Below are 60,948 nucleotides of genomic sequence, written 5' to 3' on the forward strand. Positions count from 1 at the left end.
TGAACGGTAATGAAATCCTGAGTGTTCCTTGTTTCTTAACATCACAAAATATATCTGATCATAAATGACTTTTGAAAGAACAAACTGATCCACTGCAACACATTACTACAAATGCCCATAGACTCAAGAAATTCTTTTCTGGCACAGTTTGGTTATTATTTTTATAATAATTTTCTGGCACAGCTTGAGCACACACAACAGGGAAGAGCACAATTGATGATAAAAGGTGATGGATCTAATACACACTCAAAGCTGAAGAGTTGATTTATCCACATGCCTATCATCATAGAGCTTTTTAGATGGATGTTGAGAATTTTTAGGTCGGGTAGAATCTGATCTCTGTCAATTTGTTTGCTGGCTTCTTTGGCTGCAATACGCTGGGTTTTCCACCAACTGGCAACCCGGGTGTCAAAATACTACTGGGTAAACTGTCATTGGGTGGAATCACACAGATTAAAACAAAAACAGACATTCCAACACGGAACACACATTTAAAAATGGTTTTGTGCTTTGTACAGCCAAAAAAATTGCATACAGGACCAGGACTGAAATAAGGCACGTTGATAAAATACAACAAAATATCTGTGAAAGGCACTGACCTGTATCTGGATATTACATGCACCATAAATGACATTTACATTTATTCATTTTATCCAAAGCGACTTACAATTGCTATATATATGTCAGAGGTCGCACGCCTCTGGAGCAACTAGGGGTTAAGTGTCTTACTCAGGGACACATTGGTGTCTCACAGTGGATTCGAACCCGGGTCTCTCACACCAAAGGCATGTGTCTTTTCCAGTGCGCCAAAGAAAAAAAATAAACTAAATGAAATATCACCACTGAGAATAAGCGAATATACAAAAGAAGTACAAAATTTAGGATTTGTTTCCCCATTTTCATTTGGCCTACTCACAAACTCACCAGCCCTCATCAGTTGTTACCATGATAACATCTTAAATAGCCAATAAATCAGCGGTTTAGAGCAGTAGGCTGATAGGGAGCCCGGCCAATCGTTGTCTCTGCACACATCAGCCCCAAAGCTTTCCAAATGATTTACATTTTAAGAAAACACTATAAAACTAAATATTTTACATGATATACACATCTGAAATGTATTGGATGAAAATCATGCCTGCTGGCTGAAAATATAGATGGTGACAGATGTTCAGTTTCACTTTTAAATGTTAATATACATGAAAAACTGTTTGATCGAGGAGATGTTTTTAAATATTTTGCTCTGTGGGCTAATCATTAATTCTGCTTATATGCTTATATATATTAATATAATATTATAATTATATATTTATGTGAAACCTATATATATATATATATATATATATATATATAAACATAAAAAACATAGTAAAAGAGATGTTACATATATTTTAACTAATATATTTTATCATTATTATTATATGTAACCTTATGAGTTTCCAATTATAAGAACTATTCAATGCTTATTTATAATGGTATTATGAACTAATAATGAACATCAGAACATGATTCACAGCACTTTCATTTAAGTAAATATTCATTTTTGAGTTGTGCATTACTTAATTTTCATATATATACTATAAATGTAAAAAAAAAAAAAAAAGATCTAAATATGTAGACATGAACATTTCCCTAGAGTAATAAATGAATAATTTCAAACTTTTCGCATAGCATCTTTAGGTTATAAAAACATAAATTCAAATCCAGGTTTTGATTTTCAAATATTTGTTATAAATTGTATTTTTTTTTTTTTTTTTTTTACAAAATGCAATAAATCCATGATACTTTTTTTTTCTAAAAATTCAATACATTCATTGAATCAATATGAAAGTTATTTTTCATATTGAAACTGATGAAAATACACAACATAGTAAGTTGATCCATATATGACAGCCTCTGAACTTGGTCAATACTATATACAGGCACTGAACTAAAAATACATTCATCTGTCATCGTTTCCAAAATGAATTAAATGGGTCACCTTCTTAATGCTATAAATTAATTACAGCAATAAAATACAATTTAATCATGAACAAGAACATGAACAACATCACATTAGACCACAGAAATTCCAAAATGACATTTGCCTTACATTCAACTTCCAAAGTGTATTCATCTTTGTCATGTTACATTCATTAAGTTGACTAGTGTTCTGTATTAACAAAAACATAAATGGCATTAATAAAAACACTAACAGCAATATTGCATTCAAAGTCTAATGCGATTTGTCTAATGAATGCGATAAAGTGCAGCTTGTCAGTGATCTACGTCTCTGAGTATTAAATGCATCTGAATAATTTCCATCTGAAAGCACGTGATGGAGATATACCGGTACTATTAATCACAGAACCATCTTTACTGATGAGATGCGCATGACAATCACCTGCGATTAATCAAGCTGCCCTTGTTTGTTTATCAGATAGTACAAAGTAGATGAGGAAAACTAGGATGCCGGGTGTATTCAAATCGCCGCCATTACTGTCTAGAGTGTGTGGAATGATGCGCTGTGATTGGTCGAGCTGATATATTTAATTCTGCAATAAAAGGAGACTGGCATTTGACGTGGTATGGAAAAATATATATATCAATATATGGTTCAATGCCAACCAGATACAATTCTGATTTTGGCCAAAACTAATTTTTTTACAAAATGGCGTTTATCACATTTGGAACCAAACTCTTTATATATATATATATATATATACACACACACACACACACACACACACAGACACACAAAATTAGAGTTGCAGGTAACACTGAAAACTTTTCTGGGTCAAAGTGTTTCTCTGTCCAGCACACATCCCCAGGAAACACATGAGGAGGATTGTGGGAAAGGGTGAAGTATTGAGTGTGTGTGTGGTGGGGGTCAGAGCACTGAAACACAGAGAAAAAAAAATACATGAACTATAACAAAACTACAGTCAGAAATTGCACACAAAGCAGGTTGTGCTGGCAGGCTTCCTTCATCAAATAAGCTGAATGTCTTCCGCTGGTTCCTGGAGCAGCCCTCCCCCCATCAGTGCCCTGCTCTGACTGTTACAATGGCCTCCTGGACGTGGAGCTACATGGGCGAAGCCAAGCACTTCCTGCCTCCAGAGCTGGCAGAGAGACAAGCTCTCACGGGAACAGTGTGCAAGAGCAGGAAGTGTGTGTGTGTGTGTTGCCAGCACAGTTGGTCCAGCTCCCCATGAGACCTGGATGGGGAAAACTGGCTTTATGACAAGAGCAGATGTAAAGACACACTAGTCAACAAACCCATATATGTTAGTGTACAGAATGTACACACACACCAGGTCACCGGATGACCTTCAGATGGGTTCAAAATAAACTTAGAAGAGGTAAGAAATGACACTGAGGTGCACTGATGATTACAGTCCATATTACAGTCAACACAATTCATAACCCATTTTACTTCTGAAACCTGACATATTGAAGAGGATATCCAACATTCAAGAAGATTTGTAATTATGAAAGCTACTCACATTCACACCCTGAAATTAAGCAATTTAAAATCTGCCGTCTTTGCTCACAGGCACTCATTTCCACATCTAAGTTGTTATTAGACTAATCAACTGAGGTGCAACTGTCAAGTGACTAATCACTCCAGAACCACCAGAAGATTACATCATGACAACACTTTAATGAATGAATACATTTCCAAACCATTCACTATTGACTGTCCCCATCTGTGATGTCAAGGAGGCGGACAAAAAAAAAAATCCAAAGAGGTCCATGTCAAGCTGTTAAGTATATTAATTATTATTTATTAATTATAAACAATAACAATAATAAAAATGTCATTTGTTTTTAATTATATTATTTAAATTATTATTATATATTGAATTTATTATATTGTTATTATTATGTGATTGTGTACACATTTTGGAATATTTGAATTTGAAAATGACTTTTATTATTATTATTATTATTATTATTATTATTATTATTATTATTATTATTATTATTATTATTATTAATATAATATTAATATTAATATTAATATTAATATATATAAATATTATTATTAAAAACATAGCCTTGGTTATAGGATATTACCACAGCATAGGATAAATAAAATAATAAATGCATTACAATTATCAACAAAACTTACTATAACAAAATGTTAGCTATTTTGCCTGCTTGGGTGTGGGGGGGGGCGGGAGGGGGGGAACGATTGGGTCCAAATGGAGTAGTTATGATATTAACCAGAAGGTGCAGACTATGAAAAAGGAAATTCAAAGAGAACACCACAGGCTGGCCCTTGATTTAGCTTTGTGGCCATGAAATGTGAGTGTTGAAATGTAATGGCTTATCATTTAAAATCAAAGCATGTTATAGCTTTTTCATTGAAAGATGATATATATAAAACATTTTTTTTTTTTTTTTTTAGACTAACGTGCACTTAAGAGCCATACACAATGAGAACAGCAATGCACTTTAAATGTAACAGGGTAAATTTTGATTTCATGTTGACTTTAAACCAAATCAGTGTTTTGTTTACCTTTAAAACAAACCCTTGAGCCCCCATTCATCATTTGATAGTGATTCCTGTGAAACTGTTGAGTGTCTATCGCTGTGGGCTTGTGATTTTTTACCCTTTCTAATCTCATTTCCACATGACTGAGATTCTTTCACAAAACAGTTCGCTGAAAGTCAGAAGGCAGAACCTCACAGGGACGAGACGATTCTGTCTCCCACATCGGATACAATCCTGACCTATTTCTCTTATCCAGCTTACATCATTCAAACAGATTCCCCCGGTGGCAATTGGCATACACGACCCATATATCTAGAGACTGAGCTGGGAGGGGAAAAAAAACATGTGAAGACATGAAAAAGCATTAAGAACCTTCTACAAGGCCCTCACAAAGCCCTGTAGGTAATGTCACTACAAATGCAAAATGGGTATCACAGGAAGTTCTCCTTCAAGCTGCCCATGCATGAAGCTTTCTGTATGTAATCCATGTTACTCATTCAGCTGTAATATGACACATTGAAGCACAAATGTTCCCTTGATATAACTAACCATGCAAATCACAAAGTAGTGAAGCAATCCAGGAGAAATGCTTTGCCATCTACCTCCATTAACTCCGCTTAAGGCACAGTCCATCCATCACTTACTGAGTACTCAGTATTCACTCTGATTATGTTCTACCATGGTGCACCTGTGTAAGCTTCTCCTATGGGATGGTGGTGCTTGCTAATGCATTTCTATTCATCAAAGAATTCTGAATAAAAAATGTATTACAGTTTCCACAAAAATTAATTTTTCAAAACTGATACATTTGCAAATGAGCTGGAATGATTTTTGAAGGATTATGTGATACTGGAGTAATGATGCTGAAAATTCAGGTTTGCATCACAGGAAAAACATTTATTTAAAAATTTATTAAAATGGAAAACAGATATTTTAAATCAATATTTCATAATTTTATATATATTTTTATTATTATTAAATAAATTAAGCCTGGGTGAGAATAAGAGACTTCTTCACAGTTTTAAAACACAAAAATATTACCAACCACAAACTTTTGAATGATAGTGTAAAATAAGAGGAATCTGTGCCATACACAGATTAGTGAGCAAAATATTATAGAGGCTTGGGGGTGAGTTTTCTCCATGGAACATATAAAAGTCTAGTTCATATTAATTTTTCACACCAACCGTGCTCTAATCCTGCTCTGAAATATCTCCATATCCTCTTTGCTGTGTCTCTGGTGTCTATCTGTCCTACAAAGCTCAAGAACAACCAATAAAAAACAGATGCATTATCCCTGGGAAGTTCAGTGGATGAATGAGGGAGATTATATCACGAGGAACGATATCCAAACACCTACAAGCAACATATAACAGCAGGAAATAATATTTGGAGATTTCTGTCCCACAGTCATGTGAGCTTCAGAAAGCTACATTGTTCCCGCTCTCTCTCTCTTTCTCAATAATGAACTGTGACAGCAAGAAAGTGAAATAGGGCCTATCGATATGAATTAAGATAACACTTTAAGATATTGGCAGAGAGGGAAGGAGATTAGTCCCATTCACTATTATGCTCTTAATGAAGTGTTCCCAGATGTCATTCAACAGTGAATTCTCAAAATGTCAAAAAAAAAAAAAAAAGATTTTTTAAAACGATTTAAAATTGTGTTGCATCAAATATTAACCAAAGATATTCTGGGATGCATGTAGTCCTGAGCAGAAATAAGTCATGATTGTTTGACATTCTGAAAAGGTGTTACACTGCCCTCTGTTGGTAGATGGAAACACTAGATGTTGAGAAGTCGGTCATGTTATAAATTACAAACAGTGTTGGTCTAATAATAATAACTGGTTGAGAGAGAATGAATGAAGTCAACAGACTTGATACATTCCATAATTCTCATTAGCGTAACGCATATGGATGTTTTTAATTCTCAACTTTAATGCAGTAATGAGACTTGTCATGCCTGCACACTTTTCTAAAATTATAATTACAATAAATTAAATACATTTAAAACAAATACTATCATTATACCTTACATTACCATTTAAAATACATAATAATTTGATAATTTGGTTTCACATGATCAAAATGTGCTCATTTAAAGGGGTCATATGATGTGATTTAAATTGTTCCTTTCTCTTTGGAGTGTTACAAGCTCTTGCATGAAGAAGATGTGTAAAGTTGCAAAACTAAAGTTTCAAATCTAAAGAGTTATTCTTTATCAAAGTTAAGACTCTGCCACGTCCCCCTAAAACGGCTCATTCAAACACACCCCACATGTCTACATCACTATGTGGAAATATTTGCGTAATGTCGCCCCAAATGTTCACGCAAAGAAAGAAGACGTGGTTTCAGTAACTGCAGTTAGATGAAAGCAAAAACACTTTATTTGGTCCTTTACATTTATTTAGAAAAGATGAAGCTCGCAATTATGGAAAGGGGCGTTACAATTCTAAACACTGCTGGTGGTGTTCGGCCAATCACAATACACTGGGTCAGTTGGCCAATCAGAGCAGACTGCGCTGGTCAGAAGGAGGGACTTTGTAGAACACAATGCATTTAATGCAAGAGAGGCGGGGCATAGAGGACCTACAATAATGTACAGTATTTAAAAAATAATGTTTATTTTTTATTGTATTTTTTTTTTACATTAAAACATGTCAACATATTCTGTTACACCAAATACACAATATAATGATCTTTAAAAAAAAGCATAATATGACCCCTTTAAATGAGCTTTTGAGTCTGAAATGTGACCTTTTTCACATATTTAATGAGATTCATCCCAACATATTCAAATCAGGCCTGTAAAACCATATAAATGTGAGTTTTATGTCAGTAATTTTGAATCATCAATATGTCCAGAGGGTCTTTAAACTACTCACAAAGAATACAATTTCTTAAGGGCTTTGATCACATGATTCATTTGTGATTCCTGAGCCAGTTTTCCATATGGCTGATGTCTGCTGACCTCCTGGATGGACTCATTTACTCTCAACTTCACTATAGGTTGGCTGCCAAGAGGAATAGAGAAGATCAGATGATTCTCATAAAGTTTATAATCCATCATTTGCCAATTCCAAAGTTTGTGTTGTTGAACCAGAATGCAATAAATGAGGATATTCATGATGAAATGCAGTTTATCACTTTTGGACCACGAGAACTAAAACGATTAAAAGTTAAATTATACTATAAGTGATTGCATGACAAGACTTCAAACATACAAACTGAGTATCTGTACCGAAAGAAAATATCTTAAAGGAACAGTTCCCATAAAAATTAAAATTTGCTGAACAGTTAGGTCACCCAAGATGTAGATGATTTTCTTTTATTCATTAGAACAGGTCTGGAGGAATTAAGCTCACTAATGTATCCTCTGCAGTGAATGGGTGCCGTCAGAAACAGAGTCCAAACAGCTGATAAAACATCACAATAATCTACAAATATTTGACACAAATCCAGGACTCATATTTTAGCTGGAAGCAACAGTTTAAAGTTAAAAATGACTTGATGGATTTGTTTCCAACACACACAAGATTTTCACTTCACACTTGGATTATTGTGATGTTTTTATCAGCTGTTTGGACTCTGTTTCTGACGGCACCCATTCACTGCAGAGGATCCATTGGTGAACAAGTGATGTAATGCTAAATCTCTATAAATCTGTTCCGATGAAAAAACAAACTCATCTACATCTTGGATGGCCTTAGTGTGAGTAAATGTCAGCAAATTTTAGTTTTTTATATTGTGAACTGTTCCTTTAAGAAACAAATGTATTTAAACATCTTATAAAACTTCTGCCTAAATGTTTGAAATTAGTTTTGTAGACAAACATAAATTATCCTCATAAATACACTTTGTTCATATTTTAAAATATCGCCTAAGGCATATACTGTTTGTTCAAACATAAGACATAATTTCCATGCCTCAGCTGGTGTGTATTCATAGTTTTAATAACCTTATTATTATTAAATGGCGGGAAAGTAATAATAAAGAATGAGCATGTGTGTCCAGACTTTTGATTGATAGTTTATCTGAAAAGCGCAGCCACATTTAGCAGTGCATTTAATCAGAATTACCTTGACTACAGTCCTAAAGTTGATTAACAAGATAATCACTCACTTCAATCATTTTTCATTTTAACCAATCCTTAAATAACCCTTCTTTGTGAGCACTATTCAAGAAACCTGATTCCAACTGGGAGCAGATCTATATTCCAGCCAATTAGAGCCATGACTCATATGCCACATCCCACAAGAACATTCATTTTTTGCTGCTCCAGCAAGCTGTTGAGAGGACTGTAAACATTACTCAGAACATCTCTGAGTGGATCTACAGTGGGATTGAAATGACTGACAGGTCCTCAGCTTCTGCATCACACCCCTGCAGGAGTGCGGCCCACGTATCTTTTATTATAAAGCACTTCCTGTTGGTGACTTTCACTCATCGAGATACGACTTTCCAAAAAGGAACAAGGGCAATTTTTAGAATAATGACGCAGGTTTGACGTAGGGGCTAAAACAGCTCTATTACACTCAGTACAGTACATTTTTGATCATTTGTTTATTCCCAAGAGGTAAAAACTAGCAATATTGCAAATGGATACTGACGCAGAAGCCTGCTGAAAGCACCTTCGAGTTTGATTTTAATATACACAACTGTTCTAGATTGTCAGTATTATTTTTATTTATTAAAGGGATAGTTCACCCAAAAATCTAAATTATGTCATTAATAACTCATCCTAATGTTGTTCCAAACCAGTAAGACCTCCATTTATCTTCGGAACACAGTTTAAGATATTTTAGATTTAGTCCGAGAGCTCTCAGTCCCTCCATTGAAGCTGTGTGTACGGTCCATGTCCAGAAAGGTAGGTAAGAAAAACATCATCAAAGTAGTCCATGTGACATCAGAGGGTCGGTTGGAGTATTTTGAAGCATCAAAAATACATTTTGGTCCAAAAAATAGCAAAAACTACGACTTTATTCAGCATTGTTTTCTCTTCCGTGTCCGTTGTGAGAGAGAGTTCAAATCAAAGCAGTTTGTGATATCCGGATCGCGAACGAATCATTTGATTTAACCAGATCTTTTTGAACCAATTCACCAAATCAAACTGAATCGTTTTAAACAGTTCACGTCTCCAAAACGCATTAATCCACAAATGACTTAAGTAGCTTATATATATATATATATATATATATATATATATATATATATATATATATATATATATATATATATATATATATATATATATATATATATATATATATATATATATATATCTATCTATCTATCTATGTATGTATGTATGTATGTATGTATGTATGTATGTATATATATATATATATATATATATATATATATATATATATATATATATATATATATATATATATATATATATATATATATATATATATATATATATATATATATATATATATATATATATTAGGGGTGTAACGATACGCGTATTCGTATTGAACCGTTCGGTACGACGCTTTCGGTTCGGTACGCGGTACGCATTATGTATACCGAACGGTTCGTTGGAGTAATTAATTATATTTGAAAAAAAAAAAAAAAGAGAGAGAGAGAGAGAAATATAATGATATGCGTTCAACAAGGTAGCCCAATAACCCAAACAACGTAACAGGCAACGCCCCTGACACTCCCGAAGAAGAAAAAAACACCATCTTATATGTTTATGTTAGGCTACTAAGCAGGCGCTCGCTCACTCAGTACGCGCTGAAGGCTCGTTGCAAAATAGCCAATGCGTTTAACAGACTAGAAATGAGAAGATCCTCCAATAACCAACAGGTCTGGTGTTTGGGTGCACTTTGGATTCCCTTTAAGCTATAATGGTGATGGCAAGAGAGTGGTGGATAAAAAAACAACGGTATGTCGCATCTGCAACATGACAGGGTACACCAGCGGGAATAAAAAAAAAAAAAAAAAAAAACACCAGCGGGAATATCTGGGATATATGCGTCAGTACTATCTGGGAAAAGACGAAAAAAAGGAGAAACATGCACGCAGCAAACTATCCCTGCAGCATTTAGAAACTATAGCTTACAGGGAATCCAACCCAAACACCAGACCTGTTGGTTATTTTAGGATCTTATATTTCTGGTCTGTTAAAGGCATTCGACATTTTGCAACGAGCCTTCAGCGCGTGCTGAGTGAGCGAGCGCCTTAGGGGCCGTTCACATATCGTGCCTAAAAACGCATGGAAAACGCTAAGCGCGTCTTTCTCCTCCTTTCCAAAGCGCTTGGGCAGAAGCGCTCATGAGGCGTCTGTCTTTGCTAAGCAACAATGACGTGCTCTCTCCATGAGACGCGGAAATTTCAGCGAAGGATAAATGGATTTGCAGCTCTAAAAATCGCTTGCAGTAGCTCTGCTACTAAATTTATTTCAAAATTGCAATCCATATACAACTATGATCAGCTGATCCTTCATCTTGGCTGAGCTCTCAACGTTGTTACGGGAAAGGATGAAGCTGATTGGTTAGTTCTTGTCACATGACCCGCGGTGCGCTTGCGGCATTCTGAAAAGTTGAGATGTTTTTACATTTTGCTGTATCTAAAACGTATCGAACCGAACCGAACCGAACCGAACCGTGACATCAGTGTATCGTATCGAACCGAACCGTGAATTTTGTGAACCGTTACACCCCTAATATATATATATATATATATATATATATATATATATATTCATCAAAAAATTCTGGAAAAAATCAGGGTTTCAGGGTTTTTACAGTTAACCAAAATTAAAAGTAAAAATAAATAAATAAATAAAGTTCACTTAAAACCAATGGTAACTGAATAACATAATATATACAGACATATAAAAAAACAAAAACTAATAAAAATGGCACACAACAAAATTACTAAAACTTTACAATTAGCAATTAACAGAAACTATACAATATTCTCTCAGTCATAATGAAATAACACTGCCCTGGTTTCCTAAAAAAAAAAGCTGTTAAGCAGATTCAAATATTAAATGTTTATATTAATTCACAATATTACTATATTTTTCATCAAATAAATCCAAGAGTGCTAACCAAAACTTCACATGCACTGAATTTGAATATGGCATTATTCAAGGGACATACAAACAAGTCTTATCAAATAACTTACTTGCATATGTTTATAAAATATGTTATAATTCGATTACATTATATTTGAACTATGTACATGCAATCTAATCTAATTCTGAACTTTACTAAGCTTACTTTGCAACAGTATTTACCAAGTAATACGCTAATTTTCAGGTTTACATCATTACCTGAAAACTAATCACAAACAGCTCACAGAAACTAAGCAGACATGATCTGCACTTTATTTTAGACATAATTATTATGAATATAGTGATTATGCATTGAAAACAACATCTGCCCCAGACTTCAATGCAAAACGTACTTTTTCTTTACTTAGTGAAAGTTTTAACTAATGGTATGATCCCATAATACACACCATGATTACTAATTATACTGTGCATAATGTTTCAATTATTAAAGAAATAGTTACTCACATCCAAGTCTTGAGTTGTATGTTGGGTAAAGATGACTGAGGGCACAGGAATATTTCTTGATAAAGTTTCATTAATCTTTTATGGGCCTCTTCAGAACTGATACTGTGAGAAGAGAAGCAAAACATTTAAATTTTTGAAATTTTCATCTCGTTTTTAAAACACCAGTTCAACAAGTTCAAAAGCAACTGAAACATTCAGGAATAATAACAAACATTTTTGGTCTCCTTTATCTGGACTGTGCAGATATAATTGCCATGTTGTCATTGACAAAAGCGAGCCAACACAACATAAACAATAAATGATTTATACAATACAACTGACTCCTTACATTATTAAATTGTTTTATTTAATATTTATTTGTACCTGAATGTCGGTATGGGAGCATGGCAGTTTGACGTGTCACTGCAATAAATTAGAAACATAAGGGTTCATTGTAACGTGAGATATCAGGTGACATATTATATTGTATTTCGGTAAATATTACACATTGCACCTTTAAGAAGTTAACACGATACGGCCAACAGGTAACAGTAAGCAAAGAAGTTAATATTGAGTAACTTAATTTTACAAACACTATTCCTGAAGGGCCGGAGCCCCGCAGAGGTTAAATTCAACCCTATTAAAAACACCTGATCTAATTAATCAAGTCTTTCAGGCTTATTTGAAAACTACATGGTATGTGTGTTCAAGCAGTGCTGGAACAAAACTGTGCAGGACTCCAGGAATTGGGTTTGACACCCCTGTCTGAGATACAGTATAGACCTATATATATCAGAGGTTCTCAGCTCTGGCCCTCGAGATCCACTTTGGTTTAGCTCCAACCTTGACCAATCTCTGTAACTTTCTTTGATTAGCTTATTCTGGTATGTTTAAGCTTAACTCTGCGGGAAAGTGGACCCCAAGGGCACATATAAACACACATCAGGGTTAATATTGTTAACTTCAACTATTAAATTATTTTGTATTATAAATTGTAATATAAAATATAAATATTAGATTAAAATAATCTCAAATGAAAATAAAAATATAAAAATAAAAGCTAATTCAAAATATGAATTAGCCCTAACCTTATAGTGGCCAATAACAAATAAGGATTACCAATGACTCATGAGCACATCCTTAAATAATAAAAGATAAAGAGCTATTCTACTCTTTTCTGACCCAGTTTAACCACTGAAACAAAAATACAATATTAATGGCTCCATCCTGAATTTTAAAAGAGAAAGAATAAAGAGATGGAAGGCCTGTAAGATCAAAGACATCTTTTCTTCTTGTTGTAAGCCTCATCTGTTCGCTGTGAAACCACAACAGTAAATCCCACCAGCTGAACTAAAAGCTTATAAGGTTTAATTAAGTAAGTGGTCCACCGCTCCATACGAGCCGAACTAATCCAGCACAGCTCACAGGTCCTCCAGTGAAATCTGCTCAGAGCTTGAAGACAGGTTGCTGCTATTCTCTGAACTGTATGGAGATTTAGAAAGGCATAGAAACACACTGTGAATCAAACTACATATGTTTATGGTTTATACTGACCAGAAACAGGTACTTTGACTCATTTTGCTAATATATTTTTCTAAATATGAAACTTTCTAACTTCTTAAAATGATAAAATATATAGTTGTACTACAATGGCATGTTAAAATATATATCAGATCTGTGGCTCTGGGTGTGAACTCACTCTGCAGTTGACAGACACTGTGATGTATAGTGGCCTGAACTCACTTCTGATCTGTTTACAGATGGGTATTAGAGGTCTAAAAGTGCTAATTGCATCAGGCAGCAACATTGGCAGGACTGGAGCCGTGGTCACACAAGAAGGAGAAACACAACAGATCTTCTCAGACGCTGCCTGCCACTGAGCCATGTTCAGCAAGCTGAAGAAGATCCTCTGGGGTCCAAGTGTGGGTCCCACCCCGGCCTCCGCCTCTAGGTCGGCCCCTGCACCAACCCCTGCTCCGGCCCCTGCCAAGGTAGGTACTAATGCACTTTATGAAGATTTCTGCTTTTTATCTCATGGAAAGGTAACCGATTAAAAATGTTTTGCTAATACTATATAAAATGTTGTTAACATTTCAGCTATCATTTTAAATATGGGATTAAAAATTTTGCTTAAAAATAATGATAAATGCTTCATATTATTTATTATATGAATAAATGTTTCATACAACATAGTGTAGTATGTTTAATGTGTATATAGTTTTAGATACACAATGTGTATGTGTATATAGTATATAATAAATAGTACTTAATATTCTAAATAATATGAAACATTTATCATTATTTTGTCTGTTATTTTAGTATCATTGACATACTATTATAGTTTTATTTAAAACTATTTATTTTTTTTAACATTTTTTTTTCAGTTTTCGTTTTTTTTTTTATTTGGTAATGTTTTTTTTTATTATTTATTGTTTTTTTATGTTAATAAAGTCTACAATATATATATTTTTTATTTCAGTTTTAGTTTTAGTTATTTTTGTACAGTTAAACTAATAGAAAATGAGAAAGAATGAGCAGAATTTTTTTTTTTATAGCTGAAGTTTTTTTTTACAGTAAAAGGTTAGTGAAAAGGTTCATAAAATGTGTAAATTAGGATTTTGCCCAAAAGTATATAAAAATCACAATAATAATTACAATAATTCCTATTAGTATAGAATTACTTTATTACTAATATACATACTGTATATATTAGTGTATATATGTGTGTGTGTACATGTGTGTGTGTGTGTATGTATACATATATAAATATATATATATATATATATATATATATATATATATATATATATATATATATATATATACTTTATATATAAAGTAATTATTGTAATCATTATTGAAAATTCTATATATTTTGCTTCACTTTATAAACATTTTTGGTATTGTTTTCATCTCAAAAACCATGTGAAGAATATAAAAATGTAAAAGTTATAACTTAAAGACTGAAATAGACAACTTAGCTCAGCAATCTATAAATAATAGAAGCCACCGTGCGTCATCTATGAGAATGTTTTTCTAACTGCAAAAGCGCTCTGGGATAATGATTAATCTCTGCACCCGGCAGGAAGAAAAACCTGCAGACAAGGAAAATGAAGGCAAGAAAGATGATGAAGCCCCTGGTAAGTCATCTGTTATCATTGTAATTATCCACTAAATGATCTCATCATTCATTGCGTAAGCACCTGCGGAAGATATTTTCCAGATGAGAGGCATTTGAAATAATTCTTACAGTCTGTCACAGGTTGCTTGCAGTAGTGTTTGTTATGGGTTCAGTAGCATGTGTGGTGGTCAGTGAGCTGCTGCAGTGGTCACTCGTCCATCTGTTCCCCCGAATCTTTCTTCAGTTGTTTCAAAAGTTTTAAATATCTTTTTCTTCACAGCCTCAGCACCGGTTTCAGCACCAGCTCCAGAACCAGCAGCACCAGCCACAAAACCAGAACCAGCGGCCCCGTCTGCAGCACAAGAACCGGCCCCCAAACCAGAGGAGAAACCTGCAGACCCAGCCAATGGCCAGCCACCTACCGAAGGGTAAACTAAATACCAAAAGCATCCTAACCTGACAGATCATGTTGCAGTTTTGGTGTGAACTTTTTTTAGATGTATGACAGCAAACGAATAAACAGGGTTGATTCTAATTTCACGATAACTTTAAATCGTTGTTCGTGCTATGACAAAGTCTTGATGTCCTGAGTGCAGGACAGTCATACCTCTATTGGCCTCGCTCCTGGCCTGCATTGTATGTGGTTTATGTCTAAATTGTATTACTGTTTTATTATTTAGCACCCCATGTTCACACAGAGCATCGTACCCCTCTTACGACGCTCTTAAGATGCTTTAATTAATCAAGGCTACTCATCTAGACTCTCATTGTCTTGGAAAGGACTCACAGTAAGAGACAGAACAGCATGTGAGACCTGAAGATTATGAGACAGGAGCTGAGAGGAGATTACAAGATTTACAGTGCATTTGATATAAGAAGATCTCAAGAGCTGCTTACGTTTAGAAAACAAAAATAAAGCTGACACCAAAAGTGAAGAAGAATGCCACAATGGTTTAATGATGGATATGATCCTCAAAATATATCCACATTCACTGGAGCAGAATCTAATTGAGGATGATGATGTGTATGTTTTTTTTTTTTGTTTGTTTGTTTGTTTGTTTTTTGATAAGACAAACCTTCTGTTTGTTTGAAAGACATTACAATAATGGAAAGATTTGCGAAGGCTACTAATAAATAATGACACTCATCATAAAGAGAGGCACTGGGTCTTCACTTACACTTGTAATGTGCCATCATGACCAGCAGAGGTCAGCATATATAAGGACAACTCAGATCAACAGTTTCAGCTCTTGTAAAAGTAGCTAAAGGACAAATAAGGTAAACTCTCTCAGCATTTGCGTCATACTGCCAGTCATCACAAGTAATTTAAACAAATTTTTTTGTATGAACCAACAAAAAAAGTCCAGTGAATAGCCTACTTTCAGCAGAGTAAAAATACCTACTTAAAGCTGCAGTAGGTAACTTTTGTAAAAATATATTTTTTACATATTTGTTAAACCTGTCATTATGTCCTGACAGTAGAATATGAGACAGATAATCTGTGAAAAAATCAAGCTCCTCTGGCTCCTCCCAGTGTCCTATTACTATTTGCAGAAATACATTGCTCCCGTTAAGAAACAGCCAATCAGAGCTGTGGTGCGTAACTTTGTTTGTGTTCAAAATGTAGAAAAATGTATATAATAAGCGAGTACACCATGAATCCATTTCCAAACCGTGTTTTTAGCTTGTCCTGAATCACTAGGGTGCACCTATAATAAGTGTTTATATTCGGACTATTTTAGATTGCTTCGGGGGTACCGCGGCGGAGTAACCCAGTACCTTTGTGATTCTTCATAGACATAAACAGAGAGAAGTAGTTCCGGCTACAATGTTCTTCCGCAAGACGCAAGCAGTTCTGTTTATTAACCGATAGAGCGTCAAAAGTTCCCTACCGCAGATTTAAAAGCATATACGTGGTAGAATGAAATTACTGTGATTTAAATGTCTCATTATATGCGCAAGGGTGCTAAAATGAGAGTTTCTGGAAGCTGCGCAAGGGTGCTAAAATGAGAGTTTCTGGAAGCTGAGGATTTCAAATGTCATTTTATTGTGATATTATTATATATGTTTAATTTATTGATTTCGCCTTGTGTTATTCTCTTTCTGATTGTTATAGTGAGGAGGCCCCTTCCCCTGAGTCCCGGCCCATTGTGATAAGCAAGCATTTTGATGCTCATCTCATTGAGATTGTTCAGCAGTACCGGCAACGGACTGAACAGTGTAAAGAAAAGGTCATTGACCCCTACGCATCCTCTCCAGAGTTCAGTCCTCCTGTCAGTGAGTACAAATCAATCCAATTAATGATTAAGGACAGCTGAAATAATAATAGTAGTAGCCGCACGACATGACGAGACAGTCTCAAGTAAGAGGTGACTTAAAAAGTGTTTTGTGTTTGTTCCAGCACCCGTCTTCAGAAAAGAAGACTACTTGAAGTTGGTGGAGGAGAGGAAGCGAAAAGAAGAGGAGGACAGGAAAAGAAAAGAGGAGGAGGAGAGGAAAAAGAAAGAAGAGGCAGAGAGAAAAAAGAAAGAGGAGGAGGAGAAGAAGAAGAAAGAAGAAGAGGAGAAGAAAAAAGACAAGCCTGAGGAAAAAAGGGAGGAGAAAAAAGATCACAAGGCAGCCAAAGAGTTGTCCATCTGCCCAGAAATGAAATGCACCTGTGTAGATTTTCTGCTGAAGCCCTTCGAGAACAGAGTGGACAAAAGTCTGGGCATCTCCATCGATCCTTTCACAGGTTACATGCTAATATGAATTAACATCTGAATATGCAGGCATAAAATTACCACTTTTCTACGTTTTCTTCTTCTCTTTTCTTGTGCTTTTCACCAGACCGCAAGTACATTGCTTGGCTAAGCTTGGTGACCATTGCCTTCAACTATAACCTGTGGTTTATACCAGTCCGAATGGCCTTCCCATATCACGACCCAGCGGTCGTTCCATTGTGGTTCACCTTGGACATCATTGCTGACATCGTCTATGTCATCGACATAATTGTTTTCCAGCCACGACTGCAGTTCTGTAAAGGGGGAGACATCATTGTAAGAAGAAAAAAAAAGAACAAAGTTGATTGATAGTTTAATTTAGTTATATTACTAAATACTATTAATAAGTACTTCTAATTTTCATCTATTTCTTTCAGTATGACAGAGTTGTGATTAAACAGAAATATCGAGGATCATCAAAGTTTCAGGTACTGTGGATATTTCAGCTGACTTTCAATATCCAAAAAGCATTTTTTTTCTCCTAATCGAAAGCCATGGAATATTTCCTGTGCTTTCAGAATGATATCCTATCTGTTCTGCCTTCGGACCTGTTATATTTCCTGTTTGGATTCAAGTCCGTTTTCAGGATCAATCGTTTGATGAAGGTAATGAACACTGCAGTTTCACGTTTGGCAGGGGTCGTGATTGGCTATGAGATGCATAATCAATCATGATCTGATTTTATTTTCCCTAACCTTGTCTTGTTTATGTTTGCTCCTGTCTGAAGTCTGAAGCGTTTTTTGAGTTCAGTGACCGTCTTGAAGGAATCATGACCAAAGCGTACATCTGGAGGTATGTAACAAAATCTTATGAATTGACCTGGCTAACGTGGTTCTATCAGGGATGAGCAAAATTTATGAATTGACAACCTTTCAATTCATCAGTTGGAATTTGAATGTTGTTTGGCTTCATTTTGAAGACTTTGGGCAAATTTCTTTTGAACTTGAAATTTTTTTTACTTGATAGCTTTGTAATACTGCATGCTTTAATTCAAATTCAGCATCCTGTTTGCTACCTCAATGAAATCAAGAATTCAAGATTTCAAAGACAAGATTAAAAGTTTGATGGTCTCTATTTGGGAGCGGACCTTTGTTATAAATCATCGTAACCATAAATCTCTCTCTTTTATTTTTTTAAAGAGTAATTCGTACTATTGGTTACCTGATGTTTATTCTTCATCTCAACGCATGTCTTTACTACGTGGCATCTGAGTACCAGGGGATCGGCAAAACCAAATGGGTCTACAGCGGACAAGGCAGTGCGTATGTAATTCCATCTACACTTCAGATTCATTTAGATTTGATTATTTTTGTAAAGATGAAGTATACCATTTCCGCACAATTGGCCAAGTTGATATGTCATATAATTTTTTTCCCATTCACAATTCAAGTTTTTAACAAAAAAAGCTAAATTAGTTTGCAGTAATTGAAGGTTGTGGGATTTTTTTTTTTTTTTCACATTCTCATAGCTACCTGAGGTGTTTCTTCTATGCAGAGAAATCCCTCCTGATGATCGCAGAACTTCCTTTCCCCGAGACCATGTTCGGTCAGATCTTTCAGATGACCAACTATTTTTTTGGTGCCCTATTTTTGTCCATCATTCTTGGCCAGGTAGACGTTTTGTCACCAAAGTTTTTGTCTCTAAAGCTTATGCTCCTGAAGCGCTTGGTGTTTTTTTGGCTCAGTTTTTTTTTTTTTTTTTTCACTTGGGTTTCTTGCTTGGCCTTGGCTTTGCTCAGTGGTTCGATGTCTGCAGTTTTGATGCTATAATATGCTTGAATCTTTAATAAGGACTCGTACTGTATATGACTGCAAGATTTTTTTATATTTTACATGCTAAATTTTACTGTCTCTTTCTCTTTCCCAGGTATTTGCGCAGTTACTATTTTGCCGTGCGGACTCTGATCAACATTGGTGGTCTCCCTGAGCCTCACACAGTTTTTGAAATCACCTTTCAGTTAGCAAACTTTTTTGTTGGTGTCTTTGTCTTCTCAAGTTTGATTGGACAGGTACACGATCTGATGATGTAAACATCATGAGCTCCACCCCTAATCCCAGGCAGCCAATCGTATCATAGTCCGCATCCAGTTCTGTCAGGAACCATGCAGATTTATTGTTATGGCGCTCCTATTGTTTAAGTATATAGGATGTGCCACTGCCTTACCAGATGTTACAGATGATATTGAGATAATTAATTATTATTTTTATTTTCATTTATTTAGCCTGTATTGGAAATATTATTATGTAGGCTCATTTATTCTATTTTTACATTTAAATTACCTTTACTGTCATCTAACGCTTGCTTATAGTTATAGTATCTTTAATTTAGTGTTGTTTTTAGTTTTTAATTTATTCATAAAAGTAGTATTGTAATATCATCCATTTGTCAGTTATCAACCATAGCATAAAATAATTATTGGTTTATCAGTATTGGACATAATTTTGATATTGGTGCAAAAAAACAAACAGCAGTAACACTAGTAAATTTACAACAATGTTAAATGTAATCTTTAATAAATCCCAAAATAAATATACATTTTTCTTGCTGTACATTAAACTGATTTATTTGAGTTTTCAGTGTTTTATTTTGAATTTATTTAGACAAAGTAGTATATGATTTTTCAGTTATTGGCCACAACATGAAAATTATTATCGATTTAGCAATATTGGCCTTAATTTTAATAATGGTGCAATAATAATAATAATAATTCTAATAATAATAATAATAAAAAAAAATATTACAAATGCTAAATGGAATCTTTAATGAATATCAAAATAAATATACATTTTCTTGCTGTACAATATAATATTGTGATGCCTAAATTCACTTGTATCATTTAAGTTGTTATTATGTCATTTAAAAAGTACAGAATGTTATAGTATAGTATAGTGTATCAGTATAGAATCAGCCATCTATCATTTATTGGTTTTAACATGAAAATATGAATAGATAATTAATCTTTGATGTTACAGATGAGAGATGTCATTGGAGCAGCTACTGCCAGCCAGACCTACTTCCGTGCATCCATGGATTTATGTGTGGAATACATGGTCTCCAACCACATCCCCAAGCTGGTTCAAACCAGAGTGCGCACCTGGTACAACTACACATGGGACTCCCAGGGCATGCTGGGTAAAATCTAAGTTTACATATAAAAAAGATTGGAAATGAATAGCAGGGTCCTGCTGATTAAAGTTTGGCTTCTCCTCAGACGAGTCCGAGCTACTGGAACAGATGCCTTTGGTGATGAGAACAGCCATCGCTGTGGACATCAACCTTGCAACTTTCCAAAAAATTGACCTCTTTAAGGTGGGCTTGATTTTAGGAAGGAAACAGACTGTAATGAGCTGCACATGGTCAGTTGGTTGATGCTTCTGTTTTTTTTTCATCGCAGGGCTGTGACAACCAGATGCTTGTGGACATGTTATTGAGGCTAAAGTCCATTGTGTATTTGCCTGGAGACTTTGTGTGCAAGAAGGTGAGTTATATTGCTTTTTATTTATAGACACCAAGCACATCACATCTTCACTCACCTGTTTTTTCCACAGGGTGACATCGGAAAAGAAATGTACATCATTAAGGCCGGAGCGGTGCAGGTCATCGGTGGGCCGGACAATAAGATTGTGTTTGTGACTTTGAAGGCAGGCTGTGTGTTTGGAGAGATCAGGTGAGCTATCGAAACGAGAAGCTGCCTTTATAGCAACACGTCATGAATGTGACATTTCCGCTTTTGTGTTTATAATCGCCCCAGTTTGCTACAGTCTTCAGCCAATGGAGGAAACAGAAGAACTGCGAATGTAGCTGCTCATGGATTCGCCAACCTCTTCGTACTGGATAAGAAAGATCTCAATGACATCCTGATTCACTACCCAGAGTCCCAGAAGGTGCTGGCCAGGAAGGGACGGTGAGTCAGAGGTTCACGGTCGTGCAACATACGCTGTTTCTTTAAAAAAATAGATTTTAAATGCAGCAGCTACGATAAAAGATGATTCATTCCATGTTCAGGAAACTGATGAAGGCCAAAGGCAAAACTGCTCCTGTCAAAGACGAAGGAGAAAAGAAGAAGGGATTGGCAATGTTCGGGCAAAAACCACCCACTCCGAAAATGTTACGTGCTTTTGGAGGCTTTGGGAAAGGAGGATTACTGGATAAACTCAGGGTGTGTAATGATCTGATGAGTGGTATAATGGTTCAAACACACATATGCAATGCACTGTATGTCTGGAAGTGGATTTGACAAAGATAAAAACACCGTCAACTATTAGTTTTTATACAAATAGTTGAGATCTGAAATAATAACATTTCTCTTTTCTTGCAGGCTCAAGCAGCAGAAAAAAATAATTGAAAAACTACATCCGCCCATTCATCCATCATTTATACCATCCATTAAACATTCCATTATCCCTCCCTCCATTCATCTGTCCATTTTTACCATCCATCCTTGCATCTATCCATCCATTTGTAAATTAAGTAAAATATTGAATATATACAGTTTGATTGTTGTCTTTACTAATTGCATCTCAATAACATTGCAAAAAATTTAAACAATGCCACTTTTCACTGTTTTATTTACTGTATGTGAAACAAGGCATGCTACAAGCATACAGATGCAAGACTTATCAGTAAAACATATCATACACTGCTAAGCTGACACATCATATGATGATACTGTATCTGATAAAAATAGCTTTATTTAAACTACATTTAAGATGATGTAATATATTCCTCTCAGCGCTAATTAAGCACAATTACAGACATTCTGATTAAAGTGTAAAACAATATTTTTCTGCATCTTAAAACAGTTAATACTGATCCAAAAAGCTGATTATCTTGGCATATTATTATTATTATTAATGTAGTTATGCATAGTGCATTCAGGCACATAACAGGATGACTGGCCTGTCCAGACGTCAGTATCTATGGCTTTCATCTGTACAGATTGAGATCTGAGCACCATTCCTCAGTGGCTTTAGCTTTTTGTGCATTGTAGTCATACAGGAAGTATGGGAACTGCAACTTAAACAATCAGGCACATTAATGTGATCAATATGATATTATGCATTAGATATATGAAGAAAATGACTTTGTGAGGCACTGATTAAAAAATCTTATACATATATAAGATATAAAGAAAGATAATGACATGTAAAAAATGTATGAGATAATAATGATTAAAAAAAAATTGTAAGGAGTTAGTGGGAATGACATTGGAGATAAAAACAAAAAAAGCCTTCACACCACTGCTGTACTCTGTTGACATAACTTGAACACTTACACTGTTAGTACTGTTTTTTTCAGTAATCATTTAGAATAGTATAATTGAGTCCAAACAAGCTCTATAATAGACCACTGCAAGATCATTTGGCAGAAAAAAAAAATGATTTAAAAAGTAAACAAATTTATAACTGACATTTTAAACCAAATGTAACTAGTGATATTTCTCTTCAAGAAAGGTAGCAGGTTGGTGATGTCCAGTTGTGGAGTTGTATGTGGTATGAAGGAAGTTAGCAGGTCCTTCATTTCTGTGTTGGCCCATTTGGAGAGTCCACTGGAGTGTTTGATTTAGGAGGCGAGAGCTTCATCATGCTAAAGAAGGTGACGACCTGACCAGGAACCTCCGCCAGAACACACTTAGCGAGCTCCTCTTTAGGACACTACAGAGAGAGAGAAAATGAAATTCATTGTATTTCTGACTTTGAGCAGCAGAAGAAGATCAGAGATGGTGAGAGGGGTTAAGTTTCATAGTGTTAGTTACAAGACAACATAAACCGTATTCTGCGCTCATGTTATGTTAGGTCAGCTACAGATTAGCTACTGAAAATCATTCACGTTTCTGTCAGAATATCATTTTATTAAATGGGGGGTGAAATGCTATTTCATGCATACTGAGTTTTTCACACTTTTAAAGAGTTGGATTCCCATGCTAAACATGGACAAAGTTTCAAAAATTAAGTTGTACGTTTGAAGGAGTATTTCTGTTCAAAAAATACTCCTTCCGGTTTGTCACAAGTTTCGGAAAGTTTTTTTCGAGTATGGCTCTGTGTGACGTTAGATGGAGCGGAATTTCCTTATATGGGTCCTGAGGGCACGTCTGCCGGAAGAGCACACGCTCCCGTATAGCAGAGCACTGAGAGCACAACAGACTTCACTGATCAGAGCGAGAGCGAGAGCGTCGCGAAATGTCACAAAAGGAGTGTGTTTTTGGTTGCCAGGGCAAGACAACCCTGCACAGATTACCAAAGAAAAAACAGCATTAAGGGACCAGTGGATGGAGTTTACTTTTACAGAGCATCAACGGAGTTGTGCAAGTGTTTGTGTTTGTTCCCTGCATTTCGAAGATGCTTGTTTTACAAACAATGCCCAGTTTGACGACGGATTTGCGTATTGTTTATTTCTTAAGGATGATGCAATCCCAACGAAAAGGGGTCACGATCGTGTGTTGGAACCGCAGGCGGTGAGTAAAACTGCTTAAAATATTTCTGCCTCCTTGTTAGTGTGTCCGCCTCCCATGCCGGAGACCCGGGTTCGAGCCCCGCCATGGTTTGTTTTGGATGATGTTGTTTCCCTCACGGTCACAGCTTCCAAACGCTCTCAACGCAAAAGCCTTCTGGCGCTCGTGATTCTTTAGCTCCGCCCACACGTCACGCCTCCAGTCGGGTGTGTTTTTCCGGGAAAAATCGGTACAGACTATCTTTCTCTAATGAATATAATAAAAATAAAGACTTTTTGGAGTTATGAAGGATGCAGTACTACTCTATAGGCACTCAGGATTAACAGGATATTGAGTGAAAACGAGCATTTCACCCCCCCTTTAACATTTGGACTACTTATATGATTAGAATGTTATCCCAGTTTTAAAATAAAGCACAGCAATGATATTTGAGAGTGTATTTTGCCTTTTCAGGAAAAGTATCGAAAAAGTATCGAAATCGCAATTCTTGACTAGGTATCGGTATTGAAACAATAATTTTGGTATTGTGACAACACTATTGTCCTGCATCTTCAATAAATAAGCTACAGGTAGTCCAAAATGCAGCAGCTAGAGTCCTTACCAGGTCAAGAAAATATGATTATATTACCCCAGTTTTACAATCTCTGCACTGGCTACCTATTGAGTTCCATATCAGTTACAAATGATCATTATTTACCTATAAGGCCCTAAATGGTTTAGCTCCAGCGTACCTAACTAGCCTTCTACCACGTTACAACCCATCACGCACCCTAAAGTCACAAAACGCTGGACTTTTGGTAGTTCCTAGGATAGCAAAGTCCACTAAAGGAGGTAGAGCTTTCTCACATTTGGCTCCCAAACTCTGGAATAGCCTTCCTGATAATGTTCGGGGTTCAGACACACTCTCTCTGTTTAAATCTAGATTAAAAACGAATCTCTTTGGCCAATCATTCGAATAATGTATCTCTTACATTGTGACTGCACTTGTATCTGATCAAATGCGCATTCTTATTCTTTAGTTAGAAAGTTTTTCACTCACGTTCTGGAACTTTCTGAAGGGCACGAACTGCACAATGTCACGTACAGCCGGTTCTCCTTTGATAGACTTCAGTCGCCCGTCATCTCCATCCAGAATCTCCATGTCTGTAAAGTCGGCTTTGCCTACGCCCACAATGATGATTGACATGGGCAAGCGGGAGGCTGCGACTATGGCTCCACGCGTCTGATCCATATCCGTGATCACTCCGTCCGTGATGATCAGCAGGACATAGTATTGCTGAAACAGATACGGGACAGAGTCAGAGAGAAATCCCGCGTCAGTGCATCATATATCTGGGTTTGAGTTGAACCTCACCGATGCTGTGTTCTGCTGTAAAGCCTGCTGTGCGAAACGAGCCACGTGGTTAATAATAGGAGCGAAGTTCGTAGGGCCGTAAAGTTTGACCTGAGGAAGGCACATCCTGTAGGCCTCCACCACACCTTCAACACCTATGGGAAGAGAAATACAACTTCCTGTTTATACACATCATTTCCTGTCATGCACAGAGGGTTGAAGACAGTTAAAACTGATATTGTTATTGTACCATACCTGCACAGTATGGGTTTGCAGGATTGAAGCTGAGAGGAAACTCATGAGACACCTAAAAAAAATATAAAAGTAATAAACTGAAGCTTCTGGGAGTTTGTCACAGTAACAACAGCACATGTCATTTCATTTACCTGCCAAGTAGGTGGAATCTGAGCGCCAAATCCAAATGCAGGAAACATTTTGTCACTACAGGACATGAAAGAAAGCTTCAGACCAGGTATTTGTATTTATTTATTTTTTTTATACTGTATGTTATGTAAAAATGTTCCTTGTGCCTTTGTACCTGTCATAGTCCTGGACCACAAGGCCAACTGACCAGATTGCTGAGAGATATTCATTCACACCCTGAGGACTGATGTAATGTAAAGAATCAGGTGACTTGGGGTCACCATTTGACCCAGTGAAGTCTATGCCCACCTGGAGGATTTGAAAGATGAGAACCACATGGGTATGACATGAGTAACTTTGCTCCAACATGAAGGAATTTAAATCATAAAGAGGCAATGCATGCAAAATATCTAGTCTCTACAAATCTATTTTTATACATCATAAATAAAATAAAATTTTAATGCATTTATATTAAAACATATTTTTTATTTCAACATGAAGCATCATCGTAATAAATGCAAATATAATTATTTACAAATATGTGTGTCTTTTCATATATTATAAATAATAAGTAAAACAATATTAATATCAAAATATATAACTAAAATAAATAACTTTTCCTATTCCTTTTTATTTATCATTTAGTATTATTAGTGTTTTATAATAAATATTAAATATATATTGTCTTAAAATACATATAGAATATCGCTCCAACATCAAGGACTTGAAGAGATACAGAATATGCAATGTCATGAAATATAATTCTATGCAAATGTTTTTATATATCAATTAATTAATTGTTAACATATGTGTGTGTGTGTGTGTGTGTGTGTGTGTGTGTGTGTTTGTGTGTGTGTGTGTGTGTGTGTGTGTGTGTATAGCTCCAACATTAATACATGGTATTTTCAGAAAATATAATTCTTACCCAATATGTGTTTTAATAATAAAAAATAAAAATAAATACATAATCCATACATAAGTGTATTAATTATATTGTAAATATAACTTTTATTTTAGATTATTGTTGGTTTTATAATAAATTTTGAAAATTATAATAGCTTTTATAATATAAATATAATCAAATATTGCTCCAACATGAAGGAAATTCATTCATAGGCACACTTGCTGTGTCTAATAATTTTAGAATACTTTTTATAATATATATTATGCAGTATATATTGTCATTACACATATATTGAATTTGGAAAACAAATTACATTTAAAAATTAATGCATGGGAAAATAAACACATAGTAACCCACAGATGTTAAGACCCAGGGCAAACGGGGCCAGAGAAGCTGCCTAGCTAAAGTTAGACTTTACAACTGAATGTAGAACTTACAGTGAAATTTATCTGGCAGCCTCCCATGATGTAATCCAGAAAGGTGTATTCCTTCGTAATCTGAGACAGCAAATACAATCAAGTCCAGAAACGTTTGCATTGAAACATGTGTAATGAATTTTGAGAATGTAATCAGAAAGGTGTGTTTATGTGATAGAGTACCTGACAAACTTTCACAACCACTACTCCAGAGTTCTTATAACTTTTCTTCTGTTTCTTCTTACTGTTTATACACTCAAACTCTACCTGCATGACACAAATCAGCATCTTTAGTTCAGAAACATTCACATTCATAAGGTACTGAAATCAAAAGTGTGTTGAGGATCATCTCACCGGAGCGGTGCGAGTGGTCTCTTGCAGACGCTTCATATTGGTCTCAAAAATCCCTATCAAATCATGAGATCCATCGCTGTCATAATCGTAACATTCAACCTAGAGAGGGTTGAAAAATACAGCATGAAGTGATCTGGAGTGAATGAGACTGCAGGGTAAAATAGAGGAGAATTTAGAAAGGTCATGCAAAAAAAAGTACACCAAATGAAGAACCATAGGACAGGTGGTCTATGGGTCTCTTCATTGAAAATTGGTAAGACACCACCAAGACAGCACACCAAACTTGAGAACTCTACATGAGTAGATGAATGAAAGATGCACACCCTGCCATCTCCACAGCACACATTTCATGAGGTTAGATATATGAAGAAACCTGTAGTCAGGGAACATTCTAGCAGCAGTGTGTTCTCTGAATCCTTCACTAGGACAGTGAGTCTTTCTGAGAAAACAGCATCATTTGAAATACTTTTATTAACAGTATTCTTAGTATTAGTAGCAGTATTCTAAGTTACATTATCATTGTAACGCAGAAAAACAAAAAACGGATTGAAGTTAAAATAAAACATTTAAAAATTACAATTAATTACATAAAACGTAAAATTTTCATTTGTACTCCATGTTTTTGTAAAAAAAAAATCGGAATATTTAATTTACAGCAACTCTTGTTAATGTGTAATGCAAAATAAAATAAAAAATTAATTAAGTAAAATATATATTTTTAAATAATTACAATTAATATTAAATACTAAAATTTTAGTTTTTACTCCATGAAATACAGTAATTAACAGTATTCTTAACTTTCTAACTATTTAATATGTAATACTATATATTAAGTAAAAAATCATTTCTATAATTACAAAGTTCAAAGTTACAATTGATTTATTTTTAATTATTCTTATTTTAAAAATATAATTTGATAAATGATTTGTTATTCATTTATTTGATATTTTTATATATTCTATTTTAATAACTCTGTTTTCGCTGTAATATCAGCAAATCTGCATGACCCTTTCACCAGGCTAAAGGGTTCAACACATGAAAATGGTTAACAATTACCTAATTCAGGAAACTATTTTGACAGAATAGCTTCCGTCTACTGATACATGAAGGACAAACCAGCAGCTATTCAGTGACAAACATACATTTACAGATGAAGCAGCCGTTCTAATGAAAAATACCTGCTCTTTTCTTGACAGTGAGATTCCCTTTAAGATGCTTTTGCAAAAAAAATAACAAAGTCATGAACACTTATTGTAAGCCACCAAAACAACCCTCTGTCCACCAAGCCAAAGCCAAGCCAGAGTTTTAGAGCTTCTACAATTACAATTACGGATTGTTAATCCAAGAAGCCAGCCTTTTTATATGACACTTTTACATGGGAACAGAGAGCTTTTTAATGTTATTAAATTAATTTTTATAACAGCCAATTAACACAAACTCTACCTTGATTGGTTTCTCCGTGTCTCCTGCACACAGAGAACGTAGAGGGATTTTAAAAGGCCTCCAGCAAGGGTTCAAGTTATTCTTCACAACCTGGTATGAAAGATAGCCATTAAAGGGATAGTTAACCCAAAAATGTAGATTCTGTTAGACCTTCATTCATCTTTGGAACAAGATCGGAATATTTTTTGATGAAATCAACCATGATGTTATAAAGCTACAAGAACACTTTTTGTGCACAAAGAAAGCAAAAATAATTACTTTATTCAACAATTTTTTCTCTTCCGTCTCAGACTTCACCACGTGTTCACGAGGATACCATGATTCAAGTCATTATTTTTGCTTTCTTTGCGCACAAAAAGTATTCTTGTAGCTTCATAACATTACCGTTGAACTATGGACTTCCGTTGGACTATTTTAACAATGTCCTTACAGCCTACAACACGATGGTGAGTAATTAATGACAGAATTTTCATTTTTGGATAAACTATCCCTTTAACATTCACAATAAACATTAACAACAATCATTGACAGAGTTTACTCCATATATATATGGTAATATGGTAATCAACATGCAAACACACAACACGCACCTCAGTTCTGTGAGCAAGCTGCCAGCCTGTTTCTGTCTGCCTGTAAAATTCCAGGTAGGGGTCTGATTTTCCAAAGAAATCCTGCAAGGAAACCCAAAGTTAGACACTGAATCAGGTTTCCTACACATTTTCAAATTCAAAATTCCATACTTTTCCAGAATCAAATTTCCAAACCTCTCAGTAGATTTTTTTAGAGCCCCCACCGATATATCGTTTTGCCGATATTATCGGTCGAGCCGATATGAGCCTGTCGCATATGTATCGTTATCGGCAAATATTATATTTTTTTATGCACACAAGAAACTTTATTGTGCCTTAAGAAAGTATTCCATACTTTTCCAGACTCAAATTTCCAAAGCTCTCAGTAGATTTTTGTAGAGCCCCACTGATATATTGTTTTGCCGATATTATCAGCCGATATAAGCCTGTCACATATATATCATTATCGGCGAATATTATCTTTTTTTATGCACACAAGAAACTTTATTGTGCCTTGAGAAACTATTCACATGTCCATGGGAATGGTTTTGCATGCTTACACAATTTCTAGCTTTATATAACCCATTTCCTTTGTGCATCACTGCCATCTTGCAATAAATAAAGCAAGAGCATGGACGCACATGAATTTATAGAGATCTACTTGCTCAAAATTGGGCTTTCCTTATAGTAGTAGAAATGGGCTGATGGCACAATAGGAGCCTCATTATGCATTGTCCTATATGCTAAGTGTAATGCTTTCTCATGTGCACATAAAAGTCTGCATATTTTTTATTTTTGCAAAGGTCCTTGAGACTATGTTATATGGTGCTAAGAATATCGTGAAAAGAAATACAAAATACAAAATTAAAAAGTGCACCATGCACCAAGTGCACTAGTCGTGTTTGACAATTACTAAAGAATCACTAAACTGCTGTCACTTCTTGTATGATAAATTTATTTTCATTAAATTCTTACATTTATATTATAAAAAAAAACTAAATGGGGCAAAAGTCCGGAAATGCATATATTTTTCCATTATCTGCTTTCTTTTCCCCATACTTTTTCAGACCTGGAAATCAGCACTTTTTTCAGAAATTACTTTAATCAAATTCCTTAGTACTTTTCCATACTTTTCCCAGTAGGAACCCTGCTGAATGCATTTTAAAGTTTAAAAGTAAAGCAAAATTTACAAAATTACATCTCATGTCTTACCTTATTGTCCAGTTTTCTGGCCTCCATCTCAAAATTGACAACTCTGTTGTCCTTGATTTCCTCTGCACTGATCTGAAGTGAATATAAATGTACAAATGTATTCTGTTATAACACGGCAAAACTGAATCCTTGATTCTAATTAGTTGACAGACATCTTAAATAGAGATATTATAAAGTATATATATATATATAAATATATATACACTGAATTATATATATATATATATATATATATATATATATATATATATATAGTATATAATATATCCACAATAAGCTGTTCTTTATACCACAAAAATATTATTCTCAAGCAACCACATCTAAAGTAAATATAATGTGAAATATCATGGCCATTCACCGTAATCACTCCCTTTCCTGCAGGTTTCTTGTTCTTCAGCTGCAAAGGTCTCGTCAGCTTGCTACTGGAAACAATCTGTTTAGAAAAAAAAACACATCAGACAATGTCATGCAGGAAAAATGAATTCAAAACATGGATGTTTTGGATATGTGGTTGTCTTACCTGACCCAACGAACACTCGAACTCGCCCAGGAAGTCATCATCGCTCAAATCGATGGATTTATTGTCAATATCATAAATGCCAAATCTGAGCTTCTGAACTACCTCAAAGCAGTAATCGACAACAAACTTCTTGGCAAATTTTGGGCATAAGCAGTTCTTAACCCTCTCAGTGCGATCGACCTTTCGAAACAAAACACTTTCAGATTCCTAAACATGCATTTTCATATACATTTAAACAGTATGCACAACCAACAGCAGTTGAACTGACCTCAAACCACTGGTTTCCAGATGTGTTCATGAGCAGGACACACAGCGGGTCAGATTTAGACCCCACATCTTTGTCCAGCAGGTTTTCACAGGAGACTGTCAGCTCCACCTTTGTCACACACGCCGCCGCCATTGGACTGATCTTTTTACATGGAAACATTAAATGGAAACTTGATGAATGTGCCATGAGAACTGAAAACATTTGCAATAACAGCAATTTATATGCCACAAGCTGGTAGACAGTTATAATGGGAACAATCCAGTTGTTTCCGTATTTCTTTTTGTGCTTGATAACATGCGGTCTCTGAAACTACTATTTAAATATGCCAAATTGCAGTATGTACTTATATATAAGACTGATATATTATTGATTTAATTTATTAAGGCAAGTTTTTAGCACCTAGGCATGAACTGTTTGTAAATACTGTGACAAAGTAAGATTTAGTTTCCCACACTACTTATTTGTTCAGTCAACATAACTTGTCACTTGTCAGAAAACATTCTTTCATACCGGTTCTGTAGCTACTGTATAGAATGACAATTTGTATAGTTCACAATCAATAATGGCTTTTTTTAGTGTTTCTGATGATGCTTCATTATGAATGGTAGTTTGTAACTGATGTGAACAAATGCAACCTCATTGTAAAGTGTTATCATTATAATATATCAGTTTATTTAACTGGTTAACCAGTTTTTACTTTGTACTATGCATATAATAAAAATAAAAAAATAATATTTTTAGCGTATAATCTTACTTGAAGTTTGAATTATACAGTAGTGTGATTGATAGGTGTTGTTTTCATGCAGAAGGGTGTGTGTACGCAGAATAAGCTGTAGGCTACAGTCATTTAATCAGAAACGTCAAGCATGAGAGAAGGTGTGTCAGGAATCACTGTGCAATTCTGTGTGGGAGGAAGAATGGAAACTCTTGAATGGAAAACTCGACTGACAGTATTATCAGTTCTGTCATTACTTGTTAGACATTTAATAGGTGGTTATTAAGTGATATGGCATGTATTGAAGTTATTTGCCCATATTGAAAGTAGGGTAGTATCAAATGGTAATAAAACACTATATTTTCCGAAACACTTTGTACTAAATGATCAGCATATTTGTGTACTATGGTATGTACATAAACTCCAAGGTACTTCCCAAAATACTGTACCATGGGGTATGTACTGTAAAAAATTAAATAACTGGCATATATCCAAAATAAATATTGTATTACCCTGGTACATTTTGATGCAGTAACAAACAGTAAATTATAAATAACAAAGTATAATAAGGTGTTATTATTTGCATCGAGCTACGCAAAATCTAAGCAATATATATATATATATATATATATATATATATATACACTTATCTATCAACATTATCCTAATTATATGGTACTTCTTCGTTTGAAACACGGAACACATATGTAAATATGTAACGTTACATGAAACACATGTTTGACACATCTTTACCTTGACGTCATAATCTGCTATGCCGTCATGCTATACTCATATGGCTATGGAAATAATTGTGTTAACTACAGCAACACTGTAACCTAAGGATCTCGATTTAATGGCAATTATGGCATTAAAAACTGTCTGAACATTTTACCTTGAGTAGTCAGTAGTCGGTGTCTGACTGCGTAAATAGTTTCGGTTCAGTCTGGTATATTTTTTACTCTGATTCAGTCTCCTCGATGCTGTGAAGCTTGTTTGTCAAATGTTGTCATAAAGAACAAAAGGAGTCTCCAGAATCTAATGTAAAGCGTGTTTTGATCCGCTCTTGAAAGATTCACTTTCGCGACACCCCTCTGACGATACACAGCGCATGCGCAGTAGATTATGAAACAGGACTTTGAGAACCACAACCGGTGGGAGTGTCTCTACACAGATTATTTGTTTGGCTGTTAAATTGTGTCTGTACATTGTATTTAGAACTTTTAGAAATTATTTGTCAATTTCATTACTTAAATTAGATTATGGTTAATTTAAACTATTTTTAAATGTTTTATGTTTTAATAACCGTACTTGCTTTGTGCCTCTTAAGAAACCAAAATAGACAATGTGCTAAAATGCTATTTGAATATGTGTGTGTGTTTGTATTATTCTATCGAAATGTCTTAAAAGTGAGCATGAAATACAGAGCTAAGATTTAAAAGTAATTCTGTATTACAATTTTTTTTTTAACTCACAGGGATTAATTACTGCACTGTGAAACATTTACTAAGTTACATCTCACAAAATAAAAAGCAACAAACAATAAAACGCCATCAAATGTATTGCTAGCTAAATTTATTCATTCAGAAGCTAAAGATAAACATGAAACTGTGCTATGTGCCAGTTGAAAACCCCCCAGGAAGGATTCAAGAATATATTTGCAACAAACAACATATTATATATATATATCTGTATATACAACACATATCTGTTTTTCCTATATTTAGTATGTTCATATCAATTTTGGAGCTGGTGTGTTTGTTAATTACTCATATAAGCAATCCTTTGATATTAAAGTAAATATATATTTAAAGTAGATAGTCAGACAGCAAATATTTGAAATATTTAATCCAATTGTCCATATAAAATCTTCAAAAAAGCCTAATGAGCAAAGGCAGTGCTGGTCTATTGTTCAATTTTCACAGAAGATACAAAACACACATATATCAAAAACAGACGGCAGCAGTCTATTGTGCCACTAAAATGAATCAGACTTTTCAGTGCACATTTGCCTTAGCCTTAGACTAGCTTATCTGTCATTTTCTGCTTCTGGTTTTCAGTGATGGCGATGCCCATCTCTGAGCTCCGTACATAGTCCTTCTCCATGCGTCTGTCCTCTTTTGCCACCCTCCTACAAAAAGCAGAAGTAACACTGGCAACACACCACACTGACTGGCTCTTTGGCAATTAGGCCTCCGGCGTACACACATGCACACATCACCATCTTTTGCACATCGGACGTCACAGACCATCCACCTTTTCCGATTATTACACGATGTGGCTAGACATTATGTGAAAAAACTGTTAACGGTATAGTCTTTCGTGTTTTGGTTTGCAGTGGACTGTTGTTATTCAGTTTTGTGACAGTATAGGTCTTTAAGAGCCTTGAGTTCTTCAATAAGCATCTTGTTTTGTTTTTCAAGCACGGCAACTCGGTTCTCGAGACATCTGACATATTCTTTTTTCTTCCGTCGACATTCCCGGGCAGCTTCCCTGGAATCAACAATAGAGAAGTTTTGTGAGTGTTAATACTGTAAATCTTACATCAAGAAAACTTGAGCTGTGAAGGAGTGATTTTTTAGTTTCTTGTACACTACAAATGTTTCCATAAGCTTGTTTTTTTTTCCATTCAAAGCATTGTCATGAAACAAAGAAAGCTTTTAGAACATGCTCCACACACTGAGACTTTAACTTTTATGCTCAAGCATGATACAGTGATAGACTACAAGCAAATAATACAAGCCTTTGACTGCATCAGAAGTTGAAAGCAGATGAATGGATGCAACTAAGAAACATGTGAGGCCTTAGGTGGGGAAAGAAGAGGGGAAGATCAAGCAACATGCCAAGATAGATTGAAATAAGCTGTTATAATGATTTCATGCTCTTAGGATACAGAATGCAGTGGTAATTCTAGAATGGAGAAGTGGATCTGAGGATTACCTGTTTTTCATAAGTCGGAGTTCCCTCTTTCGTGATGCTTCCTCGGTCAGCTGCTGAGGGCTGGGCAGAGAACCGGGTGAGCCGTCCATCGCCTGGGAAAGGACAGATACGGGAGAGGAATTCTGATATACAGACATAACTCCAGTAGTGGCTGCAAAAACACAACACGTTCATTTACAGAGATCTTTTCAAAGACATTATTTTACAGAACATTTACTGAGTGATTTCAAAACATCTCAGTCGGTATATATATATCATGGATATATTATTTACCTGATATAAAATGCATTTGGTTTTGAGTCAAGTGCTTCATTGTAGTACTACGGTGATATCTCTTCAGCGCACAGCATAATAAATAATATGTCCACAAAAGGAGTTCAGAGCCGTGCAGACACGTTCATTCGAGCTCTTTTGCAGATAGCCTATAAGTCTTAATATTAACATTATGTTGTATAAACAAAGAAGCTTATTCTACATGATTTTAATCCCATTGATTAAAAACTTTCTATCAAATGCGTCACTCTACTGGTCATCTTCAGCGTGTGCCGCTCAAAACAGAAATGCAGAACATTGATAACTTCTGTTATATAGGCTAACTTTATAATGAGTATAATGAGAATTGTTAGGGTTTCGCTGACGTTTAGTGTTAACTATCTTTTAATTAAAACATGAAAACATTATTTACCCCGTTTGTATCTGCGAGGCATTTGTTACACATTTTCCCTGTTTGTGTTAACATCAGTAATTATGACTGTTGAATGTCTGACTTGACTCAATGTATTTTGCACCGCCCCCAAACATATGATTCAACTATCAGTCAAATATCAGCAAGATTCGAAAATTCCGATTCGAATATGAAAATCCTACAAAAAAATAACTGTTTTCAACCAATTAGCACAAAACTCTGACAATGATCCCAGGTCATCTTTATTGTTGAGCAATATTTAATCAGTGACTCTTAGAGGAAGTGTGATCTTGTGGATATTGTTATGGCTGTTCTGGGCGTTAAAGCGATGCTTTGATAGCAAACAATACATTTCACAAAAATAAGCTTTTTGGTGCCAATATATTGAGTGTTTTATTGCTTACTGCACTAGTAACTAACTAAAAGAAAGAAAGAAAGATTTAACATAATATTACAACAAGAAAAACTCAGTTATTTTTCAGGACATTTACTGAAAATAATTATATTTCCGATAACATGCACTAAAAAAAATCCAGATTTTCAAGGATGAGTGAGAACCCTGCTTCCAATACATGTCAAGTACATGAGGCAGAGATGAAACATCCAGGTGTTTTGGACTAATCCCCAATATGAACATAATATAAAAATAATTCTTTGCTTGTTGCTTTTCTGAAACATAACAACACTGCTGATAAACTATCTGGAAAATTATAATCTGAATTGAAATGAGTTGGCCAGTTGTTAAAATCCACCCCATAACAACACAATTACACACTTTACAAGCAAAGCAGTGGTGACATTTACATGTCACTGTGGTTGAGAGTCAGCAAACATATAATCAGAGAGGTTTATCTGAGATTACATTGATATCTGTCTCAAATTTCAAATAAGAATATATAAAAATGCATATCCATATAATTACATGTATGAATATAATATAAACAGAAATAAAAAATAAATGTTTGATGTCATAAATTCATGATTGTCACCATGTTCCTAAACAGGCCTAAAGATCAAATGAATCAAATCTCTGAAAGGACCAAAGGCAGTGAATTAATTCCCACTGGGTGACCTCTGAGTATGTCACAGTGGTAGATTATACACAGACCTACACGTGGTGTGGTTATAAACTAGATTGCACATAAATAAGAGCTCCAACATATTTGTGCAGGATGAAATGCTCTTATGAAAACAAAGTGATTCAATTTCCCCCAGTAGTTGCAAACTATGTGGTCACAGTTGTTGTAACTATGTTACACAGAAATGAATAATAGTACTTACTTTTTTATCTTTTTGACAAGATAAATAATTTTACAAAGCCTATGAACAATGAAAAAATGGACAGCAGCATTTTTTTTTTTTTACATGTGTCTCTTTGTCTCCATTGAGACTGAAGCGCATTCTAAGAGATGATTAATCTGGTAGTCTTGCTTTTGCAAAAGGAGCTGCCTGTAATCACAGCATGACTCTGAACTGACGTCAATGTACATCTTATTTGCTGTCCAGCATTTACATTTTCCTGCTGGTATCCAATTCCATGAAACAACATGACGTTAGTTGCACTGTGAGTGGGCAGCGCATTCACACGTTTCAGAGAGAGAAAGTGACAGAGGTGCTGAAAGAAACGAGTGAGAGCTGCAGAGGAACTCAACAGGAAGCAAAAAATGTGAACATTTCTTTCTTTCAGCCTGTTGCATGCTGCGGAGATGATTCACCGCAAGAATATAATGAGAGAACAGATTTGGTACAAATTGTATAGATTTTTCTCAGTACAATCTCTGTGTGTCTCTACCAAAACTTCAAAGTTTTGTTTGAGCATTTGAAATGTTGTTTCTCCGTTCATATTCTCTGACAAATCACATTTAAAATTACCCAATCAAATCCACAGGGACAAACAACCAAAATAAATTTCAGTCCTTGAAGCAAATTTCTAATGTTAAACATGCTGAAAACCGCATAAGAACCACAGAAAACAGCGAATGTACCTGATTCTGTTTCATCTCCAGTCACAGCCATCTATAGTGAACTGAAATCTTGTCTGTCTCTCTCTGCAGTCAGCATGCAATGCTGCCCAAACCACAAGCTAAGTGTGCAGTCACTGTCAGGGCCATTGACATCACTATGACATCATAGCCTCCTGATGTCAGTAACGCAGTGACTAGCGGAGCCAGCCCTCCTTTTCCCTACCCCCCTCTGCCGTCATTCACACATCAGACTGTGAGCCGGACCGAAGAAGACAACAGAAGGGAGTTTTTATGCTTATCCTTATATTTACTTTTCAGTTATGAATTCAACAAAATGAATATGCATTATGCATAATGCAACCCTCTACGCACACCTTAGCAATATAATCACCATTGGCTGGTAAATTTTTTACTTTACTCGCCAGACTGATATACTATTTCACACACACACGCACACACACACACATCTATATATATATATATATATATATATATATATATATATATATATATATATATATATATATATATATATATATATATATACTGTATATATGATTACAGTAATCTTTGTAAAATGGCACAGCTTCTTAAATCTTAGCTTCTTGATCAGTCAAATATTATATTATGGCATTATGATAATTAAGCTCTATTGAATTATAAAACTTTAGTGATTAGAACTAAAACTTGGTAACCATTTATGAATGCATATTTGTCATTTTAACAGAACATAAAACTGTTGGTGCTGCTTAAGAAATTGTAGGTGAAACCGAGCTTTATAAATATTATTGGCAAATCAAAAGTGACCAAGAAATGTTCTAATGAGAATCATCGTGTGTTTATTTTTACATCTAGGTGTTTAATCATTTTTATTTAACGTGGATTCAAAAAAAAAAAAAACTTGAGTATTTACATTTATATGGTATTATACAGTATTAAATTAGAGTATAATCCAAATGAATGACTAAAATGGTGACTTCACATCCTTGGCCCTTTTTTTCAGACACAATTTAAGTGCCATTGCTTGAGTGGACAGCATACTGCATTATGGGAGACCCAGGCCAGGAAGGTAAGACTTCATATCTCTGCTGACAGGGGATAAACTGGGCACTGCTGCTCTGGTTGACAGACACTACAGAATAACAAAACAAAAGTCACATGAGGACAAGCCTGTGCACATCATATTTTGATTTGCCAATAATGTTTATAAAGCTTGGTTTCACCTACAGTGGCCTCAAAATGTATATTAAGAAAAGATAGCACTTTTAAACAAAACATTTCACAAAGGTGGTTTGCTTGATTTTTTAAAATGTTATTTGTTTTTATATAACGTTATAGATTTTAGATATATTGTTAAAAATGACAGAAATATTTGAACACCTTCACATTGACAATATAATGATTGAAACTCAAGGCAAACTGATTAAAGCTGATTAAAAAGTCATTGCAAAAATGGCTAATAAAATGGTAAATTTAGGTAAGCTTCATTTGTGTGGAGATGCCATTTGATTTGAGCTAACGTTGAAGTAGCTAACGTTAGTTTTCAAAGCAAATCGTGTGCTGGAATATTGTTTTTCAATAACGTTACTATCATTAGCTCTCACAACAAATATTAGATGTGATCTAAATGCTTTAAAGGAAGTCAAAGGACACCAAAGTTAAAGTATTCGTTGAATGTGGCAACTAATATTGTCGATTTAACCAGTTTCTTACCTTGTTTTTTGAGAGAAAGGTGTTTTATCAGTCATTTGACCGAGTACAGTCGAGTACACGCTTAGGCGAAAGGTTAGATCTGTAACGGTCAATATACTAATGAGCGCGAGCCAGCTTTTAAACGTGTTTCGAAGCAAACGGACTCGGGCGCATTATCAAACCTATATGACCTGTACTACGATTTTAGGAATGTAATTTTCTTTCTTCGAGTGGTATATTACATGTTGTCGTTCTTAACCACAATATCTGTCAAAGTAATTATTTGGCCTAGACTAATGGCGACATCGATTGAAGTTAGAAAATAATTTATGTTGTTGCCACTGTAATTATGAAAATTAAATCAGAAAGGCAATAATTAATATGTTAATATTACATATATTTAGGCCTGTATGACTTTTTAATCAGACACTGTGGCATGTGATTTTGTCATTTCTTATATTTACAGCAATCATGTCAAATTCCGCGTCCTCTCCAGTCATTTATGATTACCAGATTATTTTTAATTTCAGACATATTTGTTAATAAACACTGAAAAAAAACCAATTTGAAAATGGTTTTCTGTGACAGATGGGACCTTAAGTTCAGAAAAGACAGTGCCCTTAACCAGTGTCTAGCATATTAAAAATAAAACCAGAAAACTATTTTATTACTGTATTTATTTTTTGGTCTTTCTTGAAAATACAAAACAAAAACACATTAAACATTACAAAACATTCTTTAACTGAAGTGACATAGGCAATGTATAAAGTAAAAAGACTATAAAATTCAGTCAGTTACGGTGTACTACTGAAGTAACAAGCGATGTTTGGGTCAAGAATAACTAAACAACTCAAATTCACCTCCTCAAATGTAACCAGTAGTGTAATCAAATCAAACTTAATTACATTTCTTTTTATTAACCACATAAACAATTGACCATTTAAAATGCCGAATATCACTGCGATTCCAATGTTAATCTTTTGGTCAGACTTTTAAAATCTAAGAAAACCAAACCAGAGGTACACAAATGAGTTTATATGCTCTCAGCACTAATACAGCTCAATCAACCAATTTATGTACACACACAGGCAATTAGTGCAACAATTAACTGCAGTGAGAGCATGTCGAGTGATAAAACTAATCAAATGAAAACAGGCATATGAAGCAGAGGCACAAACCCTAAAGGCCCGTTTTCCCATTAGGGCACCGAAGCAACAAGCATACCGTCACCCAGAGAAAACAAACCATGCCTGGAGCTACAATTACCCAAATTAAAACCAGGAAAATAAAAGAAAAATATTAAATGCTCAAGTTATTAATATTTTGTATGAAATAACAATTAAGACATTGCATTTAATATACAGTTGTTGTTCCCCCATCCCTTTGGATTTTTGCTTGAGATAACTGCTGATAGTTTTGCATCTGTAATAGCTGGTAGAATGAGCTAGTGCTGCTGCTTTTTTTTTTTTTGTCCTCTGTTAAATATATACATGCATTCAATAGGTATTCCAATAAAACTAATTCCAACTCCCTTCCGGTTTCACCAATTAAAGAGTTAGCTAAAAACTGCAAGACAGTCCACACAACACAATTCAGCATGAAGAGCTTCTCTGGTCTTCGGCCGTGAGATATGTTGTAGAATGAGTGAAGGATGGGAAAATACTCTTTCCTTTCTTCTGTCAAGTGGAGTCGGATTCACATTATGTTTGGAAGGAAGAGCAACTGGCTGATAACACTTGTAGTGTCAGCTCCAACTGTGAAAATACTGGACAGTGAGAATGCATATCTACCATCTTTCGACCTGAAAACAACAAAAAGACAATTAATTCACACAGGGACCGACAAAAAAGTATTATTTTTCTGAGTATAAACACAGTAAAGGTGCAGTCACATTAGTGTAATTCATTTAGTCTACAAAATGATTGTCAATAATGTAGCGGTGCATGAAGTCACGATCAAACCAAGCAACTTTCTAATGTTCAATGTAGCGAATTTACGTAATGTATGTAAATCGTTTGCGCAAAATTCTCTGTAGATTTTCAATAGCATAATGTAAGTTGTCACTTTCAAACCAAGCATCTTTTTTTCAGACAATGCAGTGAATTTGAGTAAACCAACTAAATCTGATCCATTCTTAAACTATATTCACAATCGCATGGATTCCCATTGAAATTACTGAATTTTGCCGGTGAAAATTAGCGTTAAATTTTCTTCTGTAGTTAACAGTGTAACAGTGTATGACGTCGCTTTCAAACCAAGCAACTTTCTGTCAGCAAATTTGTGTGACCAACTGAACCCGATGCGAAATATGCACTGGAAATATTTAGTCCTCACACGAAATTCCCATAGACTCCTATGGGAAAATCTCACAAAATCTCGCCAGCGAAAACTCGCCAAACAACAGTAAATATGACCGCACCTTAAGAGCTGGCAAATGTGGGCTTTACACTCACAGTGTGGTGTTCACCACTGCGGGGGCACGTAACTGTAGGTGGGAGTGGTAGGCGGGCGGTACGTGGGCATTGAGGGATGAGGTGCGACTGGGGTCGGAGAGTGAGTTGTTAATAATGTCCCTGAGGAGACAATAAAATGCATTTTTAAAATTGCCTCTTCAACTACATGAATTTCCATGGATTATTTGGATGAGACTCACCAGCAGACATCGCCATGGTGGTGCCTCCTACCATTCCCATGGTAACTCCGTTAGGGCGGGGTGGGGGAATGGGAGGGGCATACATGGCCGCTGGCATGCCATTTGGCTGGACCACAGTTGTATGATGAATGACATGGGGCGGTGCTGCGTAAAGGGGATGTGTGTAATAAGTGCCTTGCTGCTTTGGAAAAAAACATACAATATTTTAACAAATTGCAGGTTTTATTATCGCTTCATAACATCTGTTTTTTTTTTTGCCTTACCTGTGCGTAGGGGTTCTGTTGGGGGTAGGGACTTCTCATGGGGTAGACTGCAGCAGGGTAGGGGTTGGGTGATGAGGAATAGGGGGGTACAGCACCTGTTGTTGGGGAGCAGGACATTTTGAAAGGGGTCCCGGGAGCATAACCTGCAGAGATCACATTATATTTAAAGATAATAAAGAAAATACATTTGCTAGCAGCAATAATGCTTTTTAAAAAAAGAGTATAACATCAAAATTGACCTTTTGGATAAAAATGGCTGGATAAAATTAGGTAAAATCATATATTTTTCATGGAAATCTAGTTTAATTAGAATATATGCAAAATTTCAAAGGCATAATGGGCAGTTAATATCTTTTCTAGTTATTCATGTCATTTAAAATCTGTATGACATACTTTTTTCTGTGGAACACAAATAAGATATTTTAAAGAAATGTTTAATTAAATTTGATTTGTTTGATAATCAAATGGTCTGGTAATCAAATTGACTTCCATAGTATGGACACAAAAATACAATGGAAGTAAATAGGAACGAAAATGTTTAGTTACCAACATTCAAACAAATCATCCATTATGTTCTGCTGAACAAAAAAACAAAAGAAACGTCATACAGAAGGTTTTTTTTTTGTTTTTTTTTAAAGCAACAAAAATGTTAAAGAAAAATACTGACAATAAAAAAACAATGTGAGCTGTAATCCAAGAACTGCACTTTTATAGCTTTGTAAAACTTTGCAAAAACGTCAGAATATTTTGCTTGGCTGAGAAAAGGAGATCCATGTAACAACTCATTTCACCTTAAAATCTCTGTTTTGGCTTCTAGGGGAACTGAAAAACGCAGCAAAAACACAGAGTTCGGACTTCCTTTACCTGAGGGAAAGACTGGATTAGCGCCAGGGTACATGCCAGGGGAGTATGCTGGAGCTGCCGCTGCATAACCCACAGGAAATCCCGCTGTGCAAAAAAATCACAGCAATTAACAATAACAGCAAAGACATTGTGCTGGAACTTAATTGCATAGATGTTGTGATAACCCCAGACACTTCCTACCAATTGCATGCAAGTGAGTCAGAGCTCATCACTGGTTACCTGGGTATCCTATTCCTTTAGGGTTGGCATAAGGAATCCCTGATGATGCAGGGTTATAAACAGGATTCATGATGTTTATCTTTCAGCACCTTTGAAGAGTAGGACAAAATAAGAGATTGCATTCAGCTAAACAATGACCAATTACTAGACAGCTGTACTGTGTGTGCTTTACTTTTCTTTGGAAATACAGGTGTGTTTGTGTGTGTGTTATATATATATATATGAGAGAGAGAGAGATCATAACAAACACAATAGGTTTCTACATGGTTCTAATTTATTTTATATATATATATATATATATATATATATATATATATATATATATATATATATATATATATATATATATATATATATATAATAATGAGTCGTAATGAGTCCCTTTATGAACTTGAGTCACCCTCTACTTCACCTGTCAATCAAAATTTATGTGCGGGAACACAAAACCGTTAACTGCATTGCATGAGTTTAATAACATGTAAAATGCCAAAACCTGTGTTACTCAATGCTTTTCAAGAAAAACGTCGAGATTATGAATAAGAATGCTGTAAGGCGGGTGCTGATGTGAGATGCAACGTGTTTCTGTTCGTATTGGTTGAGTGTGCATCCGATTTAAGATATTGAAAACATACAGTTAATGCATTGAACTACAATTCAAAGCAATTGAGAAAAACTATCAGATGCCAAGGAAATGCGTTTAAACGCATTTAAACGCACTGCATTCAATGCACCAGGCTCGTCTGAAACACAAGAACGGCTTTCAATTAGCCTGAGGTCCCAATTGTAAACTGACTCTACCGGTCGGACAATTAATATTTTACATGCATGGATAAAACAAGAGCTTTTGCATCACTGCACAATGCTCAAACACATCATAATAATAGATGTGACATTGTGAACGAAGGATGCAGCGCAGCGGCTCGGTGTTACAGGCCAACAGCAGCATCCCTATCCCAATTCACTAGATGTCCCACTCCTCCATCCATCCCTCTCTTTTTCCCCAGACAAAACCCCCTCAGATGGCCAGCTAAAGCATTGCATCTCAACCGGACAGTGGCTGTAGGTACGTACGGTCGCTAGAGTTTTTGTACTGGGCGAATAATCCAATATTTCGCTCGTATCTGATGATGTTGTCCGTCTCGCGTTCTTGCGTCGACTGCGAACACTAGGCAGCACCGTGCGTCACTTCCGCCTCTGTCAAGAAGGGAAGCGGAAAGACAATTTCAAATTGTCGAGCAGTTTTTCACTGAGGTGTGGACGGAATTTCAGATAAAAGACAGATAAAAGGAGTCTGAATTTTATGTTTGGATTTCTTCTAAATTGTTGAAATGACGTGAAATAAAACCTGCAAAATCAGGGTATCTGTTTTAAATGTATTGTCGATCGAATTTACTTCAGTTGTAACGTTACCTTGTTACCAATGCACGTGACATAATGTAAGATAGTACGTAAGATAAAATTGGAGTGGTTTTTGTACCACCCTGTACGGTTAATTTGTGCTCATAAAGCAGTCTTTATACAGCAAATATATATATATATATATATATATATATATATATATATATATATATATATATATAAATAATTGTATAATTTTTTTTTTTTTGGGGGGGGGGGGGTGGACATTTACAATGCTATTCCAAGAGAGAAAGAAAACCTAGCTAATTATGCAGACAATAAAATCAGACAATGTCAAACTAAAATTTTCATTTTCTAAATATTATTTATAAAAGTGAAAAAGACAACTCTATTAGTTAAATTTCACATTTAATGTACATTTTCCAAGAAATTTTCCAATATATATATTGGAAAATACTATATATATATATATATATATATATCAAAAACTCTTTGGTATATATAATCTACCAAACAATTGGTAAAAGTTCAGATATTTTAATAAAGTGAATAATCATATTTAAATAAATAATAAATGAAAAGTGTTACTCGTTTAACTTTAACGTGATTGATATAATAGGCTTTTCCTCTCCATAATTTTATTTCAAGTTTGTATTTGTATGGTTGTTTCTTAAAGGGTTAATGAACACAGAGCAGGTCCGTGATGATGGCGTGATGATGATGTCATCATGAGTACGGAAGCCGGTAGAGGGACGGGATCTTCATTTCTCTCGCAGTAGGAAACATGGCGGCCGTCAGCAAGTACATGACAGCGAAGAACTCCGCTGTGGCTGGCGGTATCCTACTCGTTTTATACTTTCTAAAGCAGAGACGAAAATCCGCTGGACTGAACAGGTATGTAAAAACACACATAAAGTACCTAATGCATAAAATAAGATAACAAACAGAGTTCAGTGTCAGAGTGACCCCGGTTCAACTAACAGCAAAACGAGTTCTGGGCAACATTATGGCCATGTGTCAAAACCTAATGAGCTGTCTAGTCTAAGTTGGAACCTCACTAGTTTTTGAGACACATCCTATATCTTGACTTTAAAGTGAAATATAATCCATGAAGTTTATTGAACTGGATTTTGCTTGTTGCAGATTCACTGTCCAAACAATGGACTCTTTCATAAAGAACAGTGTTAGTTGGGCAAATGTTGTCAGAGTTGCAATCAAAAATGATACACTCAAGAATGATAATAAAGAATAATTAATGCTTGAATCTTTAATCTCTCTTAATTTAGGATTCAGCATCAAGCATACTTATGACAGAAGAACTGCAATATTTATGAAATGCTTTTTACTGAATGTTATTGGACATACTGTAATTATTTAATGTATATTTATTTCATCATCTTCAACAGGAAGAAGGGTTCTTCAAATGATCTGAGCAGTGAGGTAAGACATGCATTGATCGATCTCTGCTGTGAACTGATATAAACTGTAAATACTGAATGCAGTGGAATGTAATGTCAGATGCATACATGTAATGTATAAGACTATTTAGTCAGTCTGGCTGTGTGACACTATATTCCATGAGTTTACTTTGACTTTCAACACTTCTTGTGTTTTAAAACCAGCAGAAAGATGGCAAGAAAGACAGAGCTGCTGTGGACAAGCTCTTTTTCATCCGTATCTCACGGATCATCAAGATTATGGTGCCAAGGTTTTTCTGCAAAGAGGTGAGAACTGGCCTAATGTGAGTTCTGGCCGGAACAGGAAGTTGTGGTGAGGCATATGTTGAAGATTTCCTTTAAAAAAAAATAAATAAATAAATAAAAGCCAATCACCTTTAATTTATGTCATAGCAAAGAACATGATGTTCTCTATGGTGATGGTAGTCAGAGTGTATTGTTTTCTGCATATATATATATATTTTTCGAACTGAAAAGATACAAATTTTATATACTACTATTAAAAAATTTGTGGTCACTAAGATTTTTTTTAAATAAATTATTATTTTTATTTTATTTTATTTACCAGTGCATTAAATTGATCAAAAGTGACGGTAAGACTTTTACATTGTAACAAAAAATGGACTTAAAATAAATGCTATTCTTTTTAACTTTCTGTTCATCAAAGAAAAAAAAAAAGTATTGGAGTTTCCATGAAAATATCAGTCAGACCAACAATTTTCTACATTGATGATCATAAATAGAAATATTTGTTCAGTATCAAATCAGCGTATTAGAATGATATCCAAAGGATCATGTGACAATGAAGTGAAATGAAATTAAAGCATATTCAAAATGAAAACAGCTATTTTAAATAATAATAATATTTCACAATGTTAATGTTCATACTGTATTTTTGATCAAATAATTGCAGCCTTGGTGAGCATAAGAAACCTCTTCCTAAAAAATAAAAACTTTCAGACTCCACACTTTTGAAAGATAATGCGCTAAATAAAAGTGATGCATTTCAGTTAATTATTTTTTTTTCACATTATTATTATTTTTATTTTTTTGTATGTCACAGACATGGTACCTGCTCTTGATCGCAGTTATGCTAGTGACTCGGACCTATTGTGACGTCTGGATGATTCAGAACGGCACTTTGATCGAAAGGTACCGTATGGATGTAGACTTTAAATTTGTTAGTGCTGTGAAAACGCCAAGCACCCAGACAAATATTGATTTAATGTGATTTGATTGTATTTTTGAAATCTTTGACAGTGGAATCATTAGCAGAGATCCCAAACTGTTCAAGAGGCACTTTTATTCCTACCTGACTGTCATTCCTGGGGTAATTGACTGTATCTTCATGTGCTGTGAAAGCTAATGTATTGTTACCGATGTGTGATGTGATTTACATCACTGAACCAGTCATTGTGTTTCCTCACATGCTCACCTCTCAGATCTCCTCTGGTCTGCAGTTTAAATGCACATTAGTGTTTTATTAATCCAACTATGAATGTGCGCTTCCTCAAAAATCATTTGCATTCATTTTTCCATGCACATGAAGGACAGGCCAGCGGGATGTGTGTTTATTCCCTTCTGTATTAACTCAGACCATGTGTGCATGTGTTTGTGTGCATGTTGTGGTTTGCAGTGCAATCATTGGTCGATCCACTAAAGGTTTCAAGAAGTACTTATTCAACTTTATCACGGCCATGCCAGTTGTAAGTTTCTGCTTTTTATCCAAGTTGGTAGTAATTGTTAATAGTCCGAGGAGTTCTGAGAATATTAACTACTTAAAACATCCATATAACCATCTAATATGTGCCTCCTGTTAACATCGAAACATTTCTGGGGCTAGAATGCATTTTTTAAATATCAGTAAGAGATCAAGAATTGCTTGTAGTTGTTGCTATGAAAACATCCAGATTTGTAAATGCTTGCATCTCAATCTTTTAGATCGCTCTGGTGAACAACTTCCTGAAGTTGGGTCTGAATGAACTGAAGCTGTGCTTTCGTGTGAGACTTACCAAACATCTCTACGATGAGTACCTGAAGTAAGGCCCATCAATGACATTATTCTAACTGAAATATTCTTCACAAGTTTTCAGTAAAATGCTGTTTTTACAAAACAAGCATTACTATTATATTTGCTCGTATAGGCATTCGTTATAATGTACTAAAATAAGAATGATTAAAATGGGTGTATTGACATTCAAGTTCTGATAAAGGGCTAATATTAAAACTTGAGAAATCTTTGTAAAAAAAAAAAAAAAATATATATATATATATATATATATTTGTAATTTATTATTTTAAAGGTGCCGTATGTAAGTTTTTGACTATAAAAGCATAACATACCATAATATGTTTACAAACATTTAAGAAACATGTTAAGTTAACATACTTGTTTATCTGAAAAACAATGCTACAGTCAGTTATTCTCCTTTGAAAATGTGCGTTCCGGGCCGGAATGTCAGTCTCTGTTTTGGTTTGTGAAACCCGCCCACTGCCAGTTTACCCAGCTGTATTTTGGCATCTCGGGTTGCCAGTTGGCCGAAAACACATTGCATTTCATTTCATTCATCGTCAAGTGCGCTCGTATCTGTTGGTGTCATCAATCTAGCAACCTGTGTGTGCATCATGTCTGAGGAGGACAGGCCGGGTTGAAAAAAAACCCACTCCAAGATTTTGAATTTGGACTGCAATACCTAGTTCAACCACTCGTTGTCAATCCTTCATACAGCACCTTTAAATTTAGGCATCACTACATGTAGAATTGCAAGTGTGTGAAATGTTAATTTTAACATCTGCTGAAGATTAAATTTAAAATTTAGTTTTAAATAATAATAAATTTGTGTATATTTATTTGTTTATTATTTATATATAAAAAAAAATTGAATTAAGTGTAATTTAAAAAAAAAACAATTTAAAGACAGATTTCAAAACATTTATATCAGGCAATAACTGATATAGTATGAATATGTGACCCTGGAGCAAATAAAACCGGTCAGAAGTTGCTGTGGTATATTTTTAGCAATAACCAAAAATACACTGTATGGGTCAAAATTATCAATATTTCTTTTATGCCAAAAATCATTAGGATAATAAGTAAAGATCATGTTCCATGAAGAAATTTTGTAAATTTCCTACTGTTAATATATCAAACGTAATTTTTATTAGTAATATGCATTGCTAAGAATTCTTTTGGACAACTTCAAAGGCGATTTTCTCATAAATTTTTTTATTTTTATTTTTTTGCACCCTCAGATTCCAGATTTTTAAATAGTTGTACCACGGCCAAATATTGTCTGTTCCTAATAAACAATACAACAATAGAATCACACTTTATTCAGCTTTCAGATAATATATAAATCTCAATTTTGAAAAATTGACACTTAAGACTGATTTGGTGGTACAGGGTCACATACTGTAAAAGCATACCAGATTATTCATGAGAGGTGATTTTTACCTTTCTAATGTGAATAGAAATGTGAGTTTGTTTTGAAATCTGATTTCTTTTTGAAGGAAATGTAAAAGTCTAGCTACTAATGTCAGTATCTTTGGGATCACAGGGGATATACATACTACAAAATGGGAAACCTGGATAACCGCATTGCTAACGCTGATCAGCTGCTGACGCAGGATGTGGAGAAGTTCTGTAACAGTGTGGTGGAACTTTACTCCAACCTCAGCAAGGTACGAATCCCCTTTGTACAAAATACCCATTTTACTTTCCCAATGATGGCAGATTATAATTTTCTTCGTCTGAACAGCATTTGTTGAGTTTTTCTTGCTTTCCCCCTCCAGCCTCTGTTGGATATCGGTTTATACATTTTCAAATTAACAACAGCGATCGGTGCTCAGGTGAGCGTGAAAGACATCGTAAAAGATCTACTTTAGATCAGTGCCATTGGACATCCTGAGGATCTGTTGGTCTCTTTGCACAGGGTCCCGCCTCAATGATGGCCTACCTGCTGATCTCCGGCCTCTTCCTGACCCGTCTGCGCAGGCCGATCGGTAAGATGACCGTGACTGAACAGAAGTATGAAGGAGAATACCGATTCGTCAACTCTCGTCTCATCACAAACAGGTCATTACTCGTATCTATCTAGCCGTATAGTGCTAATATCATTTTGTTTTTCTCAAATTTTGATGCATGCTCAAATGTTTTTATTTCCTTCTCAGTGAAGAGATTGCCTTCTACAATGGAAACGTAAGGGAGAAACAGACCATCCATTCAACCTTCAGGAAACTGGTGAGTGTGTGACCAAACAAATCTGTGAGTTTTAATTATCAAATGGTTGCAACAGGATTAACGGATGAAATACAGAAAAGCCGAATATGATTATTTTTATATTGTTGCTAATAAATGGCCAATATTATATTTTACCTAAATCAAATACAGATAAACTAGACTAAAATGAGTCATTTAAAATCCCAAGTGTATTTAGGCATTACAACGTTACAATGTAAAGTATGAGAAATTAATATTTTGATGACATTTAACATTGTTATTAAGCTATTAATGTTTTTATTAATTTTGTGGTAAGGATATTCTAAAAAGATATCAAAAGTAGATGAAATATAAATGCATGCGCATACAGAATTAAATATCCAGAATTCTAATATGGGCCAATAATCTATAATACAATATTTTCCCGGCTATAAGTTGCACTTTTTTTTCATAGTTTGGCTGGTCTTGCGACTTATAGTCAGGTGCGACTTATTTATCAAAATTAATTTGATATGAACCCAGAGAAATGAACTAACAGAAAACATTACCGTCTACAGCCTCCAGAGGGCGCTCTATGCTGCTCAGTGCTCCTGTAGTCTACACTGAAAACATAGAGCGCCCTCTCGCGGCTGTAGATGGTAATGTTTTCTCTTGGTTCTTGGTTCTAAATAAATGTGACTTATAGTCCGGTGCGACTTATATATATTTTTTTCCTCATCGTGACGTATTTTTGGACTGATGCGACTTATACTCAGGTTCGACTTATAGTCCAAAAATATATATTTAATATAGGTTTGCATCTTGATAATTGAGTTTATTAGCTGATCTGGGTTTGTTTGCAGGTCGATCATCTGCACAATTTCATCTTCTTCCGTTTCTCCATGGGAATGGTGGATAGCATTATTGCCAAGTGTAAGAGGATGTTTCATTATCTCCCTAAATTAAATATGCATGGTCATGGGCAGTAAAAGATGAATAATATGTTCTCTCTTGCTCCAGATTTCGCTACTGTTGTTGGGTATTTAGTCGTCAGTCGTCCTTTCCTTGATCTGTCTCACCCTCGACACCTGAACAGCTCACACGCTGAACTGCTGGAGGTAAAACTTCACTACTGATGTTGTGATTATGCTTAGTTTGAGGCCCTCAGTTGCTTTCACGATGCATTTAAATGTGGTAATATCACATTGCTGAGCAAAACTGAATTTTCATGTGGAATAATGAGAGACGGGGCAGGATTATTCATCTTGACATGTTCTCCTGCAGGACTACTACCAGAGCGGCCGTATGTTATTGCGTATGTCCCAGGCATTGGGCAGAATTGTTCTTGCCGGCAGAGAAATGACGCGGCTGTCAGGGTAAACGTTCATATTTCCTCATCACATTGCACCAGCATGTGCAATTAAGTTATTGGGTTACTCGCCATTTTATTAAAAACTTGTTACATTTGATGCTATAAAATTAGTTTGTTTTTCCCTTCAGCTTCACCACACGCATCACTGAGCTCATGAAGGTCCTAAAAGAGCTGAATTCTGGGAAATACGAACGCACCATGGTTTCTCTATCAGAGAAAGGTGGGTTTAAGAGACTCTTAAGGTCCGAAAATATTTTTTTAAAGAGCCACGTATTTAATTTTTTACAATTTTTTATAAACAGATGATACAGAAAAGCTCACGCTGATACCTGGAAGTGGAAGAATCATCAATGTAGACAATATCATCAAGTAAGAGCAGCTTTCTTCAATCCTTAATCTCAGATTGAGCGCTTCACTGTTTGGAGAACCAATGATGCTAATGTTATTTCTCATCAGGTTCGATCACACGCCCCTGGCTACACCTAATGGAGACATACTGATTAGAGATCTGTGTTTTGAGGTCTGTTTCACTTTATTTCTACAACTCAATTGTCAGTAAGGTGGCAAGAAATTAAAAAGAAATTCTTAATATCTCGCAATCTTTTTATCTTTTATATCTTAAAGTTTTTCAGAATAGCTACTTCATTTCTTGCAGTTGTAACATTGTTACTCATATTTTACACATCTTTACATCATGCAATTGATGCATTTTACATCAAAATTGTGCCATAACACAATTATGTTTTAGTTTCCCTATTGCAACTTAGTTTCTTGTAGTGTGATTTCATATCGTATATTTGCATCTTTTTCTCATAATTGTAAGTGTTTCTCATAAGTTCGACTTTTTTTTCTTTGTTTTTAATTACTAGAACTCTTTCTCACAGAGATTTTTCTCACATTTGCAACTATTTCTTGTAATTGTGACCTCTCACGTTTTCAACTTTTTCAAAATTGCAGTTTTATATCGCAAACGTGACTTTTATTATTGTATTTTTTTTCTTGTAGTGTGATTTTTGTTATATATATATATATATATATATATATATATATATATATATATATATATAAAATCAAGGGCTTCTTTTAAATTGTGGCTTTGTTTCTCGTTATTGCATTTGTATATCCTATAATTGTATCTTCTTACAACTTTTTCTCACAATTGAAGACTTTCTCCTCTCATTTGCAACTTTTTCACAATTGCAATTTGCTCATAATTGCGACTTTGAATCTCGTAATTGTGACTGCGTATTATTTAACCTTTTTATTTCACAGTAACCTTGTTTACTTTTTAGTCAGGGGTGGAATGTTTGTACAATTAATGCGTCTGCTCTTCAAAGGTGAAATCCGGAACCAATGTTTTGGTGTGTGGTCCCAATGGGTGCGGAAAGAGTTCACTTTTCCGGGTTCTTGGAGAGGTGAGCATGTCTGCATTTCTAAGACTGGAATTCTGTTTAAAAATATATTTATATTTTTTTGTCTGCTTAATGTTGGTTTTCTGGGCTCTCTCTAGTTATGGCCGCTGTTTGGTGGGAGTTTGACGAAACCAGAGAGGGGAAAGCTCTTCTACGTCCCTCAGGTGAACAGCACAAAACCCACTTTACCCATGGCAGAACATCTGAATGGTCCACAGCAGCTGAATAACTTGCCTTTTTTTGTCTGTTTTCAGAGGCCTTACATGACCCTCGGCACACTGAGGGATCAGGTGATCTACCCAGACACCCATGAGGACCAAAAAAAGAAAGGCATCTCTGACCAGGTACTAGAAGCTAGTTTTTAAGATCCAAAATGTTCTAAAAAGTCTGTTACATGTGCAGATCACGTATATTTATTTTCTAATAAACCATTTTCATTCCATCAACCTGTTCTGTGTGGCAGGTGCTGAAGGAATACCTGGATAATGTCCAGTTAGGTCACATTTTGGAGAGAGAGGGGTCGTGGGACATGGTTCAGGACTGGATGGATGTGCTCAGTGGAGGAGAGAAGCAGAGAATGGCGGTAAACAGACATTTTTAACAACCACAAAGAAAAGTGATAGGGCTATAATTTTGTCTTGTTAACGTCCTGTTTTTGAACCACTTCACCACAATATGTGTTAACCTAGATCTTTGACAGTACCATTACACTACTGCACTTAGACCGAGTCGCATCAAGTTGGAATAATCAGAATTACCATATTTATAAGAAGATTTCCCAATTTTTCAATTTGTACTTTGTTTCACGTAGTTTAGCATTCAGGTGCGAGAGGTCGGAGTTTTTCTAACATGTACAAAGAGTTCTTTGGACCTACTGGAAATGTTTAAATAGCATTACATAGCCCCGCCCACAACTGAAATCTGATTGGTCAAAAATATTGGTCCTTATGTACACTACTATTCAAATGTTTGGGGTCAGTAAGATTCCTTTTTTTAATGTTTAAAGTCTCTTCTGCTCACCAAGGCTGCATTTACTTGATCAAAATGAAGTGAAAAAATAATTTAAAATGTAGAAATTGTTTTCTGCATGGCAAAGCTGAGTTTTTTAGTTGTGTCACACGATCCTTCAGAAGGCTGATTTCTTATCACTGTTGAAAACAATTCTGCTGTGTAATATTTTTGAGGATGGGATACATTTTTAATTATTTATTTTTGTTTTCAGTGGTCTTATTTTTATTTTTTTATGCATTTATTTGAAATATAAGTATTTTGTAACATTATACTGTCACTCAATTTTAAGCATTTGTGCTAATCGAAAGTATAAATTTCTTTCAAAATAATGACTCTTACTGCCCCAGACAGTCTTTCAAGTTCCAAATGAATTGCAACTAAACTTCAGCAATTTAGAGTCAGTATTATGTCAATTACAGTAGTCTGTTTATTGAAAATTCCTAGATGTTTATTGGTTTCTAAAGTGATGGTTTTCCCATAGATGGCCAGACTTTTCTACCATAAACCCCAGTTTGCCATTCTGGATGAGTGCACCAGTGCTGTGAGCGTAGACGTGGAAGATTATATCTATAACCATTGCAGAAAGGTACCTGAAGCTCACCACACACAGATTTTCCCATTGTATTACTGCACATTTTGCAAAAATGTCTCTGAATGTGTGGTTTATTGTTGTTATTCGGCAGGTTGGCATCACTCTGTTCACAGTCTCTCACAGAAAGTCCCTGTGGAAGCATCACAAGGTGAGATCAGCGCTGCTTCCCATCATCAATATATCCTGACATTTGCCGTATGCTTAAGCGCAAAATGTTTTTTCTGCTTTTCAGTTCTACCTCCATATGGATGGAAGAGGAAACTACGAATTCAAACCCATCACCCCTGACACTGTGGAGTTCGGCTCTTAGGAGAAAAACAACTGCACTATACTATCATCAGCACCTAACAGTTCACTTCTTAAAGTGATAGTTCACCCAGAAATGAAAGTTTTGTCATCGTTTACTCTTTGTTTCCGATGAAAGCTAAATAAGGTAACATTTGACCATGGAAGTCAATGAAGGCCGTCAGCTTTTTTCAAAATATCTTCTCAAATGTTCAGCAGAAGGCAGAAACTTGTAAAAGTTCGGAACAACTTGAGGCTGAGAAAGTGATGACAGAATTGTCATTTTTGAGAGAACTGTCCCTTTAAGTAGTCGCCTAAACTAGGAGTTTGTTTTTAATCATCTATAACCTTTTTGGGATGAAATCGTGTTTAGAGGTTTATTAACACTACTTTTGTCCTTAGTGATTGTATATAATTTTGTAATTAAAGCAGTCCAATTTATAAGACATCTGTCTGTTAAGTATGCGTGGGAGCGTGTACCAAGGAAATGCATATTGTGTCTGTGCATTAATTTGTTAATAAATGAGATTGGTCTGTGTAGGCTCACACAAATCGATGGCACTGGACTGAACGGAGCGTTTAATATGCTAGACACACAATAATGATCTTGCTTTTTCTATGTATTAGTAATGATTTTGCCTTTTTCTTATCAGATAAACCTTTCTTTAAGCTACTAAGTGGCCTTTCGTGCTCACTGCAGCGTTGTTGGGTGGTCTGAATGTGTGCGAGTTGTTTATTGGTGCACTTTACCTAGCTTGGTAATTTGGAGAACCGGGAAGCCTTGAATAACTGTTCGGTGTCTGTAATCGATGAGAGGATGCCTATGCACTTGTTTACTCCAGCACTGTTGGCATTTCTTGATGTGGAAGGAGTCTGGAACGGTTGTTATGTAAGAACTGTAAGAAATATTGTCGTAGCCCTTCACACATTAAGCAAATGAACCACTTTGCTGTATGTTTTCATTAAAAAAAAGGAGATATTGATACTATGAAGTCTGTTAGTGGTCTTTATTTTATCCTGAAGAAATGGTTAGATTGTGTTGATGATTGTGTGTGTTTGTGAATTCAGTTCGACTGGTTTATCACACATTATGAAACTGGTTACTTAAATATCTTCAAAAAGGATGAATGTTGATTTTTAACACACATCAAATGTAAGTGAAAGGTCATTTAGATTAGACGCTCATTTGACCTTTTTACCCTCCACATGACAATGTATTTTTAAAGTGTCTCCAGTCACCTGTTCCTGACTAAAGGTGGTAAAACACAAACTTAGACGTACTTCTTGTCAAAAGTGATTTTGGATTTACCTGATTCGCTGTACTGTGTTTCAAACTACAATCATCTCATTTTATTGGTTTAAAAGTCTTTGTTTAACAAGACCTCTGACGTTAAGATGCAAACATAACTGCACGTGAAGACTACCAGTCAAAAGTTTGGAAAAAATGTATATATATATTTTTATACAGTTTTTAAAATAAGTCTCTTACCTTTGACTTGTAGTGAATACAGTACTCATTTAGTACCATAATATATATGTCAAAGTAGCATGGTATTACCATCTGATGGATAACTGCCCCTGTTACCAGATTGAAGACTGCATTTGTTTAGTAGTGAAGACTGTTCATGACTTGCTTTCCAGTGTAAGTTAATGATTTATGAGATCTGCTGGAGAGCTTCCACTTGTAAACTCTGACTAGAGCTGTAGAAACCACACTTGATAAGAGTTGGCATATTACCAATAGATCACTATACCGAATTTTAAATAAATATGTTACAGATCAACTCAGCTTGTCATATTAACACACAGAAAAACTTTTTGAATTTTTTTTTTAATTCAAATTAAAATAATATAGAAAATATAAGATAAATTCATATTAATATTTTATTCATATGATTTTATTATTAATTATTCTTGGTTTTTGTAACTGATAATAAGATTATTATTCAAAATAATTATAAAACAACTAATCTACAAAATATTAAACTTTTAATTATTATTATTATTATTAAACACTTGTTTTGTTATAATTATTATCTCATTCGATAGATCATACAAACATTATATTCTAACATAAAATACTATACAAATATTTTTTTTACAATTTTAAATAATGTTTCATATAATGTAATAATTATATAATTCTTAATTATAATTAATTGTTAATCATATTTTATGAACACTTTTGGTAGCTGATCATGTTATTAAAAACAAATAATTATGTTGCAATTAAAAATGATTATAAAATTATTCTAATCAACAACTAATGTTGTAGTATAGCGGTGGTGGTGTATTTCTAATCTCTTTCTCTCTCTCTCTCTTTTTTTCCTGATAGCAGATAATAACATTCATTTGTTTACTTTGTAAACTGGTGATTGTCGGCCATCATGTGCTTCATTCTTTCACTCTGGGCTCAATACAGGAAGTTTGTCATAAACCACATGTAGTAAGGTGCAATAAAAAAAGTGTTAAGCTCTTTGTGGCTTGTCAGTGTCTTTGTGACTCTCAAACCTGTAACAGTTAGCAGGATCTGATCAGCCATCCTTGATTTCTCCTGCCTTCAGACATTTTTTACAACATGTCAGGCGAATGGACAAGGTAGAGTACAGTATTTCTGATGTATTTTCTTAATGATCTGTATGACTGTAAAATTGATTACAAGTGTAGAAAAAAAAATGGTTCAGTGAGAATTTTTCATGTGATCAAGTGTGAAGTTGAAATCTGTTGAATGTGCATTGATATAAAATCTCTGTCTACATGTTTTGTTTCTCTTCAGCTTCTCTGAAGTTTGTTGGAATTGGACACTGGGGTGGACTTCCTATATTCCCCACAACACGCCACATGAGTTTGACACGGCCAATGAACTGGGCAGAATCACTCAGGCCTGGACTTTGTCCTCAGTCTCGGAGATCAGGGATGTAGATGACACCCATTTTAAGGTGACCACCAGGTTAAGTCACTTGTGAACTGATTCATCTCCTCCTAAATTTCTTTCTTAAGTGCTTGTGGAATTTGCTCAAAACTTTTTGAGGGATCTGTTATGCAAAAAGTAGGGTTTTCTCACGTTAACATGTACAGCTTCAAAGTTTGATGTTGTAACCAGGATCAGAGAGGTTAGAGAGCAGACAGTGAAAGTGTACACAGGGTACTTCAGCTCACTGAACTGTCTTTACTCTCCGGTCAGTGATCAGCTGATATGGTCAGACTCACAGATGATGTGGTCCCTCTAGTGGCAGAAGAACAGAATGCAGTTTGGCTTACTCCTAATCAGTTTTTACAAAATAAAATGAAATGAAATAAAATAAAACAGTAAATTAAATTATAATTTATTATTAAATACCTTATATATACTGTATATGTATGTATATGTGTGTGTGTTTATTCATATTTTACTAATATAATATATTATAAATACTATAATATCAATAATGGAATTATGTTAATAATTTTGTGTAATAATTTATAGATTTTTTTTTTTTTTTTTATGTCTTCAAGTTTAAATGAAGGCCTATTCTTCAGTCTTCCTGGGAGAGTGTGTTCTCTCACCCCGCGCTGATGGACGTGTCGTGGTACCTGGTAGCAGGAAATCATGATCACCTGGAAACATATCAGCCCAGATCGCTTACTCAAACAGATCGGAAAGATGGTGAGTGAGGTCAAAGGTCAAGCTCTGTGTATTAAGGAATGTAAACATGGGCATTCATTCGTTCACGACCACAGTGTACTGCTGTTAATGTTTGGCAGGATCTACCCAGACCTCCACTACGAGCTGAACTTCAAGGTTACTTCCATCACGGTTCTGATGATTGACACGGTGGTTTTGTGTGGGAACACCTATGACGGGCTTGAACCTGTAGGTCCAGGGGACTACGTTGTTTTTAAGCAACGAATGAAATGGATCAAAAAGAAACTTCAAAACACCAAGTGAGTTATTAGTACAACAGTAGCTAAGACCCAAATGCAAACAATATCTAATAGAAGAACAAACAACACTGAAATCCAATGTGGATAATCGCAAGAAGTGTTTTGCTTTTACTGGGCAAACATTAGACGTCTAACAGGAATTTTAGGGCATGTTTTTAAAGGCCCTGGCCTGCCACACTCCTTCCACGCCTCCATTGTCACATTCTTTCACTTATTCTCTCTCACTTCTTCACCGCTTCAGATCCACGATCACATCCTCTTAAATCTCAGATGTGACTTTGGAAAACACTCCTGGCATTCAATACTAAAAATATGACCAGTTATTAAAAGGGACCGTTTGCCAAAAAATTAAATCTGTCATCACCCTTATATCATTGCAAAAAACAGTAAAAAAACAGACTGTACTAAATGCCCTATGTCACTTGATTGATAATTTTAAAACCAAGTAAATGGCCTTTTAGAATAACAGTAAACGTGTCCACTTTCAGGTTGTAGTGTGTTTCTTTTTGATGTGGAGTTTTATCATCTTAATGAAAGAATAAATTATATATTGCTATTAATATTTCAAGATGAACCCTTACTGGGCTGAAGCAACTTACAGTAGGTTTACTTGATTATCCATTATAATTTAGCATTTTTAAGAAAAATCATCATGAAATGATAGTATCAAAAATGATACATCATGCTTTTCATAAATATTTGATCCTAAAAGCATTTAAATATCATCTTATTAAGACATTTTATCGAAATATATTGTGTGAGAATTTATATTTATGTATATTTATGCAGGTACTGTAGTCTGCTATAAAGATCACACTATCATTACTATTACTATTACTATTATAAATACTATTACTATTATTATTAGAATTTCATTGTACTTTCTAACCATATCAATATCACCATTTGCAAAAAAAAAAAATTGCATATTTTTGCTGAGTTTGGACCGCTTAATAAATTTCAAGTGTTTTTTTTTTCTTGAGTATGAACTCTATATTCTTCTATATTCTGTAAGTGTCATAAAGCTTGATGTATCAAATATGACAAAAAACACTTTACAATATGCTGTCAATAAACTATTAATTCAGGATGCCACACAATGTTCAAAAAAATTGAATGCAGCAATTTAAATTGTAACGTATAATAATATAATGGCAGAATTTGCATTTTGAGTGAAAATAATTTTTTAATTGTCCAGTTTTATGACTTAACAGCCAGATAAAAGTAAACACAAACAGCAAATGCCCTCACATGCGCAGGTGAAATTACAGTAAAAGTTCCACCGAAAAAAAATAGCGGCACTCACTCACTCACAAGAGTTTGGTATCAAAACTCAGACCACTTCTGAAGAAGTACAGCATCTCCTTATATCTGTGTGGTCATGACCACATCTACAGGTCGGTATCTTGACATTATCAGGTGTATCAGAAAATCAAGTACTATAACATTTCAATAACATATTCTATTAAAGGTTCACACCAAAATTTTAATTTGCTGAAAATGTACTCCCCCTCAGGTCATCCAACATGTAAATGAGTTTGTTTGTTTGTCTGTTTATCAGAACAGATTTGTAGAATTTTAGCATTACATCTCTGCAGTGAATGGGTGCCGTCAGAATGAGAGTCCAAACAACC

The 60,948-nt window shown here is 35.0% G+C and overlaps 5 protein-coding genes and 2 long non-coding RNA genes across 15 annotated transcripts; 3 read left to right on the forward strand and 4 right to left on the reverse strand.

The window, feature by feature from the left end:
- Positions 1 to 13,802: 13,802 nt before the first annotated feature.
- On the forward strand, positions 13,803 to 22,366 carry LOC127946401 (cyclic nucleotide-gated cation channel beta-3-like). Its single transcript, XM_052542953.1, has 18 exons — positions 13,803 to 13,987; positions 15,082 to 15,136; positions 15,398 to 15,545; positions 17,234 to 17,394; positions 17,519 to 17,851; positions 17,947 to 18,155; positions 18,257 to 18,307; positions 18,398 to 18,484; positions 18,607 to 18,671; positions 19,019 to 19,141; positions 19,746 to 19,887; positions 20,852 to 21,011; positions 21,091 to 21,188; positions 21,274 to 21,357; positions 21,428 to 21,546; positions 21,631 to 21,783; positions 21,885 to 22,038; positions 22,198 to 22,366. Exons 1-18 carry the CDS (start codon positions 13,880 to 13,882, stop codon positions 22,222 to 22,224), a joined length of 2,277 nt encoding a protein of 758 aa, XP_052398913.1. The 5' UTR covers positions 13,803 to 13,879; the 3' UTR covers positions 22,225 to 22,366.
- Positions 22,367 to 22,401: 35 nt separating this feature from the next.
- On the reverse strand, positions 22,402 to 33,542 carry LOC127946402 (copine-3-like). The gene is made up of 16 exons (XM_052542954.1): positions 33,320 to 33,542; positions 31,713 to 31,853; positions 31,445 to 31,624; positions 31,283 to 31,357; positions 30,925 to 30,996; positions 29,734 to 29,814; positions 29,144 to 29,233; positions 27,701 to 27,799; positions 27,530 to 27,613; positions 27,368 to 27,427; positions 26,202 to 26,335; positions 26,050 to 26,104; positions 25,919 to 25,970; positions 25,685 to 25,818; positions 25,370 to 25,606; positions 22,402 to 23,533 (listed from the first exon to the last, which is right to left on the reverse strand). The coding sequence occupies exons 2-16, from the start codon at positions 31,842 to 31,844 to the stop codon at positions 23,396 to 23,398; spliced, it is 1,623 nt and encodes a 540-aa protein (XP_052398914.1). The 5' UTR covers positions 31,845 to 31,853; positions 33,320 to 33,542; the 3' UTR covers positions 22,402 to 23,395.
- Positions 33,543 to 34,146: 604 nt separating this feature from the next.
- On the reverse strand, positions 34,147 to 38,182 carry LOC127946403 (cAMP-responsive element modulator-like). The gene is made up of 3 exons (XM_052542955.1): positions 38,035 to 38,182; positions 35,365 to 35,456; positions 34,147 to 34,917 (listed from the first exon to the last, which is right to left on the reverse strand). The coding sequence occupies exons 1-3, from the start codon at positions 38,047 to 38,049 to the stop codon at positions 34,773 to 34,775; spliced, it is 252 nt and encodes an 83-aa protein (XP_052398915.1). The 5' UTR covers positions 38,050 to 38,182; the 3' UTR covers positions 34,147 to 34,772.
- A 2,183-nt stretch (positions 38,183 to 40,365) lies between these two features.
- LOC127946318 (myelin-associated neurite-outgrowth inhibitor) lies at positions 40,366 to 44,940 on the reverse strand. 7 transcript variants are annotated; one of them, XM_052542809.1, is made up of 7 exons: positions 44,776 to 44,940; positions 43,705 to 43,793; positions 43,486 to 43,569; positions 42,622 to 42,716; positions 42,359 to 42,536; positions 42,159 to 42,278; positions 40,366 to 41,506 (listed from the first exon to the last, which is right to left on the reverse strand). In XM_052542809.1, exons 2-6 carry the CDS (start codon positions 43,772 to 43,774, stop codon positions 42,169 to 42,171), a joined length of 537 nt encoding a protein of 178 aa, XP_052398769.1. In that variant the 5' UTR covers positions 43,775 to 43,793; positions 44,776 to 44,940; the 3' UTR covers positions 40,366 to 41,506; positions 42,159 to 42,168. The 7 variants fall into 7 exon arrangements, with proteins under 7 accessions (XP_052398769.1, XP_052398768.1, XP_052398765.1 ...); XM_052542808.1 differs by having other exon boundaries at positions 42,359 to 42,539; XM_052542805.1 differs by having other exon boundaries at positions 42,125 to 42,278; positions 42,359 to 42,539; positions 42,622 to 42,764.
- Positions 44,941 to 45,744: 804 nt separating this feature from the next.
- Positions 45,745 to 56,378, forward strand: LOC127946317 (ATP-binding cassette sub-family D member 3). Of its 3 annotated transcripts, none has more exons than XM_052542800.1 (23): positions 45,745 to 45,957; positions 46,470 to 46,503; positions 46,686 to 46,787; positions 47,584 to 47,672; positions 48,157 to 48,226; positions 48,462 to 48,559; positions 50,078 to 50,201; positions 50,313 to 50,369; positions 50,453 to 50,595; positions 50,691 to 50,760; positions 51,582 to 51,651; positions 51,739 to 51,836; positions 52,003 to 52,094; positions 52,219 to 52,310; positions 52,393 to 52,459; positions 52,547 to 52,610; positions 53,428 to 53,505; positions 53,601 to 53,666; positions 53,757 to 53,846; positions 53,966 to 54,085; positions 54,995 to 55,099; positions 55,197 to 55,253; positions 55,338 to 56,378. In XM_052542800.1, exons 1-23 carry the CDS (start codon positions 45,848 to 45,850, stop codon positions 55,413 to 55,415), a joined length of 1,974 nt encoding a protein of 657 aa, XP_052398760.1. In that variant the 5' UTR covers positions 45,745 to 45,847; the 3' UTR covers positions 55,416 to 56,378. The 3 variants fall into 3 exon arrangements, with proteins under 3 accessions (XP_052398760.1, XP_052398761.1, XP_052398763.1); XM_052542801.1 differs by lacking the exon at positions 48,157 to 48,226 and adding an exon at positions 47,781 to 47,850 and having other exon boundaries at positions 45,796 to 45,957; XM_052542803.1 differs by having other exon boundaries at positions 45,796 to 45,957; positions 46,689 to 46,787.
- On the reverse strand, positions 56,002 to 57,060 carry LOC127946319 (uncharacterized). Its single transcript, XR_008151065.1, has 2 exons — positions 56,880 to 57,060; positions 56,002 to 56,286 (listed from the first exon to the last, which is right to left on the reverse strand). It is a non-coding gene; the product is annotated as an uncharacterized LOC127946319 (long non-coding RNA).
- Positions 57,061 to 57,816: 756 nt separating this feature from the next.
- Positions 57,817 to 60,704, forward strand: LOC127945963 (uncharacterized). Its single transcript, XR_008150985.1, has 4 exons — positions 57,817 to 57,988; positions 58,167 to 58,329; positions 58,886 to 59,036; positions 59,135 to 60,704. It is a non-coding gene; the product is annotated as an uncharacterized LOC127945963 (long non-coding RNA).
- The last annotated feature ends 244 nt before the right edge of the window (positions 60,705 to 60,948 follow it).

Source organism: Carassius gibelio, chromosome A24 (assembly GCF_023724105.1).
Source record: "Carassius gibelio isolate Cgi1373 ecotype wild population from Czech Republic chromosome A24, carGib1.2-hapl.c, whole genome shotgun sequence".
Taxonomy (NCBI): Eukaryota; Metazoa; Chordata; class Actinopteri; order Cypriniformes; family Cyprinidae; genus Carassius; species Carassius gibelio.

Excerpts from the sequence above, each read along its gene's own strand:
- LOC127946401 (XM_052542953.1), top strand. The coding sequence starts at position 13,880 with ATGTTCAGCAAGCTGAAGAAGATCCTCTGGGGTCCAAGTGTGGGTCCC. Across the intron at positions 18,485-18,606 it reads GGATCAATCGTTTGATGAAG|TCTGAAGCGTTTTTTGAGTT; the intron begins GTAATGAACACT and ends TCCTGTCTGAAG. Across the intron at positions 21,012-21,090 it reads GGACTCCCAGGGCATGCTGG|ACGAGTCCGAGCTACTGGAA; the intron begins GTAAAATCTAAG and ends GCTTCTCCTCAG.
- LOC127946402 (XM_052542954.1), bottom strand. The coding sequence starts at position 31,844 with ATGGCGGCGGCGTGTGTGACAAAGGTGGAGCTGACAGTCTCCTGTGAA. Across the intron at positions 26,336-27,367 it reads GCTGCCAGATAAATTTCACT|GTGGGCATAGACTTCACTGG; the intron begins GTAAGTTCTACA and ends CAAATCCTCCAG. Across the intron at positions 26,105-26,201 it reads GTGGTCCAGGACTATGACAG|TGACAAAATGTTTCCTGCAT; the intron begins GTACAAAGGCAC and ends CATGTCCTGTAG.
- LOC127946403 (XM_052542955.1), bottom strand. Across the intron at positions 34,918-35,364 it reads CTCCGACTTATGAAAAACAG|GGAAGCTGCCCGGGAATGTC; the intron begins GTAATCCTCAGA and ends TGTTGATTCCAG.
- LOC127946318 (XM_052542805.1), bottom strand. The coding sequence starts at position 43,774 with ATGAATCCTGTTTATAACCCTGCATCATCAGGGATTCCTTATGCCAAC. Across the intron at positions 42,765-43,485 it reads TAATCCAGTCTTTCCCTCAG|GTTATGCTCCCGGGACCCCT; the intron begins GTAAAGGAAGTC and ends TGATCTCTGCAG. Across the intron at positions 42,540-42,621 it reads AACAGAACCCCTACGCACAG|CAGCAAGGCACTTATTACAC; the intron begins GTAAGGCAAAAA and ends TTTTTTCCAAAG.
- LOC127946317 (XM_052542800.1), top strand. The coding sequence starts at position 45,848 with ATGGCGGCCGTCAGCAAGTACATGACAGCGAAGAACTCCGCTGTGGCT. Across the intron at positions 50,202-50,312 it reads TTTACTCCAACCTCAGCAAG|CCTCTGTTGGATATCGGTTT; the intron begins GTACGAATCCCC and ends TTCCCCCTCCAG. Across the intron at positions 51,652-51,738 it reads GGATAGCATTATTGCCAAGT|ATTTCGCTACTGTTGTTGGG; the intron begins GTAAGAGGATGT and ends CTCTTGCTCCAG.